This window comes from Acomys russatus, chromosome 4 (genome assembly GCF_903995435.1).
Source record: "Acomys russatus chromosome 4, mAcoRus1.1, whole genome shotgun sequence".
NCBI classification, from domain to species: Eukaryota; Metazoa; Chordata; class Mammalia; order Rodentia; family Muridae; genus Acomys; species Acomys russatus.
In genome coordinates, this window is record NC_067140.1 from 65864281 (window position 1) to 65936369 (window position 72089).

A 72089-nucleotide genomic window follows, 5' to 3' on the forward strand; every position below is an offset into this window, starting at 1 on the left:
ATGCAGCCAAACGAAATTCCCCAAGGACTCTGGGCATGGTGGCACACCTATACTCACTCTCAGGTCTTAGGACACAGAGGTAGGCTGATCAAAAGTCCCACTCCAGCATGGGCCACAAAGAGAAACTCTGCCTCAAGTAGCTGAGACTTAGCAAAGGTATCTCACTGGTAGAGTACTTGCCTAGCATGTGCAAAGTCCTGGGCTCAATCCTCAGTACCACAAAGAAAAACAGCAAAATCAGTGGCTATAGTTTTCCTCATCACCGAGTTCCTAGACTCTCTCCCGAGAGAACATGACAGTTAGCATCTTCTTTTAACTCTTCCCAGTTCCCAGGCATCATCACATTGCATACAAGGATAACTACCTCTATACCTTTCCTTTTTTTTTTTTTTTTTTTTTTTTTTTTTTTTTTTTTTTTGGTGAGGCTCTAATTTAAATGTAGAATCCTCAAACTTTGGAGTGGGCTGGGGATAGAAAATACACTATGATCACCTTGCTCATAGACTCACACAGAATCAGGAACAGTAGAGGTGGCCATGTTTGTTGGCAATCACCGTGCCTAAGGAGTGATGTTGCTGATGGGCTTGTGGGAGATGAGATAATGTAGTGGCTGAGGAAAAGGTTGGCACCTCCCGACTTAAACTGAACCCTGCATCTCCCAAGGTCTAGAGACAAGCCTTGACTAGACCCCAAGCCCCCAGAGAGCTAATGCAAGGCTTCTGTTTCACCCAAATGTTGAGGACACAGAATCGGAGTCAGAGAATGTGCTGGGAAAATCTAGAGAAGGGGGGTGCTGGGAGCTTGCTGGAAGGAGACGGGAGAGTGATGATTCTGTCTCCTCTCCTGATCCCTCAGCAAAGGCCCCACAGATATTGCCATATTGTGAGGGGCAAGCCTTGTTTGGTTTTTCTAGACATTTTTTATGTCAGAAAAGTGAACAAAGCTATTTCTCTCAGCATCTGCTGACTTCTGATACCTAGTCTGACTTACAGTAGACAAGGCTGCAGCCTCACTCTCACATCGCTTCTCTGGTTTACAGTTATTGGCATCATCCTGCTATGAGGAAACATGCCGTGCCAGAACAAACCTCAGCCCTTTAAATTTGATGAGTCTCTTATTGTATGGCTCTCTTTAACTGATGCACAGAGCTAAGATCTACACACAATGCCTGGGAACCCTCACTTTGCTCCTGAGCAGGAAGATTTAGCAGTGGATTAAGCTGATGAAGACCAGAGCTCCCACTTAAATGCAGCCAGCAGACAGTAGATCCCCAACCATGAATTAATGGAGTACCTGGGGAACCAGCTCCGTGGAGGAGAACTTGTCTAGCAAGGCAAATACAGTTCTTAGCACCAGAATCACTCGTGAAACTTCTTTAATCCTTTAAAGAAATCAATAGCAAGTCTTATTTAAAAAAATAATAATAATGGGTCCTGCCATGGCATTTGCATATGCACACAATGTGCTTTGATCATGTTCCTTTTCTGCTCTCACTGTTTCCCTTTCAGTTCTCTGTCCTTCCTCTAAAATAGGTCTCCTTCTACTTGCATGTCTCTTTTTCTTTTAATCTATATTCTGCACATGAGAAAAATATGCTGCATTAGTCTTGGACTCTGGCTTATTTCACGTAACATGTTTTTTTATCCGTTCTCTCGCAAATAACATGACCTCATTCTGAATTATAGCTAACTAAGGCGCATATATATGATATACCTCACCTCTGCTTTGCCCCTTCATCTAGAAATAGGCACCAAGGCTGCTTCTGAGACTTGGCTACTGTGAAGAGCACAGAGTGACCTGAACTTTGATTTCTGTAGGTGTGTATCCAAGAGAGGTACAGCCAAGGAACTGGCTCTGACTTAAGTCATCCAGTATGTGACAAGATCAAATGAGGACAGACATTGTGCCTTTTGCATTTGCTCATGGCACCTTATTTCAGAAGCTACCAAAATTTCAGTATTATGGCCAGTAGGTCTTGAAAGCGGCTGATAGAAGAGCTGGTCACGTGCTGTCAGGTGCCATCCAGATGCACTTAGACTTCTCCCTACCTTTGTGCTAATGAGAATGCCCTTTCTTCCAGTTTCTCTTATATCTTTTATGTCATGGTGACACTGATCCCTGTTGTATATTTGCATTCTGTGCATTCTGGTCTCCTCTAGTTTGTCACCATTTTAATAAAGGCAGGACTCTACTTCATTAATTCTTCCTCAGAAAAAGATACCTTTCTTATGTGTACATAATTTATGCATATTTATTATAGACACTGCTAAACAACAGAGAATATAAAATATTTGCATTTTGTTACCTAAATTTTAGACTTTAAAATTTTTTCTGTTTGCTGAAGATATACCAAAATTGTTTATTTGTTTGGCTGGTTGATTTTTCGAGACAAGGTTTCTCTCTGTGTCCTGGACTCGCTTTGTAGACCAGGCTGGCCTCGAACTCACAGAGATCTGCCTGCCTCTGCCTCCTGAGTGCTGGGATTAAAGGTGTGCACCACCACAACCAGAGATATATTAAAATTGGATCACTCCAAATTCATGGTCATCCAGACGGTGTTAGTTAAACTCAGTGGGTTACAGAACAAAACACAGAGACACAAATGTGGGGAATGAGTTGGAGGGAGGAGGGAGGGGATAGAGATGGGTGGAAATAACCAGATTGCTTTACATAAACCATGAAGTTATCAAAGAATAATTTCTAAAGAATGTGTCTTATATCTTACTCCGTGTAAAAAGGTGTGCAGGGAGTTTCTTGACTGAAAAGCAACAAGTGACCAAGATGGCATCACAGAAAGGCAGTTGGAAGTTCCAGGTGTGCTGGCCATCGTGTTGCCTGGCTGAGGTGAAAGGAGCTCGCCAAAGGAAATAGCTTTGGTTCTGCAATTTAGGTCGCTATTCTGTGATTGTAGGTAAATCATTCATTTATTTGTAGGTCTTGGTCCTTTATCAGAAAAGCTAAAAGCTGAGCTTGATGGCCTCCGGTCTGTTTTCTTCCTGATAATCTGCATGATCGAATGAGCTGTCTTTGCATTCTTTTTAGTGACAACATGGCCCTCCAGGTGTGACATCAGGAACCACGTGGTGAGTTGCATTTTTTTTCCCTGTGTTTGGTTTTCCTGTTCGTGCTCACAGATGGCCAGGACAGTTTGGCAAAGAAGCAGATATTTCCAACAGAGACTTGCAACAAGTCAAGATCCACACTGATTTCCTTCCTAGGTCTGAGAACTTAGGGCCACCATTGGGACTGAAAGTGGAGGCAAGCCCTTCTAGTCTTCCCTACTGACTCCAAGCATCGCACATTCCACATAAAGCCATGTGCAGCCAGTGGAGCGCAGACTTTCCCTTGCTCTTCTGGCATGGGTGCCTCTCCTTGATCATGATTTGTCTGAAATGCATCCTCTGTGATAAGCTGATCTCACTTATCTCCATAATCTCTTTCTGGAAGTTTCCTGTGAGTGATATGCATACCTTTTGGCTATTAGTTTGTCATCTTCAAAGTTTTCTGTTGCTTCTTGTCTGACTTCCTAAGTAAGGGCATCATTTAGAATTCACTGTGCCACCCGGAGCACACAAAGACATGCACATAGACCTGACTTAGAAAGTTGATCAGATATCTGCTCTTTCTAAAAAGTTTTGTTTAATTGTGTTTGGGCAGAAGTAGAAAACTGCGATACAAACAATCGAAGGTGATGTTTTTGACATCAGATTCCCAAGGATCCCCATCTTCCTGCTCAGCCCTGGATTGTTAACGTCATCACCAAGATCAGTAACATTGGGCTGTAAGGCTCAGGCAGGGGCCTTACTAAGGTTCAGGCTTTCCCAGGTCAGGCAGATCCTGGTGGGTCCACATTACCTTATCAAGAAGGTTAGCTTCTATAAGCTAAGTTTCTTAGATGCGAAATGGGTTATTGTTTCCCAGGAAACCTTGGAACTCTTAGGAATAGTGATATGTGTGTATACACGTGTGTGCATGTACATATGTGTGTATGCACATATGTATGCATGTATGTGCATGAATGTAAATATATATAAATGGGTGTATATATGTATGTATGTGCATTTGTATGCATGTGTGTATGTACATATGTATGTATGTATAATGTACATATGTATGTGTGTGTGTATATGTATAGCACTCCTCTCCTGAGGTATATTGTATACCAGACATTGTCCCATAAATGGCGCCAACAGACTTAAAGTATGACTTCTTGGGTACCTGACACAACACAGGTTATCTTCTAAAGGAGGAGCACAAGGCAGTGAACCTGGACACTTACAAGGGCTGCGGTATAAGCCACCGATTCCACACCACACTTTGAAGGTTGAGAAGAATAACAGAAAGTGATAGAATTAATACGAACATGTCCTGGAAGGCCTGGGTGCCAAACTACGGAATCGAGACGTTAGGCCACGGAGAGCCATGGAGGCCTCAGAAGGGTCGTTCCAGCATCTACGGGGATTACAAGGCAGTGGGAATGAGAGGCTTCCTGGTCACGATTCGTCAGGAATGTTTTCCCGATGTGGGAGAATGTGGTTATTGTTAGATAAAGGAAAAGCACCCTCACCTGAGGTCTTCATAAGCAGCCGAGGAGTGGAGGGACGCGTCTCAGCGTATCCGAGGATGAACTTCCTGTTCCTTTCAGTGCGTTTTGACTCCAATTTATCAGTGGCAGCAGCATATATCCTCCACACTGGGAAGGGTAAGTGCCAGTTGGACACCAGCACTCAGGGAGCTAGCTCCTGATGGACGTCTAGTCGGCACTGGAACCAGCCCGGGAACTGTCTACATAGACTGCTCCGAAAGATGTGAGACCCAGAACTAGAGTTGTCAGGGCAAGGCAGGGTGCTGGGGACCACCTGAGTGGGACAGCTTCATTGTTGTGACTGTTTGTCAATGGTTTACCTTAAGAGGAGGCAGTAGGAAAGCACATGCTTTATATTCTTAAAGAAAGAAGAATGTTTGTGCTGTGTGTGATGACCTGAGCTCATCAGCCCTTACATAACTCTCATCTCAGTTGAGCAGGCGAGGCAACTAAAATAAAAGCTAAATCCACTGGCTTCGTGTGATTGAAATCCGTTACCATGGCTCAGCTATGCACTATGTGACAACATAACTTTGACCATGTTCCAGCTGCTGATGTAGGCTTCCAATCAGTGAGCGGTGGGGGGGTGGTTGGGGAGGGTGAGGTGGGGGCAGGGCGGGGGGGGGCTACCGAGGCTTCTTCAGGAAAACCACTTTTAGTTGTGCTGGTAGATTCAGCCAAACTTCTGTTTGAAAGAACCAAGCCCCAAATACCACAAGACAGCCTTATAGACTTTCTGCTTCCTTCTCTGCTTCCCACACAATGTAGTTTATGATTTCACGGGCAATTTTAGACTGTAGGGTGAGATAATTGAGGGGCACAGGGAGGAAGGAGAGACATGGTGGGGCGCCACATTCACTCAAGATCACAAAAGTGTTTGTGCATCCTTCTTGCTGCTTTTCTCTTTTTCTTGGTTTTCAGGACCCCCACCATACTGACGTGGTGGCAGAACAGGTGTGGATCCTGGAGCAGCCACAGCAGCTGTTGGGGATTCGGTCTCCCAGTCATCCTCATTCTGTTCTCCCCCATCCCGGGGAGAGAAACAAGCCATCCCATAATATCCCCCAAGACTTGTAGATAACCACTCTTTGTGCACTATGCGTTGACATGTGTGTATCTGTGACCAGCACCCTGGACATGGAGAGAGGCTTACACAGAACTTCATAGGGCTACAGGCGACAGACTATCAATCCCAGTATCAGGTCCCAGCAAAGTAGCGGCCAGACTCTGTGTGAAAGGGTTTTGAAAGCATAGGTAATGCCTAATAATAATTTCTCTTTTAAATAAATTTTCATTTTCTTAATTTCTTTTTAAAATTTTTATAAATTTCATAAATGATGTTTATATCATTCAACCCTTCCCTCCACTCCCCTTCCTCTCCTCTCACATCCTCACCACATGCTTTCTCTTACATTCATGTATCGCACGCGTGCACACACACACACACACACACACACACACACACACACACACACACGAAAGAGAGAGAGAGAAAGAGAGAGAGAGAGAGAGAGAAGCAATAAATAAACTCAGCAAATTGAATTTATATGTTTATTCAGTGTGTGTGTGTGTGAGTGTGCGTGTGTGTGTGTGTGTGTGTGTGTGTGTGTGTGTGTGTGTGTGTGTGTGTGTATTTAGGTTTGACCACCTGGCATTAGGTAATAAATTAGGGGCCACATCCCTGGGGAAAATTAACCCTCCTTCCCATCAGTCAAAAACAGCGTATAGCTCTTCTTGCAGGGTTGAGGCCATCAAAGTTTCTCCATCCATGTCAGCATGCCAGCTGGTGTCTGTTGTTCAGGCTTTGTTTAGGCAGCCATACTACTGAGATTTTGTGGGTGCAGCCCCCTGTCGTATAGGAAGGGGCACAGCATATGCCTGGGTCTTCTGGCTGTTCAGGACTTTCTGTGCACCGTGATAGCCCCTGAGCCTTAGGTGTGGGATTTGTGTTGATGTATCTGGGCTGAACGACTTCTCGGAGCCTGTGCTTTTTGTGTTGTGAAACCTTGAGCACCCTAAATCCCTTAATTAGAGGGAGAAAAAAGGCAAATGATCAATGAGCCTCTCTCTTTAAAAGCCTCCATTTGCGTACTCCATCTTAGCTGGTGTCTGAGGCTGCAGAGTGTGGCCAAGCAGGAATTTCATCCTGTGCATAGCTGGCTGACTCAACTCTGAATTGAAAATCATTTAGCTGAAATTGTGACACAGCTAGCAATTATAGTTTGCCTGCAGGTTGGGGCTGTGGCACTGGCCATGATGCAATCCTCCGGCAGCTAGCACTGGGTTCAGGCGGACTCCCTGCTGCACCGGGCTGCAGGTGAGTTTACAGGCTGCTGGCCAGCCCTGGCTGGGCAGCAGTGAAGGGGGACAAGGGAAACTGGCCCAAACAATGTCTCAGGGAGTTTTCCTAGCAGTGACTAAGGAGTGGTTCTGGGTTTCCCTGCAGCTCAGCAGGATTTGTGGTCAGGCCACAGAGGTCAGTGTGAAAGTGTACAAGCCAAGGCCACACAACAGGCAAGCTTCTGGAGCTTGGATTTGCATCAGCATCTTCTGAATCCAGTGTCTGTATTTGCCTACCACGCTGGGGTAAAGGCTGGTCTGAGGGAAGAGCATGTGACCAGGCGTCAGCACAGACACTTGTGGGTCCCCTTGCAAAACCTGCGACACTCAGAACTGTGTAATTCTTTAAGGATAGTAATGATTCTAACCATCTCAGCACCGACTTCTTGCACTGGGCCATGCCAGAGGATGTGCTAATTAATCTCTTTATGACTCCTTTAATTCTCACAACAGTTCTGCCTTGGTTTTACAGACAAGGAAACAGAAGCTCTGAATGGCGAGGTGACTTAACGAAATCAGAATGTGGATCCAGATCTGCATGACCTCAGGTTCTTCCCCAAGGACAGTGCCACCTGCTTGTCATCTCTGTAGGTTGTTTTGTCATATCATTGGAAGGAATGCCCAGGGTCCAATTCCTCCTGGCTCTCAGGCCAACAAAAATACTAGTACTAATGAATGAGTTCTTCCTTCTCTTTGTACCACACTCAGGAGTACGTGAGGTGATTCCACACTCGTTCACCACACTGGGTCACACAGCAACGTTCAGGGCTCATGGTAAGATGCGTCCTGCATAGCTAAGGCCTTTCCCAGAGTCACAGCTGGTGGAACAGCAGAGGCTGCAACCACCCTCAAACCTCCACATGGGATTCGGGGCTCTCTGCCAGATACCTCTGGAGCCTCTGCTCTCTCCTTGGCCGTCTCCCAGAAGTAGGTGCCAAGCTACCTCTCCAAAAAACCATCAGAACCCGCAAAAGGCCAAGTTCTCTCTCATCCTGGCAGTGACCTCAGAGACTAAGCAAACAAGATCTAGAGTCACTTAGATGTGAGTCCCAGTCCTGCAGTTGCACAGTCTTGAGCTTATGTTTGTCCCCCCTTTACTATAGCAACGATATGTGAAGATGGAAAAGGGTAATACGTGTGAAGGCCAGTGCTTGTCACTTGTTGTCCTTTCTAGTAATTCATCCATCCATCCATCCATCCATCCATCCATCCATCCATCCATTCATCTATTCAAACAGGGGCCAGAGAGATTGCTTAGTAGGTAAGAGTGCTTGGCACACAAGCCTGGCAATCCAGGGCTGGATCCCTGAGACACACATAAAAGTCTGGGCATGGTGACATGTGTCATCAGTACTAGGGCAGTGGGAGGCAGAGACAGGAGAATTGCCCAGAACCTTAAGCACCAGCTAGCTTAGAGTAGCAGCATGGTAGAACCAAGAGAGACCCTTCCTCAACGAGGCAGAAGGAGAGAACAGAGTCCCAAAGTTGTCTTTTGATCTTCACATATGCACTGTAACATGCATGCATCCACACATATGCATGACACACACTTTTTTTTTTAAATTCAAACAGGTGTGTGGTTTCACCACGTGTCAAATATCCAACTAGGTTTTTGAGGTGCTCCTCCAAGGAGCCACAGTATAGGGGTAGAAACATTTTAAGCAGGTAGATAGTCACAGCACAGCGCAGTATATCTTAAACCCTCCATACTTACTTTTATTTATTTATTTTTCACATCGCTAGGAATTGAACCCAGGCCCTTTGTGCAGATGCCCTACCACTTGCTTTATCCCCACCCCCCTTTTCCCAGCTAGCCTATAACCTGTAATCCTCCTGCCCCAGCATCTCAAAAACTGTGATTATGGCTGTGCCCCCACACAGCCAGCTATAGCTGAAGGTGACTGTGGGCTACTTGGTGTGGATGATGAAAACAAGACTCTGGTCCTCGGGAACTGCAGCAAAGGCTCTTTAGCCATGGAGCCACCTCACCAGCACTTAATCTCCTCTTACAGACTGATATACAAACTGGGGCCAAGAAACAGGCCAATGACTCCTCCTACAGTCCTAGAGACAGAGTGTGTCAGAACTAGAAAGTCAGTGGCTATTTCTGGTGCTTTCGTGGAAAAAAAATCTGTGGCCCCTCAACTGCTGTCTGATATCAAGAGACCTTGGGTTTAGTCCACGTTGAGACCCATGTATTTGCTTTCCACTTGAAAACCATGGCATATTAATCCTCCGCTCTTGCGAGGTGAGAGTGTGGGTACGATTATGCTCAAATTTAAACAAAGCTTCCAAACCTCAAGTTTGAGGGATGGCCAATTTGAGGGTCCAGCCAGCACTGGAACTGAGGGCCTTCAGCCCCCAAAATAACTTTCTATTACAGTCATCCCTGAGCACATGAACTGTGACGTGTCGAGGACGTGGGCCCTAACACTACATGTGCACAGTGAGGAAGGACAGTGCTAAGTTCCAGACATTTTTGTATCCCAGAAGCCTCTCTGGCATCAGCTCGGACCAAGTGTCTTAAGCGCTGGGGTCCAGGAAGCCACTTACCTTCATAAGTAAAATAAGAAATCCTAAGAGCAAACCATTCAACTTTCATCTCCTTTCTTCTCTCCAAGGCAGTCTTGCATAAGCATGATGACCTTCCATTGGGTGACGGCTATGTTGTAAGTGAAACGTTTACAGGCACTACAGGAATGACCTGGTGCCTCGCCCACCTCATTAGAATTCTAATTGGGGTGTGTAGGAGAGGCTTCTATAAATGGTAGGGCAATCCTTGGCGCCTGTCTCCCCACACCATCTCTGACATTCCCAGAGGAGCCCCAGGAAAGGCAGAAGAAGCTGACCATGAGTGGTGAGTGTGGTGTCTCTCCAGTAGGTCCTTGTGGGAAACCCAGACTGTGCCCTCTGGGTCTAGCAGAGTAGCCATTTGGGAGAGCTGTCTGTCTCGGGGAGTCTGAAAGCTAGGCCTCAGTGTTTGAGAGTTATGTTCAGAGGTGACTTTACTCTAGAGTGCCTGCTGGCTTCTTCTAGCCTATTTCAGTGGTGGAACGTGGCCAGAGTGGATCGAGTGATGGACAGGATATTCCTCACGTTCCCTTCGAGGACAAGCTTTGTCTTAGTGGTACTGCTTTCACACATTTGTTGCTACCTTATGCAGCCAAGTGAGATAGCATTCTGCATTTCTCAGTGCACTTTTCCTGAACTGTCAGTAGCAGGGACAAAGAAAAGCAAATTTCCCAGTGATACAGGGGTGAGAGAGATACACGTGGAAGCTGAGTGTTGAGAAACCATCGTCAGCTGGGATGCTCCTGAGTAAACTACAGGTCCTGTAACCCTGGCGGGCTTCCTGACTTCACTCACTGTGCGGAAGCCCGGAAGCAGACACCACGAGGAGCTCCTGGCTGTCCCTGCGAGCAGCACCAGGGAAGGCAGGCGACTGAAAAGGAACAGGAAGTGCAGGTTTTTTGACTCTGTGGTTACTGTCGAGGATTTGGGCCCTGTTAATTACTGCCTGTCATGGTGATCGGCCTTGGACCTTGACGGCAGCAATGCCAAACCCAAACAAGGCATGAGTCAAACCTGTAAAAATCTGGTGAAGGATGGTTAGGAGCACAGAGTACCAACCCAGATGCGAAAGGTGGATGTGGCCGCTTGCAAAAATCTCTAGATGGAGAGCTGGACAGAGAATGCTCATTTCTTACTACCTGTTCCCTCTCATGAGTACAGGCATGGGTGAGGTGCTACTAAAAGGAGCTCTGGGGGACTTAAAACGTCACCAAAGGGGCACGATAATGTTATCTAGTACACTGATCTTCTGCTGGGAAGACACTGAGGCCTGGGAATGGGTAGAGCCTTATTAAGGTCAAACAGCAAGTTGGTAGGGGGAAAAAAAAAAAAAGGACCAAACCCCCCAGCACCTTGCTGTCTTTCCTCTATGCTCTGCGTCCAGATCTGAGCTCATACGTGGTCCCTGGCAGGTGAGCCACCAGACCTTTCTCTTGAACTAGGACTCCAGTCGCCTTCTTCTTGCAGGGAGCTGCCAGGAACTCCTCCTGAGTTCCCAGCTTCTCCATACACAGCTACAACCTCCCAAGGCTATTTCCACATCCTTATTTCAGTTGCTTGGACCGGAGAAATATATCCTATGCTCTTTAAAAAGCTGAGCATCTCTCTGGGCTTTGAGATGCTTATCTTGAGATGCCAGCCCCCGCCCCGCCCAAAATAGTGTTTGCAGTGAAGATGGGCTACCTTCCTCCTGCCCTGGCTCAGTGGCCTCTCTCGCCTCTCTCAGCATCTGCTACCCCACTCATCAGAGGCAGAGCCCCCTTGTCCTCTGGGCTGCTCTAACTGTAGGCGGGGCTGGTGAAGGGATTGGCTTTCAGTCATGTGCCTTCTAGTGGCCACAGACAGAGTCTTTACCCTCTGAGTCTGTGTCCTCACCTCTAACGTGAATGAGACTCACCTGGGGAGTGTTCGTTAGCACAACTTATTAGTACCCGGGACTTTCTTTGATGAGCCTGTTTCTTCCTTGCCTCGGGAATCTTAGGAAAACCTTATGAGAGAGAGAGCACCATGTTGGGGGTGCCAAGGGAGAGTGGGAGGAGCAAACTGGGTGTGCATATGGCCGAGACACATTGGGATTGTCAAAGAATAAAGAAAAGATAGTCTATGTTTTAAAAGGGACACAACCCCATGAGATGAAATCCGCTTTCTACTTCTTCCCAGTGGTTTCTGGAGGAGCTCCTCTCTTAGGTTCTCTCCCTGTCACTTCAGCCTCCTCCTCATCTCTCTTTCACACATTCCCAGGTATCCTTGGGTCCGTGCATTCTTGTTCACCTCCAATGGTTTCCCTGCGTTGCCTCTACCTCACAGGGCTGTGATGTACACATGGGGTACCCAGCCTCCTCCCTGGGGGACCAACATGCCAACCTGGGGTGTGTGCTGGAGGTTGGAAATCGTTTCTGGATCACTTGGAAGGCAAGGAAACAAAGCTGGGTCTCTCGGGCTGAGAGATGGCTTCCAAAGGAGCCGGGCATTCCCTTGGCTGAGCCTCCCTCCCTTGGGAGACCATGACAGTAGCTTCTCCTCTGCCTCCCCCGTGGAGCAGTGCACAACTCCTTAGTGTGAAGGAGCTTTGGCAGATAGGAAATGATGCATTGGCCTAAGGTAACTATCCTCAGCCCCAGCTATGCATTTAGAGCCAGCAAAGCTGCTTTTAAATGCCAGGGATGCTCCCAATCCAGAGATCCTGGTTTGATTGGTTTGGGAAACTCTTGGATCAAGACGTCACTCCCCCTAGTGACTCCTCTATGTGTGAAGGCTTGAAACCTCTGTCAGGAGAGATTACAAGCTCTCTCTTTAGAAAGGAGGCCTGAGGAGTCCGTCAGTCACCTTTTACCTGTCAGTGTGATGCCTGGGCATGGGGAGTTGGCAGCGGCTGGTGCTCTCTCTCTCCACCAGCTCCCACAGCACCGTGGTAGTTGGCTGCAGCTAGCAGCTTGGAGTCAGATTTTTGTCAAGTAAAACTGGATTCCAGTTAGGCTCGGGTTCTGTCTAAGCTTGTGTTGTTGGAGAAATGAGTTTGCCCCGCGGAACATACAAATCCCCTCATCTGTAAACTGGTATAACACCACAGGCTTTTGTGAGGGTTCAAACATGCAAGCATAATGCTCAGTGCCTGGCAGAGAGAAAGCTCTAGTCTTCCTGACCCTGGGTTGTTTCACTGTTACAGGTGAGGTACCCTGGCCTGTCCAGGGTTTATTACTTTTCACCCTAGGGAACTTTGCTAGATCCTTTTTCTGCCTACCAACAGATTCTACCCTTGAGTGCCAATGGATGTTGCCATGTCCGCTACCCTGGGCTTGGGGGTATCTGAACACAGGGAGAAACCAGAAGACATTGACACAGACTAGAAAGAGAGAAAGGAGGATGTTTCTGGCATGAGGTCCGGGAAGCCAAGGAGTGGCTGGTCAGGACCTGGAGCCTGAGGGAGTGGCACTGGGAATGACTCAGTGACTGGGATCTGAGACCTGGCTTCTAGGCCTAGCCCTGCTTCTAAACTACCCTGTGATTTCAGCTGGTCACTTCTGCTCTTTTGGGGTATGGGGGCAGAGGAACTGGGTTTTCTGAAGTATAATATGGGAATTATACCACTATTTTCCAAGACGTCCACTGCAATCCATTTCAGATTGAGACATCAGTTTAGTGGACTGTGATCAGCATATTTTGCAAGGTGATGTAATCGAGAAAACATCAGAGTACATTGTGGTATATTCAGTTACAGATGGACGTAAGAGAACACTAAAATATATTTTTTGGTGCAGTCTCTGTCCTGAAATCCAGTCAGCTAAGCAACGTTTAGAATACCCATTAGTTGGGACCACAGAGCTGGCTTGTTCTTGCAGAGAACCCAGGGTTAGTTCCCAACACTCAGGTGGTGTCTCAATCATGCATAACTCCAGTTCCAGAGAATCCAATGCCCTCTTCTGGCCTCTGAGGGCACCAGGCATGCATGTGGTACACTGACATACATGTAAGCAAATCACTCATACATGTAAAAGCTAAGTAAAATATAATTTTATTAGCATTAATTCACTTTACAAATCTATAGTATAAGAATGCATCTTTGTCTAAAGAAGATGTTTTAGGAATCAGAGTCCAGACAAGTGGGGGTGGGGGGGAAGCCCAGCTCCCTAAGTGTCAGTTGGCACCCTGCCAGCTCCTTTCTCAGCCCAACGTTTAGCAACTGGGGCATCCTCGCCTGTCTGCTGCCAGCAATTCCTTTATAGAGCGGGGCTGATAAGGGTCTGCTTAGCTGATAGTAATCTCGTTTTACAGTCTGGCATCTTCACATGCTGCCCTGCCAAATGTGAGCCACAGGAGAGATGGGCAAGGGATGCAATCATAGGGTCATAAGATTAGGCTTAATTGTAAATGATAGGGAGCCCCCAAAAGCAGCGATTTAAAAAATAAGCAACACAGAAGTCCGTTTCCTCTTTACATGAGAGATCTGAATGTAAGTTGATCCAGGAAGGGAAGGGAAGGGACAGGAAGGCGTAGTTCTCAGAGCACAGGCTCTGTCCAGCCTCACACCTTTGTACCTCTCACCTATGGCCCTGCGTTATCTTGAGATGGCCATTGCAAGCCCCATAACATCACTCTACACCCCAGACAGCAGGATAGAAGAAAGGGGATGAAAATAGGCCAAGCACATTTGCCAACGGCTGTTAAAGAGGTTTCCTGTCTGGGTATGAAGGTAACGATGATGTGATGTCACCTCAGCACTGGGAGGCTGAGGCAGGAGGATCAAAGTTCAGGCGAGCTTGGGCATGTTTAAAGAGGTACAAACAAAGAATGAGGCCATACATTCAAGGCCCTCCTGGGCTATCTACTGAGACTAGCTCAGAACCACAAATCCTCTTTAAAAGAACTGAAGACAGAACTTAAAAAAAAATGCTCGCTTCATAAAAGCATTTTTCACAACAGCCAAAAAAGTAGAAACAATCTGCGCCCATCAGCCGAGTAAAAAGATAAACAAAATGTGGCTTATTCATGTCATGGAGTCTGACTTGGCCATAAGAGAAGGAGCCGTCGACACGTCCTACAGCCTGAGTGTGCCTAGTGACAGAAGAAGGCAGAGTTAAGGACTGCCACATACTGTGTGATTCCATTTGTGTCATATGCCCAGAGCAGACAAAATCCTAGAGGTGGGAAAGACAAGCAAAAACACAGGAGGGACCAGAGAGAGTTCATGCAACATACAAATACAATGAAAGCCACTGAAATGTACCTTAAAGTGCTTAAGACGTCAGTTTGTTTCTTATATTTATGCGACTTATAAAAGACTCATTGGAACTTCCAGCCTACAAGTCACTGGCCAGGTGAGACTCATATGCTGACAGGAGCCTGTGAAGTGCACAGCCTATTAAAATAGGGGGTTTGTTAGGAAATGGGGCGGGGGAACAAGTGAACACTAGGGTACAATTTAGCATTCTCCCCATTAGGAATGCTGATGACACTGATATTTCACAGGGCAGGGCTGGTGGCAAGAAATGAATTCATCCTGACACTGGCACAAAGCAGTAAACTCAGCCTAGTGTGGAACTGTGAGGTGGCCTGGAGCGAGACACCAGGGGCATTTGCTTGAAGGCAGTTGCTTTCTCCAGAACACCGCCCCCGCCTCTTCCCGCCCCTCCCCCAATCTTCATGCAGGAAGCAGCTTTGAAAGCTTGTGAGTTATGAAAGAGTTTTTTCCCTCTATTTCCACAGTGGTGGGACTCAAACCCAGAGCATTCTATCTAATCTAGTGCCCTGAACCAGGATATACCGAGCCCGCGCCAGGCCTTTGTTTCTCCTGCTGCTGATTTTTAAGTGTGTGACTTGATGGATCAGTTGCAGGCCAGTGAGACCCTTTCTCCATCTCGTCCTTTCACCCAGAGTGATATAGAAAACAGCTCTGAGGCTAAAACATACTCATGAGCTCTCAACTTGAGGTGACCTTGAGATGGATGACCCCCGTCTCCCCTTCCCCTTCCTTACTCTTCTGGCATATCGGACGGGTGCTCTCTCTAGAACAATGAGATTGGCATAGCCAAGGGTCCCTGGTACCCTGCAAACATGAGTGATGTTTGGGGGTGGGACAAGGTCTGAGACAGGCAGCCAATGGGAGGAGGCTTTCTGACACATAGCCTTCCTGTGCCGCTCTCTCGGGGACAGCAAGGCAGACCACTCCTGCTCATTCCCTGTCCCTGAGGATTGTCCTTTGAGAGCATTTCTTCCCCTGTAAGTAATCTCTGTCCCTGTTTGTTAGCATAGAGTGTCAGGGTAGACGGTGCATCCTGAGGATCTTTGAGCACCCACTTACAGCAGCTTCTGGATTATGAGTCTTACCTGAGACCAAGAGAAGAACTAGGGGTCAGTAAGATCTGGTGAAAGGAAAGCACTGCTCCCTTCTAGTCAGCTTCTAGTCACCAAATGGGTGACGTTTCCAAACCAGCCAATTCTCTCACAGCGCTAACTAGGTGCTCTATGGCTGAACTCAGTCCTGGTACTATTTGGAGTTAGACAGACTCTATGAGACAAGGGCCCAGTTTCACAGGGTTGGGCTAATCCCACAGATGCGAGGAGAAAGACCACAGACTCAAATTATGGCCAAATTAAAGCAAGCTTTATTTGTGTGTGCATCAGAGCCGAACTGGCGGCTGCCTCCCCCTAAGATGGGTTCACGAGACCAGACAAGCCAATTTCTCAAGCCCTTTTTATAGGGCAAACCCAAAAGGTGGGGCGTTTTTGCATGTAAGTGTGGTAACAGAAACGAGACTAGGCAACTAGGATTTTACAAAGTGGTTAAGGAGATCTTGCTGGAGTGTTTGTTACAGAGCATTTCATGGTTACAGGGTGTGGCGCAGCCCAGCTCTGAGGGACAGAGACTTCAGTTTTACAGCAAACAAAACCGTAACCTGGCTACAGACTCAAAATGGGAACAAAATAAAAGCCCAGCTGGCTTCTCAGCTGCTCCTGGAACCTTGCTACAAAATTGGGAGAGGGGTGGGGTTGTCCACTCATGATCAAAGATATGCTAGAATAGCTCATAGAATTCCAGAAAATAAAATATTTACTAGATTATAGGTTTATTATCAAAGGACACAGCTCATGCCAGGCAGATGGAGAGATGTGGGGGACAAGGTATGTCCTCACCACCCCGCAGCTCTGATATTCTCCAGTAGAAGCTCTCCATGCTCTCTTTTCGGGTTTTATGACGGCTCCATTACATAGACATTCTTGACTTATTACAAAGCTAATTAAGTATTAATGGTGACCGTAGTCATTGATGATCAAATCAGTTTTTCTTCCCTGAAGAACAGGGTCATGGTACTGAACTCCTTAGCCCTCTGACCAGATGGTTGGTTTCCCAGGCAACTAGGCTTTATCCTGAGGCTGTCGAAAGCTCCCAATCACCAGTTATTGGTTTAAAAAGACACTCACCCTTTCCAAGATTCCAAGGGTTTTAGAAGATGTGTGCCTGGGAAAGGCAGAGGGACCAAAGATACATTTCTGATTGTGTCACACAGTGTAGTCCGTGTTCTGCTGATTTCTGGGTACAGGGTAGGATGCCTTGTCTCCCCAGCTTGATTTCAGTGGTCAGATTTCATCGATGGTATGTATAACGGGTTCTCTGTGCAGTCAACTGTCGACACACTGCATGCTGATAACAAATGTGAGTCCACCTTTCCTTCTTCCTTCAACTCAAGGAAGCCTTGCGTACCTCACAACACCACTCAAGATTCTTGTGACTATGTACTTCACCGTACCCCACTCAGGAATGGAGTAACTATGACCAAGGCTACCCACATCTTGCCTCTTTCATCTGTAAAGCAGGTGACTCCAGATGCAGCTCACAGCATTAATGAGCTAAGGCATGTAAAGACTTGGGATGGTGGTAAGCACATCAAAGGCCAGGAAACTTCAGCTAACACTCTGCTCATCGTCACCGCCACCACACTGCATCTGACCTGTCTGCGGCATCCCTGGTGGGAAGGACCATGGGTCCTTACAGCCCAGGCACCCTGAAGTTCAGTCTCATCTTGGTCATTCCTTCCAAGCACAGCCACTGGCCTCTAGCATGATTGAGAAAGACAAAGCTGCAGCAGAGAGCATAAATGTCAGTAGAACAAAGAAGAGGGTAGACCTCTTGGAGAGGGAACAGGTGCCAGTCATAAATGTGGATTTCCCTTCCCTTCTAGCCTCCCCCTTTCCTCAGCAGAGGAACATCTGGGACACACTTTCTGCTCCCACACAGCTGATGGTCTAACAGAGAGTTTTACCTTCTGGTCACGCATCATTTGGGGGCATAAAGAAACCCAGGGAAGCTCAGGGCTTCTGAAATCACCTGTCCCATAAAGGTCTCTTCTTTTCCTTCCTTCCTTTCTTCTTTCTTTCCTTATGTATTTCATTTTGTTTTGTTTTTTGAGACAGGGTTTCTCTGTGTATCTGCTGGCTGTCCTGGAACTCACTTTGTAAACCAGGCTGCCCTTGAACTCAGAGATCCACCTTCCTTGGTTTCTTGAGTGCTAGGATCAAAGGAGTGTTGCCACCACCCAGAAAAGCCCTTCTTTTCTTTGAAACAAGACAAAAAGCAAAGCTCTACCACTCGTCAGCATCTGGGATGCTCAGAAGGTAGTGAGCAAAGTTGTAGAAGACAGGGTTTTTAAAAGTTGGTGACCATCCTAGTTCCTAGCCATATAAAGCTCTGTCCATCTCAGCGTCTGCCACACAGTGTCCTAGGTCTGAGCTGTCTCCATCTGGCACTGTGTACAGGAATGTCCCTTAATTTGTGTAAAATGCTCTAACTTATTCTTTTAATGAATATTTATTGGATAAATGAATGAACAGACAAATGAACGAATGGGAGAATTTATGAATGGAAGAATATTTATTACCTTGATCCAGTGGCAAGATCACATTGTAAAACTCCTTTCTCCAAAAGTACTGTTTGTCTCAACCATCCCAGAGAAAAAGAGCATCTGTCTGAAGTTGCTCTGGTAGAAGCCCCTATCCCTGAACACCTTCAGGACAGGACCTCTGCTCTAGACACACAACATGCCGCACTTTCCAGAGCCTTTGGAGCCTTTTTGTCTGGAATGGAGCAGGTCCTTTGGTTTCCAACAAAACTCTCCCCTTTCAAGGTCTACGTAAATTGCATACTTAGGAAGCATGGTAAGATGATTTGCATGAGCACATGTGATGCTACATTCATGTTAGACAGTTCCATCTCTAACAATCCAGAACTCCTTACTCCTATCTAACTGTGACTTAGCATGCATTGGTCAGCATTTCCCCAGCTCTCTGCCCCTTCATAGTCTCCAGACTCTGGTTAGCACCATTCTACCACCAGTCTCTATGAAAACAACTTTTCCACGTTCCACAAATGAATTAATCTGCATTGTACTCTGTGCCTTGCTTATGGTGTTAACATAATGTCCTCTAGTTCTATCCACAGTTGTACCAGAAAATGAGATCTCTCTCTCTCTCTCTCTTTTTTTTTTTTTTTTTTTTTGGTTTGAATAACATTTCATTGTGCCACATTTTCTTTATCCATTCATGAACTAATTTGCGTTTAGGTTGTTTTTATTTCTTAGCTTTTGTGAATAACTCTAAAAATAAGCTGTATGTGGCTGTGCATGCCTGTAACCTCAGCACCCAGAAAGATGAGATAGGAAGGTCGTGTGTTTAAGGTTAGCCTGGATATATAGCAAGATCCAACCCAGTCTGGACTACACAGAAAGATCCTCACACCTCCCTGCCAAAAGCTAAAATAAACATGGAAGTAATGATCTCTTTTTACTTATTTCATTTCCTTTGTTACATACCCATGGTGAGATTGCTCACTCATAGTGCAGTTCAATTTTTAATTTGTCTTGAAGGACCTCCATACTGGTACTGTAATAATTTCCATTTTTATGAGCAGTGTACAAGAGTTTCTCTTCTATTATCTCATATCACATCTTATCTTTTGTCACTTTGGCAGTAGTGATTGCTACTGGGGTGCGATAACAAATACCTCACTGTGGGTTTGATTGCATTTCCTGGTGGTTAGATATGCTGAGTACTATATACCAACATATACTGTTCTGCTATTTTTATGTTTCCTTTTCAGGTCAAGTATTTTCAGCGAAGCCTTTTCTGACTCTACAGACCAAAACAAACAAGCAAACAAACCTCTCTTGTTTACATTTCCCACGCACCTTTAGTTGAAAGAAAATGGGTTCGTCCCATATCATCTTTCACCATGGCTTTTTCTTGTCTTATCTACTGAAAAAGACCTTTGAAAGATCAAACTATGCTTCACATGTTTCTACTCCCAACATGTCTAACAGTGGCTTAGAAATAATAGGTCTCCTCCCCCTCACACACATACAGACACACACACAGATACACACACACCACACACACACACTTTGAATACCCTATATTTACCTTGTTGAATAGATTACATTTTGAGTTGTGTTCAAAACAAGTTTGCGTTGTTTGTTTTCACTTTATGTGTGTAGATGTTTTGTCTTCATGCATGTGTGTGCATCACCTGTGTTCTAAGTGCCTGCAGAAACCAGAGAAGGGTATAAGATATGCCAAAACTGGACTTACAGGCAGTTCTTAGCCTCCATGTTGATTCCGGGACTCTAACCTGGGTCCTCTGAAAGAACAGCCAATGCTCTTAACCATTGAGCCATCTCTCCAGGGCCCAAGACAATTCTTTCTTTCTTTTTAATTTATTTTATTTTATTTTTCAAGATAGGGTTTCTCTGTGTAGACTTAGCTGTCCTCAACTCACTCTGTAGACCAGGCTGTCCTTGAACTCAGAGATCTGCCTGCCTCTGCCTTCTGAGTGTCCCGCGCCTGGCTGACAGTTGTTTCTTTGTTTTTTTTTTTAATTTATTTATTACATATACATGTATGCCTGCACACCAGAAGAGGGCCCCAGATCTCATTATAGATGGCTATAAGCCACCATGTGGTTGCTAGGAATTGAACTCAGGACCTTTGGAAGAGCAGACAGTGCTCTTAACCACTGAGCCATCTCTCCAGCCCCGACAGTTGTTTCTTGATGTTAGTTTTTCTTTGTTCATTTACATATCATCGCATTCCCTTGTCTGTCTAATCAGTCAAGTGGTATGCTAGGCATCAAAATATAAAGATCAAGAAGATGTACCCTCATGTGCAGTCAGTCTATCAACACATATAAATTACAATGGTTTCTGACACTGGGATGTGTCTTTATATACTCATCAAAATTGTAATTCATCATGAAAACAAAGACCAGTTTGGTGTGCATAGCCATAAGTCAAAACAGTAAGATTTTTCAGCAGGCTTTCTTGAGCTACATATATATCATGTTATCTCTCAGAAGCCTACTGTAGTTTCACTCCAATGTCTACACAGTCATCTGAGAAGGAGTGAAGGAGAGTGGCTTCTGAATCATTTGTCCTTGGGAACACTTTTTCCAGGGAGCACTTGCAAGCCACTTCTGCAAATATTCCCCAATCTCCAGGCCTGTCAATGCTCCTTAGAGTCGGGGCTGGTCTCTCCAGTGTCCAAGGCTAACACCAAGAATTTAGCAATATAGGGGTAAAGCAAATAGAAGTCAGCGCTGGTTGGTTTGAGACTGGTAAATGCGTCTGGGTGTTGGAGAAACTGTCTCCTCTCAGATCTGTTGGAGCTCTGAAGAGACACCTCTCTTTCCTTTTTTCTCTCTCTGTGTGTGTGTGTGTGTGTGTGTGTGTGTGTGTGTGTGTGTGTGTTCCCTGGGTGTGTGTCCAGGAGTGTACTATTTGTGATTATGCTCAGGAACGTGTTGTCTGTTGATATTGGGAAGCCTTCCTCGATGCTCCCCACCACATTCCCTAATCAAAGACTTTCCCTGGACCTGGAGCTTGCTGTTTTTCATCTCGATTGCCTCATGAGCAAGCCCGGGAGCCCTGCCTGTTTCCATCCCTAGTTCTGGAGTACAGGTGTGCACTGACACACCCAACTATTTATGCAGGTACTTAGGATCCGAACCTAGACCCTCACACTTTCACAGCAAGTGCTTTACCCACCAAACTGTCTGCCTGGTCCCTCTTTACACTGTTCTTCTAGCTGGTTGAGTGATGATTCCCTGAGTGTTCAGCCTACTCCTCAAGGTCTAATGGCAAATTACGAGGTGGCTGGAGAGATTCTGAGCAGAGGGGATAGTGTAGGAGTGGCTTAGCTGTCTGGAAGGTGGGGCATTGATGTGATCTTGGGTCATGCGAACTGGCGTATTTGAGTACAGAAAGGCTGAGTGGGAGCCAGTGGTGAGTGCTCTGCTATGCAGAATCGAAGCTTGTGTGTCTTAATGTGATGTTTCTGGACGTTCAGCTCTGCATTGCCTCCTTGCCCTTGGATGCCTTTCGGGCATGCTGCACACTTGTCCCCTCCCCCTCAAGTGTCTACTTTCTGTCTCACAGCTTTAGAGATCCAAAATGTCAACTGGCAGATGTCTGCGAATCGGAGAGCCCATCACACCGAGAAGTTCTCCAGCCAGGACCTCATTGTGCGGAGAGGATTCCCCTGGGAGATGGTATTGTTTGGCAACCGAAGCCTTGGGTCTGGAGACGATCTGAACTTCATCGTTTCCACAGGTACCTACTCTGTCCCCTCCACACATGTGTGCTGAGTTGCCTGTTGGGCCTTTGGGCTATGTTGTTGATTCAGGGTGACTTTGGGAACATAAGACTTGTGCTCTTCGAACCAGGAAGGATGTGGTCTGCATGTTCCCTAAGTTTCTTCAAACACTATGATGAAGAGCTGTTCTGGAGGAAGACACAGAGCAGTGGTTCTCAACTGTCCTAATGCTTCTTCAACTCCTTGATACAGTTCCTCATGTCATGGTGACCCGCTCCCCTCCCTGCCCCCTAGCCATAAAAATCATATCATTGCTACTTCATAACTGTTAATTTTGCTACTGTTAGGAATCATAGTGTAAATCTCTGTGTTTTCTTTGTTGACCTGTGACCCACAGATTGAGAACCACTGACCTAGAGAAACTGGCAGTAGCATCAAGGCCTGGTTTCTCCTAAGCCCTACTGGCACCCTTTTGGGTCCTTCACTTTCTATTTCTTTGACAGGTCCCCAACCCTCAGAGTCAGCCAGGACAAAGGCTGTTTTTTCAGTCTCTGGGAGAAACGCAAGTGGCTGGAGTGCAGAGCTCAAAGCCAACAATGAGAATAGTCTGAACATTGCTATTGCCAGTCCTGCCAATGCCCCAATCGGATGGTACACCCTACACCTTGAGATCTCCTCCAACGGCAGGGTCTCCTCTCTGAGACTCGGCACCTTCATACTGCTGTTCAACCCATGGCTGCAAGGTAGGTCTCTAACCACCACACTCCCACGGGGGCCCTGACAGAAGCCATGGGCATGGAAAAGAGAGATGGTTAAGTGCACTCTTCGTGGCCTTAGAGCTGATTGGAGAAAGTTTGTGGGCTGTTAAGGGAGCAGAAATGCTACTAGTTAGAAGGTCTGCACTTACCCAGCTGTGTGGTTCTAAGCAGTCACACTATCTCTTCTCCTCTTCCTCAAATGCTCCCAGCTAAGTGTACATCATGTTGTTATTTTTCTGGGGCTCCCACAGGGATTGTGTGAGCTTTTATGTACGCATAGCACGATGGATTCTAAGAAGCCATGACTACAGTAAAATTCTACAGTGTGGCAGTATCCTTCTGTCTGAAGGAGCAAATAGCTCACCCTTGGGTCCCCTTTTGAGAGTTGTAGGCTAGCTTAGCTTCTCTTTCTACCTGAGTTCCCACAGTGCGAGCTGGAAGTGTCATATTCCAAGACTTCATTCTTCAGTAGAGATTGGGGGATGGGCCCAAAGTGACTCTTGTTTTAACCCCTATACCAGTCCTCAGAAGCGGAAGGAGAAGTGATTTCATTGGTTCACTAAGATATCTGGTTTTTTTGTGTTCTCTCCCCCCACCTCTCCCTCTCCCTCTCCCTCTCTCTCTCCCTCCCTCTCTCTCTCTCTCTCTCTCTCTCTCTCTCTCTCTCTCTCTCTCTCTCTCTCTCTCTCTCTCTCTTTCTCTGTGTGTGTGTGTGTGTGTGTGTAACAGCGGATGATGTCTTTATGAGTAACCACGCTGAAAGACGAGAGTATGTTGAGGAAGATTCTGGCATCATCTACGTGGGCAGCACAAATCGAATTGGCATGGTTGGCTGGAATTTTGGACAGGTAAAAGGACCATAAGAAAATATACAAGGTGCTCAGGGCTTACAGCAGACCCGCCTGTTTTTCCTGCCCTTCTATCTAGTCACTCATTCGGAACACGTGTCTAGTCTGTCCCAGGCGCTAAGCTGAGCACTAGTGATTCAGACACATATTCCCTGCTTCAAAGGAGTCGCAAGCTAGTAGGCAAGATGGACTCATTGATGAACTGATGGAGTGAAATATTTCTGATGCCATGACACACAAATAATAAAAAGGCCTAGCCAAAAAAAAAAAAAAAAAAATAGGAACAATCTTCAGGACAATAGTGTAGCTTCTGCCATCCATCTCACACAAAAAGCTCCATTGGTATGTGACAAAGCTCTACCATGGTATATAGTTGGCCTTTCAAAGCAATAGCCTTTATTTTGTATTACCATCTGAATCCAGAGAGTTCTCAGGTTTTCTGAGCTTAGAGAATGCTTAGGAATGCCTTTTTTACTTTCCATTTTCCAGGTGATAAGTAAAGGTATTAGAATGAAGTACCCTGGGTAGCCGGGGCACCTACACACCCAGAAGTGTGTGGGCAGAGGCATGCTTGCCCATTCCAGGGTCCACTACGTAGCTAGCCACAGCAAGTTTCTAAGCTGAGTCTATGTGTTGACTTCATTAAAAGGAAGAAAACGGTGAGCATATAACACACCCAAGGGTGGGAGCGGGGCTATTTTTGGTGGGGTGGTTTGTGAAGGAGCTTTTGAGCCTGAGGAGGAGAGGGAAGGAAGGCTGGAAGAACATTCCAGGAAGAAAGAGAAAGAAACACAAAGACGTATGGCAAGAAGAGCTAGCATGTGGGACCACTCTTGTGTGTCTTATTTTGTAAAAAAAAAAAAAAAAAAAAAAAGCTTTAGATGTGTGTTCAGCCACACTGTTTTATTTTTACACCTAGTTCTCCAGGGATCCAAATGACATATTCAGGATGAAGTCAGAGGCACAAAGGAACTTCGAGATGAGTTTGGCTTGATCAGTCGTTAAGCAGGTTGAGAAACCAAGGCCAGAAAGGCCGACTTGTTCCACAGCAAGCTGGGAGTGGGCCGCACTGACTTTCCTGTTCACATTAGCGGCATGGGTGGATAAAGGCCTGTCGCAGTGGTTGCCCCTCAATGGCCCTTAGCTCTGAAGGCCACAGAGTGAAAGGCCTTGGGCAGGTCCTGAGGTCCTTGCCTTTGTGCTTTCTTTAATTAACCAACAAAATGCCTCATGTCTTTCCTCTTAACACGTGGTCCCACTATTAACAGTTTGAAGACGACATCCTGAACATCTGCCTCTCCATTTTGGATAGGAGTCTGAATTTCCGTCGAGACCCTGTTACTGACGTGGCCCGCAGAAATGACCCCAAATACGTTTGCCGGGTGCTCAGTGCCATGGTAAGTAATGGAGCGCGATGGCAAGCACCACTTACTGGTAAAGGAACTTTAAGGAAGCACTTCATTCTCTGAAGAAAGTGTCATCTCCAAGGCTTACTGCCTCCGTCTGCTAATCTAGGCCTCGGCTTGGAAACTGCTAGTCTCCGCACAATCTAATCTAGGCCTAGAATGTTTTCAGCCTCTGAGACAGCTGATTAAGCTCACCCTTTCTAGTTCTTTCTGAACTCTGGCTGGCTGGTTAAACTCAGCTGTTCTGGCTCAAACTCCTCTCCAAGCTGACTGACTCTATCTGGGTTCTGACTGAAATGCTCTGCTTGGTCTCAAACTAGTTCTAGTAATCAGTTCTAATCTTCTGGCTACTTCTCCTTCTCTGGCTTCTTCTGTCTTCACCTGTGTCCAGCTGGTTCTCTCTTCAACCTCTGTAAAACTCTCCTGGTAAAAACTGCCTCTGAATTCCACGAACTGAACTGTCACAAACTCAGCTCCACTGACTCAACCCAGCTGCTTCTCAAACAGAACTGACTAGAACTCAGATACCTGCATGCCTCTATCTCCTTAGTGCTGGGATTAAAGGCGTGTGCCACTACACCTGGACCTAAGCTTTTCTTTACCTGAAACTTGTTCTACCTTGGCTGGCCTTGAACTCAGAGATCTGTTTGCCCTGTCTCCTGGGATTAAAGGTGTGTCTGTATTCCAGTTAGATCACACAGACCGAGAAGGTATTTGGATGTGATCTCTTGCCAGAGCAGCCATGTTATGAATTAAAATTCCTCTACAAATTACCATGTGCCGTGTGACTGCTTCTCGGGCCCACGCATGCACTCCGAGTCTCATGTGAGCCTTGTCAAATGTGTCTGGTAGCCATGGCCTTGCCATCTTGTCAGTAGAGGACATGGAACTCCTGTAAATGAAAGGGCTTGCCTAACATGCACAGCGACTGAGCAGCGAAAGCACAAGCAGACTCAGGCATGGCTGGTTTCAAAGCTTGTTTGAAGCTCATGGCAAGGCCTGTCTTAGATGACACGAGAACATATTAGGTGTTCACCGGGGATGTGATGGGAGGATGGATGAAAAATTAGGCCTCTGCTACATCATGAGGCCTTCTAGGAACTGTGGGCCTCCTTGGCAGCATGGAATGCTCAAGTGTCATGACAGGAGGAGAGAAGATTGCCTCATTCATTTTCTAGACAGAGAGAGAGGCTCAAGGAGGTAATGTGACTGGTTCACAGTGACACAGTGAGTCAAACAAAGCCTTGAGCTTTCTGTCAGGGCCTCTTTTCAGTTCCATGGACCTATACATGTGAAACCTATCCTATCACAGCACACACACACATGCACACACAACACACACATACATAAAAATACACACATACATATATATACACACACACACACACAAACACACAAATAATACACACATACATACATACACACAGACACACACACAGACACACACCAATCCTGGAGGAATCCATGGCTCTGCACTCAATATGTATAGAATATCTCCATCAGAAAGGCTTTACCTGCTTAAAAATTTAAAGGCCACTTGATGTGGTGGCACTTGAGAACCTGAGGAGACCAGAGGTTCATGAGCTCCTAGTCACTCTAGGCTTCACAGGGGGACCCTGTCTCCAAAACAAACAAACAAACAAAGGCTAAAAGTCAAAGTGAGTTCTTTCACTATAGCCCTCCTGAACTAAATAATCATCCAGAAATATCTCAGCGTCTTTTTATGTTGGGCCATGGCTTATTATCTTGGACTATTCCCAGGCTGCCCAGTTTCCTCGTTAGAAATCTGAACAAGCTTTGGGCGGCATGCTGATGCTTTGCCTTAATTAGGGAGGGCTTCGCTCAAGAACAGGATCTGGAACGGGGCCTCACGGGAAAGAAGTGAGGTGGACCCAGAGACACTCAGGACCTTCAGACCCACCAGGCCTAGCGTAGCCAGGACAGAGACCTGAGCAAAGGGGGACTGGGCTGAACCTTGGAGAAGCAAGTCACTTGGAGAAGGGGTAGCCATTGGAGGCAGGGGCTCAAGTAAAACTAGAGTTCAGGGCCACTTAAGAAGCCAAGCTTCCTGCCAGCAAATGGAGTAGGTGAGTCCAGCCTTGAAGCCAGCTGGCTCTGGCAGCTGCTGACTCACTCTCAGCCTGGGGCCAACCCACTCTCTATCTCAGAGCTGACTTCCTCAGACCTGCCTCCCTGAGGCTTTCTCCAGACCCTCCTGTTGGGCTGGGCCAGGCCAGGAGCTAATTATGGCTTATGCAGAGCTTTGAAGTACTCGGCTTGCAGCCAACAGTGACCTTACCCCGAGCACCCCTGACCCCAGAGCTTGCTAGCAAGCTGCCCATCTTCCACATCCAAGGACACCCTAGCTTGCATGGTACCACTAGAAGTGATAGAGAGCTCACCTCTGGGCTGGGATCGTCTGCTGTCCACTTTCATAAGCCATGGCACAATTACATGTGCTCCAAAGAGAAGGAGCAGATCTGAGCAGCCGAGGAGTCTGTGAGGGCCCAGTCTAGCCTCCCACTGTACAGCGGGGATACAGAGCAGGGCTTAACAGGCTGTGGGAGCTGGACAAACGGAGGCATCCCTTTGATGGATCTACTTTTCACTGCCCCTGTATTGAAAGGTGAAGGTGTAAGGGTCAGTGGGACAAACTGACTCCCCCAAATCACCAAGGAGACAGGTGACAGGAAGGGCTTATGAGCTCCTCTCTCACCTGGGGGTGTATCAAGGCAAATGTGAGTCTTCCCGGTGCTGGGGATAGAGCCCAGCTGCCCACATGCCAGGTGAGTCCCCTACTATTGAGCTAAATCCCCAGGTCTCCTTCTATAACTTTTATTATGGGGGGAATCTTGGCCTCTACAAAAGTAGAGAGAAATTTCCAAGTCCTCAGGGATCTGCCGTCAGCTCCAATAACGCTTTACTGAAGGCTGGTCACACTTCATCTCTGACCCCTTCTCCACAGACGACTTGATAAACTCCAGCACTGCCACCTTTGATATCATTTCATCAATAGGCACTTCATGTTTGTCTCAGAAGGAAACGGAAAAGTAGAACTCAGGTCTCGTGAGTTCTCACCCAGTATTCTGCCAATGCTGTATCGCATTTGTGTTCCTTGTACTAGAGCTGTACTTAAGGGGAATGAATGAATGAATGAATGAATGAATGAATGAATGAATGAACGAACACATGGATAAATGGATGAAGGAGGAAGAAATGGCAATATTCCATTTTTATTTTTTCTGAGATATTATATGTTAAAGTTTTAATTTTTGGAGGACAGGTACACACACAGACACACACACACACACACACAGAGACAACATAGTTTCAAACCACAGACACCACCACCCACCCACCCGACCATTGTCTTCTGCAAGCAGGACTTCTGGGCCCTGTCTTGCTACTGACGAACGGTGGTGTCTCCTACTCGGGTGTCATCCTGCAGTACAGAATTGATGTCATTCAAGAGCAATCAGACATAGGCCCATGAAACAAAGTCCCTCGAACCTCATAAACCGCCCCCCCCCATTTCCTCCAAAGTGACTTGTTATAGTTTTCATTATAGAAAAGTGCACTCGAGGCTCCATGGCTTCCTCATGTCCCATACCGTGCTCTGAATTCTATGTCACTGCTGTAAGCGGGCCATGGTATTGATTCACTTGACGTGGGGGGGGGGTGGGGTTGTCTCTGCACAGATCAACGCCAATGACGACAGCGGTGTCATTTCTGGGAACTGGAGCGGCAATTATTCAGGTGGCGTGGACCCAAGGACGTGGAATGGCAGCGTGGAGATCCTCAAGAACTGGAAAAAATCTGGCTTCAGGCCAGTCCAATATGGCCAGTGCTGGGTCTTTGCTGGTACCCTCAACACAGGTAACTTGGGTGCGGTGTGCCTTGTACGGGCCAGTGGGCAGTGACGGGGCACGCCAACGTCTACCACATCCCGCATCCTCATACTCGCTTTGGTTCGTAGCGCTGCGTTGCCTTGGGGTTCCCTCTCGGGTGATCACCAACTTCAACTCAGCTCACGACACAGACCGAAACCTCAGCGTAGATGTGTACTATGACGCCATGGGAAATCCCCTGGAGAAAGGCAGCGACAGTGTGTGGTAAGCAAGGGACCATTTCCCTGGGTGCGGAGCACCAAACTCGAGGCGCTCTCCACCTTCCCCTGGAACTCGGCTTCACACTGGAGTTAGAAGGAACGTGACATGGGCATAGTTCACAGTAGCAGTGCTGGTGCTAAGTCATAGACCTCGCAGTGCAGCCCTTGGAAGGGTCTGATGCTGGTGGGAAATGGGGTCAGAAAGGCCAGGAGACCACTCTAGCGTCTACTAGGCCTGGCCCCAGTTGAGAAGTTAAAAATTGAAGCTACTGATTTCCCAACCAAAAATACAAATTTATCTTAGTTCAAGCAACCCATATGACTTAAGGTTTTTCTCTCTCTCTCTCTCCCTCCCCCCCACCTTTCTCAGGAGGGGTTACTTTGTCTTCTTAGTGCTATTTTGCTATTTTTTGCTGTATTTCCTTTTTTTTTTTTTCCCAACAGAGAATCACTCTCTGGCCCAGGATAATCTCAATCTCAAGATCTTGCCACTTCAGCTGGCGAGTGCTGGGGTTACAGGTGTCCACCACCAGGCCCAGCTTATTTTCTTAAGCAAGGCAGACTGTTCCTGTGGGGCCTGTCACCCTCACTCTGCTAACTCCTTTGATGGATCCCTTCTCAGACAGCAATGAGAGTGATAACCACCCCGAAGCGTACTCCCTGGCAGCTGTGTGTGGAGAACCAGGCCCAGATGGTGGCAGGCCAGAAGTCCCGAGCCTTGTTTCCCACCTGCTGTGGACCTGTGCAAGCCGCCATGTCCTTCTGCTCCCAATTTTCTCTACCACTGAGGCATAAAAGTTGGTCTAGGACTCGATAACCATTCAAGCCTCTCTCCGGCTCTTATGAGCCTCAAGCGCATTCTTCTCCTCAGACCCTCAGACCCTAGCTGCACCCTCCAGAGACCACACGTTATGTATACCCAAGGAGAGCAGAGCTACTAACATTTTATAGTAAGCACGGCTTGATTTTAGGCAGAAAAGTCTTGGGTCTAAATCTTTGTGTCATAAATATTGGGAACTTTGCATGTAAGCTGCTGTCTACACGAGCCTGCCTTTGCAGAAGGCGAGGATGGATTTGCGTTAGGCACTGGGACATCCTTAGCGACGGTTCAAGCAGCTGACCCATGTCTGCATGTCACCTACTGTTCTCCATGCTGACAGTCACATTTCACAAGTCAGGACATAGGTATTGTTACTCTATTATTCTCAGGCCCAATGTACAGGTGAGGGACTGAGGTTGAAGCACAGAGAGATTGAATAATCCCCCCCACCCCCCCGGCCAAAGGTCTAACTAAAAGGCAGAGATGCGGTTTAGCAGTAGATTGAACTACAGAGCGCCAGAGAACGCTGTCGCTATCATGTCTGGTGAAGGCCCGAGAAATCCGACAGCTCCTATCTGTATTTTCCAAAAGAGGTTGGCAGGACAGTGTGGTGTAGAAGATGGGGTCTGGGCAGGGTGGGTGCTGTCTAGCTCACTCGGATGGAGAAGCTGAGTTCCTCGGCTCACTTAAAGCAGTAAATGCCACTGCTTGATAAAACCAAACATGGCTCAGGGGTGCCACAAAGAAAAAAAAAATAAGACTTGCCCAGAGTCACACTGTGAATTTGTAACTAAGCTACAGTTGGAATATACTAGGTCTCTATTAACACAAAGAACATTAGGACTAGAAGCAGTCTGAGGGAGGGTCCTGGTCATCTTACAGAAGAGAGGGGAATTACAGCCAAGCCCTCTGGATGGGTTCCACATTCATAGACTCAACCGACTATGACCCGGAAACGTAGTTACGCCTACTATGATTTTTGTCTGTCTGAACGTGACAGACCTTTGCTTTTCATTATGCATTCATATATGACAAATGATACCATGCAACCATAGTCGCATTTACATTGCACTAGGCATTCTAAGCCACCTAGAGATGATGTAAAGAATATGACAATATATGGAGATTATGCCAAACATTATGTCTCTTTATGTACCCTTACGTATAGTACTCAAATCCTTTTGAACACTGCAGTTTGGTTTCCTGAGGGGGATCCTGGAACCAGCCCCTTGTGACCTGTAGCTTGTCTGAAGATGAACTGCTAGGGACAGACACTCTCACTGACTGCAAGTTGCTTAAATTACTTTTTTGTTGTTGTTGTTTTTATTGTCTGGGGTTTTTTTTTTTTTTTTTTTTTCTCTCTTAATTTCCCACCTTATAATTGAAGGGCCGGGTTAGGAAACGGCTGCAATTTCTTCCAGGGCTTGCTTTTAATCATACTCATAGCCCCTAATGGAGCACACCTTTTCCTCAGGCCGCTTCACTGAGGCTGGGTTTGGCCTCGGAGAGAGAAGCTTTCTTGGCTATCCAGAGCCTTTGCTTTCTTCAGGAGCAGGGTACTTTGTGGGAACTTAGTGGTTTTTGAGTGCATACAAAGATCAGTGGCTGGGGAGTGAAAATGGAACCACTGGGTGAGGTACAAGGCTCAGGGGTAGCGGAGAGATCTCCTCAGCACACTCCCCAGATGTGGAAAGCTGTCCTGGTCAGATAGTGCGTGAGGCTGTGTTTGGAGTTTACCCGCAGAAGGAACAGGGCTTTGAGACCACCTTCTAGGCTCGGTCTTCTCACCCTAAGAACTCAAAAGTGACAGAGCTCCAGAAAACCTCTAGAGTAGTGGCTGGTAAACATCCAGGTTTGCGTTACAGCTAGCGTAGGTGGGGAGCTGGGAGGAGCAGGCCTCTGTGGCTATTAATAAACACTGAAGTCATTCTGAGGTGGGAAGTCTGTCTTTTCCAGAGCCTTTTTTTCTCCCCCTAGTTACAGGAGTTTTCAATACATAAGAGAAGTGAAACTCAATTATGACCATATTGTTCACACGCTTTAGTGTTTGACAGTTTCCTACGCATTCTTTGGAGTGTTCTTATTGATTACAGAATTAATACATTTTGCAAAGCTCGAGAACTAGCTGGAACATGTAATAGACAGGTGCACCCTATTACTTCTCATATTTGGAAGCCAGCCCCTTCGTGCTTTCAGCCATAGGATTGGTCTGTTTGTTTTTTGTATGGGGACTGAGACTAGAATCTTTAATTTTTTTTATATTTATTATTTGCTTAAACTGTGATGTGTGCATGTGTGTGTGATGTGTGTGTGTGTGAGATGTACGTGTGTGTGTGTTTAATTGGGGGGGGGGACCATATGTGTGCCACAATGAACACTTAGAAGCTGAAGAACAACCTGTGGAAGTCGGATCTCTCTTTTAGTGGTGCGGCTTCCAGGGATATAACCTAGCAAGCACCCTTTATCCACCGAGCCATCCCACCAGCCCAGAGCCCAGGATCCTGCCCACGGCAGGAAAACACTCTACTGTTGAGTCACATCCCCATGGCAGGAAAACACTCTACCGCCGAGTGACATCCCCAGTCAATCATATGTTTTTGAGTAAATAGTATATTATAAACACACTCTCCTTGTCATTAGACATCCTTCCAAAGTGAAATTATTTAAGTGTAATGTGATCAATCTTATCTTTACACTGCTATCACATTCCCTGCTAATACTATATTTATTTCCTCTTTCTCTCTCTCTGTCACACACTTGAATTCAAATTTGCTCAGTGTAAGACGGCACCACAGTTAATGAATCATAAGAAGGATGACTAATCATTTCCATTCTAGAGAGTCAAGGATTAAAGGCTATATATCAACGGTAGAGTGCTTGCCGAACATACAGATGGTCCTGGGTTCGATCCCTACCACCACACAGAAAAAGAGAAAATATACTGACAGCAGTTAGAATACTTAACTTTCTATGTTCACACTGTTTTGGCTATTGCCATTTTTACAGTACACACAATCTTCAAAATATCCATTTCTTTCCCTTAACTCCTCTACAATTTCTGTAATTTTATTATTGCTCTGTGTATGTTTTGGGAGGGCTGAGAGGCGGTGAGCACGGGTGTAGGTCAATGGAATACTTTGTGGCTCTGACTCTGACTCTGCCCTTCTACCTTTACCCTACTCCAGAGATCTGACTCTGGGGTCTACAGGGTTGTGTGGCAAATACCTTCACCTACTGAGGCATCAAGCAGTTTTCTAGCTTGATCTTGTTATTAATTTTCTGTTTTCATTTTATTTTAGAAAACCAGTTGATTTGGTTTGTTTGTTTGTTTGCTTGTATATTTTGTGGGGTTTGTTTTGTTTTTTGAGCTTGTGTGTCACTATGTAACCAACCCAGTCTGGCCTGGAGTTCACAGTCTCCTGTTTTGGCATCCAGGATGTTAGCTGTGCAGCGCACACATGGCATTCGTTTGATGCTCCTACTTTGTACTTTGCTCATTATTTATTTTACAGCTGTGTGATATTTCATTTCTGGCTGTGTAACAATTTATCTGGTTATTCCTTTACTGGCGACTTTTTCTTCCAACATTCTTGCTCTCACGAGCCATGCTGGGGTGAGCACCTCAGCCTGAACAACTGTGCGTGTTCACGAGGTTTTTTTTTTACACTGGAGAACTCCCTCATGGTGGAAATACTGGCTTAGTGAGTATGCACATTGTTAGAGATTTTTATACTCATTGCCAAATTGCCCTTTGCAAAGGCCATACTAATTTAAATCCTTACCTGAAGTGTGCGGTAACACTTGCTTTCTTGCCTGAAAGCGAACAAGGCCCCAGCTAGAGTTTAATCTCTGCTGGTCCAGGAGGCAGAATCTGCATAGCTGCCATGGTTACTCTTTGCCATTGTAATCTTCTTTTAATAGCATCAAGGCTAAAACTAGTGTCATACGTTCAGTCATCCTTTATCCTGCTTATGAAGGCTGCTCATCGCTCTTCATTGGCATGTTTTTTTTTCTTTTATTTTGCTTTTATTAATTTGCAAGTCTTTTATAGCCATAATGTGGTATATGACTCTGTCTGGCATATCTGTTGTGTCTGGTTTTCTGCTCTATTGCTTTTTCCTCATCTCCAGACCAGATAATTCAAGTGACCTGCAGATCTCTCCCCATGCTCATCCTCCCTCTCCTGTAGCTATTCTCCTAATAAGCTCATCAATTATATTATTCAATTTCAGATATCAGGGAGGTTGAAGGTAAAATGTTCCACTCGATCCTTCTGGAATATCTCTATTTATCTGCCAGAAGTTCCTTTCTTTTTGGTCTCTGTGGATATATTTTCCTTTACATCATTGATTCTGGTTAGAGGAACTGCTTTCAAGTCCTTGTCTGAGAGCTCCAGTGTCTTTTCTCTTGAGGCTAAATTCATGTAATTGGTCCTGTGTGTGTTGAATTACTTTGGCTTATACCCCAGGTATGCTAAGTGGCTGTGTTCTCTTACTCTGCACTAGCAAACCCACAGGGGACCCTGATTGCAAATTGCTTCAGCACGGTGGGAGCAGCTTGGTTCCATCATTTTTCTGGGCTACTTGATATGTCTCAGGGTTCATAGTTCAAGGGCACTCAGACATGTGAGTAGTTTATACATGAATTTGGGTTCCTTTCTCTTGATTCTTACTTTTCAGAGCAGCGCCCCCACTCTCCTTGGTCGTCCCAAGCTCTGTTTCCTGTGTCTCTGAGCCTCAGGTTACCACCCTAGGAAGATTTTAGGGAAATGATGGCCTCTAGTACTAACAGAGTCTCTTGCTCAGGGAGCACCTTCGGGGAGAATCAGGGAGCACCTTCCGGGAGGATCAGGGAGGATCAGGGAGCTGTGTTGTTTGGCCGGAGGTGTGGTATTGCCGCTCACTTGTTATGTGGCCTTCTCTCTGCAGGAATTTCCATGTCTGGAATGAAGGCTGGTTCGTGCGGCCTGACCTAGGCTCCCAATATGATGGATGGCAGGTGCTAGATGCCACCCCCCAAGAGAGAAGCCAAGGTAGGAGCTGCTCTGAGCTCTGCTCTGTCGTTTACGGGTGAAAGTACCCCCAAAGCCTTCCCTAGCACAGGGCACAGTGGAATGAAGAGTGTTTTTCACAGGGTTCTCCTTATTTCACGTTGTTCACGCGGCTGTTTACACGCTGGCTTCTTCTGAAGCCCCTCCAGCTGTTGTCACTGCTGAGAAGCCCTGGTATATGTCAAGTGATGGGGCGGGAGGGGGATGGGGGAGCAGGGGAGGTTAGGGGAGGAAGATAGCCTCCCCTGTCAACAGCTGCTTCCTACCACTGCCACCAGCAGCATGGCCCTCCCAGGACAGAAGCCCTGTGGATTCAGTCCCATTTTTCCTATCGGTGGCAGGCCCAAGGCAACAGGTGCTGCTGCTACTGCTCCTTTCTGTCGCCTTCGGAGAGGATAGGCTCCCTTTAAATGGCTGCCTTGACCCTCTCCAGAGCCTGTGAGCTTGCTTTTGTCTTTTACCTCCTACTCTCCCATCAAAGGATCCCATGCTCTCCGGGGGGGGTCTTTCTTCTTCTGGCTCTAATAGCTAAAGAAGCCTGTCTTGTCTCTTACCTTCCTTTTGATGTGTTTCTTTCAAACAGTAGTAGTAGTAGTAATGGTAATAATAATAATAATAATAATAATAATAATAATAATAATAGTATATAATTGAAACTATCGAAGTAACTCAGATAATTATAAGACATATGTAGAATAAAAATCCACTCATTGTCACCCTGATGTCCTTATCCTACCTGGTAACACCTGACCTTTCTAACAAAAACAAGGTGTATTGCAAATTTGGGCCTGGAGGGGAACCTTTGGCCACTGTTTAAACTTTTCGGTGCAACTCAGAAGTGCTTATAAAATCAAGTGAATGAACCGTGACCATGTCAAGAAGTAAAACCAAAGCAGAATAGAAAGGAGAATAAAATAAAATATCAGAATTAATAACACTATTGATTTGTTAAATGTCTCATATTTGCAAGATGTCAAATTTACTGTCCACGATTTATGATTTTTAAAAAAAATCTAGGTCACTCTCCCCCATGTATAAAATGTTGTGTGTGCATCTTTTTGTTTTGTAAACAATGTGGACTAACACACATACATATATGTATATAACATATAATGTGTTTGTATGTATATACATATAAATTGTGTGTATATATTTCTATATGTGTCCATCTTTGTCTAGCCACATAAACTATTTGTGTTGACTACTGGAGAGGAAAAGTGAAGGTTGGGGTTAGGAACTCAGAGGAGCAAGCGGTTCCATACACTCAATGTTCAGGAAAGACTTCTAGAAATAGGAAGTCGATACACCTCTGGGCTAGAGTGAGTTCAGGAGTAGAGAGGCAGCACTTCAGGGCAAGACCAGGATGACATCAATGGACCAGCACAGGTGAGACTCATACAGGATATACAACTGAGCCAGTCTTAGGTGGAGCTGGACCAGGGACTTGTTACAAAGTGATGGTGATGGGTAGCTTCTGTATGCCAGACTGATGGGTCAGGGCTGAAGTTTGCCCACAGTAAAAGTAGAGAACTCAGAGAGTCAGATCCTAGGCAGGCTAGAGTGGATGGGCTTAGCTGTGGTTTGTATACATCCAGACTCTGCATCTTGGCCATCAGGTGTGTTCCAGTGTGGTCCTGCTTCAGTCATTGCAATCCGAGAGGGTGACGTGGACCGGAATTTTGACATGGTCTTCATCTTCGCTGAGGTTAGTGCTGATCGCATCACTTGGATCCATGATACTAGGACTGGCAGCCAGAAGCAGAATTCTTTGGACACTCACTCCATCGGCAAATACATCAGCACCAAGGCAGTGGGCAGCTACTCTCGCATGGATGTCACAGACAAGTACAAGTACCCTGAAGGTAGGACTGGTGCTGAGAGAGTGACGTCACATGGTGTCGCTTGGTGATGGGAGGACAGCTTCGAGAGTACACGAAAAAAAATAAAAAGCCCTAACCTGGCAACCCTACATCTCAGATAGTTCTGTACAAATGGCAGGATGTCTCTCTACCATCAAAGGCTCAACTGTTGTTTTCAGTGGGGACAGAAGCATCAAGGACAGCTATAGTACCTGGGGGAATTAGCTTAAGAGCACAGACAATTGTACAACTTCACTGATGTCACTATGATTGTAAATCAGAGGGAGAGGCATAGTCCTCCAGGGCTTTGGGACACATTTCTCTATCAGTCTATCCCGCTGTTCTCCAAGATCATAGACAGAATATGCCATCTCAACAAAGAAATAGACAAAGAAACTCAGGGATGTGGACTTGTGCCATCTACAGTCGTAGCTCCCATGCCCTAAGAAGTCCAGAGGTCTGACTACATGAGGAGGCTAATGCCATGGTCCCTGAAGTCCCCATCATCTGTGTCACTGCTGTCCTTCTACAGTCATCTCAGAGGCCACATGCTATGAAGCCGCCTTCTCCTTATTAGATTTGTCACTCAGAAGTTGCTTTGAGAACCCACAGCACAGCAGTTCTCGATGACCACAGCTCTCCATCTGAAGGTGTAGTTAAACTTTAGAAATAGCCCAGAGTGGTTAAGCAGTTGCTCTGGCAGGCCATGGGCGCTCTCTGATACTTCACTCTTTCTAAAATACTTGGAAATAGTTGGGTCGGTGCTCAAGTGATTCTCACAGTCAATTTCTGGGAGATGGGGAGCAAGAAAAGAGCCCTTCAAATGTGCCCATAGTGCTCCTAAAATCAGACCAAATATCTAACAACTGTTGGCTGTTGGTGTTACCGAGTGTTCACAGGAGAAAACTGACTCCAGGAGGCGGAGTCTGACTCCAAGGCCAGGGGCATCCACTCTAGGTACCAATGGGTGCGGGTTACCCTCAGTCAACAAACACTGTTGAGATTCTCTAAAACAGAAACACACTTGTTGGAGGATGGGAGAGCATTGGAAGGAGAACACACATTCCATAGTAAACTATCACTGTACTCAAAGGGAAAGAGAATGTTTTAGCTGCAGAAATGAGGAATGCTACATCAAACGTTTTGAGACAGCACTTTTTTTTGGCCACAGTGGTTAATGACTGAGGTGGTGTTGGTGCAGGCTTGAGTGGACAGCTACCTGGCAGATGACCTTGAGGTTCTTCTGTCCTGGCTTGCATTTGTGACCTCTGTAGAGGCTCACGTTTCTGGCAGGCTTTTTGCCAAAGCTACCATCAGGCATCTATGCAGAAAAACTCTTCGCTTGTAACTCAGCTTCGGTTATCTATCTCTTTACTTATTTTTTTTTTATGATGGACACAAGTGACTGTATTTTATTCTGACAGCTTTCACGGGCTTTCCCCAAATGTCTACCCCAGGTGCCCTATAGATAAAACAGCAAAGAATGTCACTGGAGAGGCAGGTGCCAAACTGGTATTTTCAACACCGTGGTGTAAGACAAGTCTAGGGAACAGGAAACAAATAAGCCAGGACAGAAGGCGACTGGCTCTCCTTCCTGCCTACCACACTTATAACAGCCTTCATAGGATGTCTGATTTTCTTTTTCCCTTGCCTATAAAACAAGAATAGCAGTATCTCTCTTGGCTTGGATTTTAATACAAAAATGCACACCAAGTGCTAAGTACAGTGCTTGGCACACAGTAAGGACTAGGGTGGTGATCTTTGGCCATTTGGATGGCTGCACCCTCCCTGGAATAATGCCTTCCCACAGACTATTTAGTGAGGTACTGTTTACTTGGCTGTAGGAGCCTGCGGCTTTCCTTATTACTCTCATACTTTGGTCCGGCTTCTGTGGAATCCAAGCAGCCTGCTAAGCAATGGAGAGAGGGACCTGGTAGGAAGCTCCCTACAGAACTCCTTGCCAGTAGCTCAGCTCATACATGACAGCAAGAAGGAGCAGCTGTGTGATGTTACCCAGAACTTCTTGCCTGATGATTCCACTTGGTCTCAGAGGGCCCCAGGCAGGAAAAGCTCATAAAATGGGTTGCTAAGCATTTACACAATAGCAGTACTGTGGTGAGAAAAACAGCAGCAGGAAGCATAGTCTTGAGTAAGCTCGGCAGGTGACCTATATAGGCTCTGGAACCTCCTTGTGCAAATGCCTGCTTCAAGGACTCAGGCACAGGGGCTCAGTCTCAGCACAGCCTTCAGCCGTGGGTGTGGAGTGGCAGCTCAGCCCGAGAATGGAAGGGCATCCAGTGGAACCTGGCCCTCCAGGAGCTCTCAAGCCGGGTAATCTGGCCACCTTCTTGCAGCAGGGTGGGTACAGGAGAGGGCCCTTAGCCCAGGCTCCATCTGGATCCCTGGAGACGGGTCCCTCCCTTTCTTCATCCAAATCCCAGAGTCATCCAAACCAGTAGTTTCTCTTAGATGGGCGAGCCTCTGAAGTCCTTGCCAGGAAATTTACATAATTCATGGAAAGGACTCACTAACTTGTAGAGTACTTATCTTAAGTCTTCTGGTTTACCTTGAGGTTGTCACCAGTTGGTTGGGGAACGCCTAGGGGCCACAAGTGCCAACATGGTCACTCTTCTATGTTCTTGAGAGTCCAGGATCTTCTGCTGTATGGTACCTGTGTCTTCAGGTCAGGGCAGGGAGCAAGAGGTGAACTGCTTAGTCAGCCTGGGCTTGGAGCTGTTTGCTGTGTTCTTAATGTGCCACAGCCTTTCGGGTGTCACCAAATGCAGCCTCTTATATTATTAGCCTTTGCTGTTTTGAGACTCCAAATTTCTCAGCAATTCAAACCAGTTTTATCAGCCATGGGAAGTTCTTGTTGACTTGCACAGACAAATTCTGTGTCACTTTCTGACTCTTGAAGTACCTTTAGACACATGAGAAGGGGTTGGAGGGTCTTTCTCCTAACTTTGGTTTCACTTAAGGATTTACTCTAACTCCTCTCGGTTTAGTTTTGCCATTTGTTTCTCAACGATCAGCCTGTTCTTCAAGTCTCACAAAAGACCTCTCATCCAAAGAAGGAGAAAAGAAGTTAGAAAGAGATGAAAGAAGTGAGGGAGGGAGAGAGGATGAGAGGAAGGAAGGAAAAGAGGAAAGGAAGGAGAGTTAGAAAATGAAAGAAATCTAATTGAAACCAAGGAAATGATGAAGCCCCATAATAATGTTTGCAGAAACTGAGACAGCTTTCCCTGTAGCTTCCTGACAGTGTTCTCTTGCTTGGGAAAGGACCAGACACCAGCTGGTCTGGAAGCCTTATTCTAAGAAGGGTTAATGGGGACCTGACAAGATCAGACACTTGCTGGGAGCAACTTGAGCACATAGAAGTGGTGTCAATGTTAGTTCTAGATCATTCAGGCAGCTCATACTGTCCATCGTCTGAGTCACAACCACATCCCTGAGGAACCCTTGTTTTCTTTTTGTTTCTCTCGCCGACACACAGGTTCCAGTGAGGAAAGGCGGGTGCATGCAAAGGCTTTGAGCAAACTCAAGCCTACTGCATCTTTCAGCCCAACGTCCACAAGGAATTTGGCAGGGGAAGAAGGGGCACCCAGCATTTCTGGGAGGTTCAAGGTCACTGGTGTACTGGCAGTCGGCAAAGAAGTCAGTCTGGCCCTGATCCTTAAAAACCTGACTAATGATAGGAAGACAGTGACAGCGAACATGACAGCCTGGACCATCGTCTACAATGGCACCCTCGTCCATGAAGTATGGAAGGACTCCGTCACAATATCCTTGGATCCTGAAGAAGGTAACTTCTCCTCTGGTTGGTGAGACTCAGTACGTTTAAGGAGATGACCACCGAAGGCCTCCTGCTGGGCCTTCGCTGAGTCAGCTGACTATGGGACTATGGCTATGAATGGCCTCCATCGGGAAGCCTTAGTTCTGACTCTTTAGAAGCTGCTGTCCTATGAGCAAAGCCAGTCACTGTGATGCCAACTACATATTTATTACACCCTAGCAAAAGGGAGAAGGGAGGGTTTGGCAGTTCATAGCCACAGCCTTAGGTCCTATATGAGTTTGTGCTACCCTGAAAGACTTTCAGAGTGAATGTAACCTCACCTGACCTAAAAGGGGTGGATTTCAAAGCTCATGTTACAGGGGCAGACACAAGGCTTGCTTGTGGCATAGTGATTAAGAGCCGGTGATGAGGTGTTGGTCCTTGGTTTCCTGTTGTTAAACCCAATGTCATCTCCTGTTTGCTAGGTTTTGTTGCTACTACCCTGCTCTCATCCCCCCAAGTCCTGTTGTAGGTTTGGCCTTGGATAGTCTGCGATAGATGGGGGGGGACTTAAATCCTTGCCCCGTGTCACCCATCGTTTCCATGACTCTTGATGACAGTGACAGGTTTTCTTGGAGATCTAAGCACTTGGGAGGTTTGGTGACTTGTTGCTCCAGGGCAGGCCAGATGGGGAGGGAACAGGGTGGAGCAGAGGAGGTTGGTTTTGCGGGATTAGAATATAGGTGTGCCCACATTGGCAAAATCCTTGAGCTGTTATGAAAAGTTTAGGCTGACAAAGCAGATTAACAAGGGTGGGGTGGCCATTTGCCTCACATCAAGAATTAATAGAAACTGATTAATTATACGGCCTGTCCTGAAAGAATTCCAAGAGAAATTGATCTGCGTTACCTCTCCTGAAAGGCAGCATCCCTTCACAGCTTGTCTTCCATCAGAAATTTCAGGATCAGGAGCAACGGTCACTACTATTTACCTCTGACACTTAGAGAGAGAGAGAGAGAGAGAGAGACTTTTTTAATGGGAGGAGACTTGGGGATAGAACTCAATGTCTCCTGAATGCTAGGCAAGAACTCTACCAAAGGCGCATCTCTAGCCCAGGACAACCTATTTCTGCAGGCCAAAAATATTCCACACGAAGAGGAAACAAACAACTTAATCCTCTGTAATAAACAGCAGGGTGGATGGAAAGCAGAGAGGAGGTGGATGAAGGGGTCCTGGAACCCTGATGCTCAGGGACTTCTGGATGAGCTTGGGTGGGTTTCCTTCCCTCTCTGAGCCTCAGAGTCAAACCACTGAGAAGGTTGGATCAACTATTTCAAGGATGCCTTCCCTTCTCCTTGCTAGGGACAGCTCCAGCCCATCCTCTCAGTAGCAAAAGCAGGAGGAACTTCCTCCTAGTTCTCTTACCCCTGAGGCTACTCAGCACAACTGTAGGAAGGAGAGCAGTGCCCAAGACCAGCTGGAGAGGGAGGAATCACATCAGTCCACAGTGTTGGGAGGCTTTTGTGGAGTCAACATGTATCTCAGTGATAGAACGTGTGCTTAGCATGCACGAAGTCCTGGATCCTGTCCCCAGCACCGCAGAGAGAGAGTCTTTGAAGCCCAGAGAGAAGTCAGAGGAGGAAGTTCCACTGAAGAAAAATCCACAAGTCGAAGTGTGGTGGAAATGTGCCTGGTTTATATATAGAATGACAAGAAAGTGTAGCTTTTTTTTTTTTTTAAAGAAGAGGTGGCTTTTATACAGTGGGGCTGGGTAGACTCCAAGTCGAGATCTGAACTTGACCCCTAAAACAGCAAAACGAGACCATGGGAGGCTTTTGTTGTAGAGCACAAGAGGAGTGTCATGTTTTTTGTTTTTTGTTTGTTTGTTTGTTTGTCTGTTTTGGTTTTTCAAGACAGGGTTTCTCTGTGTAGCCTTGGCCATCCTAGACTCACTTTGTAGATCAGGCTGGCCTCGAACTCACAGCGATCCACCTGCCTCTGCCTCCCGAGTGCTGGGATGAAAGGCGTGCGCCACCACGCCCAGCTAAGTGCCATGGTTTAGAGAACATGTGCTCTTTAAAGCTTTGCCTTCCTAGCGTGTGGACAGCTTTGAAGCAGGAGAGTGCAGAGGGAGGAAGCAAGGTGAGGACACTGTCACACTAGAATCACAGCTTATTAGATGACTGGGAGAATTGAAGCATCGATTTGGCCAATGCTTCTGCCTCCCTTCCTAGTCATTACTGTGTTGTCAGTCTTATTGTTGCTGCCATTAGGCAATAGCTTAGCATCCTTCTTCCCCTGTCCCTTAGAAGGACATTCATTCTCTGACATTTCCCAGGCTTGGGAGGGGCAGCTGCGCCTCAGACCATCAGGTCCTTATTTTTGGAGTCCTCTTGCTGGCTTGCATCCTGGCACCTCCTCGGTCCCTATTCTGCACCCTCCTGGCACTTCCTCCATCCCTGTTCTGCACACACACCCCAAACACACACACACACACACACACACACACACACACACACACACACACACACACCCCTGCTAAAATTCCAAACCAAAAACCACACATACACATATACACACACCCTTGCTAAAAAACCACACACACAAACACACCTGCTAAAAATCCAAACCAAAAACCACACACACACATACACACACACACCTGCTAAAAAACCACACACACACAAACACACCTGCTAAAAATCCAAACCAAAAACCACACAAACATATACACACACACCCCTGCTAAAAAACTACACACACACACACACACACACACACACCTGCTAAAAATCCAAACCAAAACTCACATACACACATACACACACCCTTGCTAAAAAACCACACACACACCCCTGCTAAAAATCAAAACAAAAAACCACACATACACACACACACACCTGCTAAAAAATCCAAACCAAAAACCACACATACGCATGCATACACACACACACACACACACACACACACACACACACACACACACACACACACGAGCTGACTACTGAAGGCTTTGAAAGCCATAGGCTACCGACAGAGCTCATCTTTACACCCGTCCACCCACTCCCTGCTTCTCCTTTCAGAAATACAGCATCCTGTGAAGATTCCATACTCTATGTACGATAGATACCTGAAGGCAGACAACATGATCCGCACCACAGCCATATGCAAAGTGACCGATGAGGCTGAGGGTGCTGGTGGAGCGCGATGTCATCCTGGACAACCCTACTCTGACCCTGGAGGTAAGAAGATGGGACAGGGTGCCTCCCAGAAACAGCCTTGTCCTAGGAAGCCCACTAGTGACCAGGAAGTGAACAGAAAAGTCAGGGTTTCCCCTAGGGATGTACACAGAGCCTTGTGGATCTGGCCGCCCTTCGTCTGATACACCTGTAGTGCTTGCCTCCTGCTGTACAATCCCACCGCTGGTTTCCCAGGTCTTCGTGGTATATGGTCCAAGTAATTTGTGTCAGCACTGGTTCCACCTCTCCTAGCTCCTAGGATTCCTAGCTCTGTAGCTCCTAGGGTTCCTAGCGTCAGGACAGGGGACCCACGGTGTCACTTCTGATGCAGGGCCCCATTTCCCCATGTAGCTAAGGTCCAGCTGTGCTTCAGGATAGGAGTGGTCTGACCTCAGGAGCTAGACAGTCATGGTGGGACAGTAGTTCCGACCTTGGGCCTTGAACCTGAGGAGACTTGGCCTTGTGTCTGGCCTCCAGTGTTTATCAGCATGGAAAGTGAGCAAGCCCTTTAGCTAAATCTGTTGTTCCAGCTGTCAGGAGGAGGAGAAGATGCTTGCCTCTCAGAGTGTCACTTCCTTAGAGTAGCCTCTCTCAATAGATCTCCACAGATCAGGCCTGGTCATCAGTTATGCACCCTCAGACCATTCTAAACATTTGTCCCAGCTGAAGGCATACCTTTGTATAACAATTTGTTCCCCTGTCTGATAGTCAATGCCAGTATAGCAGATGTTAATGCTGTCCTGGGGTCATCTTACTACATAAACCTCAGAAATCAGAACCAGCACCCTCCCTGGGTCGTGACCATAGCATATATAGTGGCTCTGGGCTGCCATGCCTCCCTTCCCAGAGGGAAGGTGCTGCCAGCCCCTGCGTGGCTCCTGCATGGTGCATCTCTCTTGCTTCTCAAGGCATCTCCAGGAAGTTCTCCCTGTCCTCCCTGTCCACTGATATGATGGACAGCTGAGTGTTTTCTCCAGCTCCCAAAGCTGGGGAAACAATACTGGGCGGTGACCAGCTCAGCTATAAGAGCACTGCGCCCTAAAAGGCTGAGCATGTCAATGAAGCGAATTTTCTCCCTGTTTTATTCCCTAATCCTCAAACATCCTTACATAGTCATCTTTTATTCATGTATTCATATTCAACTTTGCTCGACAGTTTTTGGATTTCTGTATGATGTCTAATTTATCTTTAAAGACGCTGTAATATTTTTATCACTGATGCAGTCAAGAAGTAGGGCCTTACTGAACTTCCTTGAGTATAAGACACACCCAAGTCTCCTTCTCTCAAACTCGCTCTCCCCTCATTTGAGCTTCTAGACAGCAGAGATGCTTTACTCCACTAAATATGTCAGTGTGAGGTTCACTCAGCACAGCGTCAGATTTTAAACTTATGATGAGAGGATCTATAAAAAAAATAATACTCTGGGTAAAATTCTGTTGTCTTATCTAACACTGATTGGTAGTTAATATGGATTAACATGGGGCCTTAGACCATGGGATCAAAAATAAAATCTGAATATTTTCTTCTCTCTCTCTCTCTTTTTTTTTTTTTTTTTTTTTTTTTGGCTTTTTGTTTTGTTTTGTTTTGTTTTCAAGACAGGGCTTCTCTGTGTAGCCTTGGTTGTCCTGGACTTGCATTGTAGACCAGGCTGGCCTCGAACTCACAGGGATTCACCTGCCTCTGCCTCCCAAGTGCTGGGATTAAAGGCATGCGCTGTCACCACCACCCAGCAAAATCTGAATATTTTCTAAAGGGGTGAGACCCTTCAAGTTCATGACTAGTGTTTCTCGTCCAGTCTTCTGCATGCATTTATAGACCTGAGTTAATACATGACCATAAAAAACCAACTACTTGAAAATATAAATGAGTGTGTTTATAGACTTGGTCAATAAGCAACAATAAGGATAAATACACAGATGTATAAATTTAATGTCTACAGTAACATTATGGCACTCTTCCTATAGCACTGTCATATACTGATAGCACAAAACTATGCTTTTCTCTTCAAATAATTTCATATACTTTGAGTTACAAGGGAGAGATGACAGTATTCATGATGATTAATGTGTTTCACTTATTCAGTCTATTGTTACATATTACAGTGTCGGTCAAACACTAGCCTAGGCTTTGGGGTCAGTAGGCCCTTCTGTTTCCCAGTGTGTGAGTTTCCCAAGCTGTCAAATCAATCTGAAATTGGCTTTTGACCCTATGCAATGATAGCTATGAGCATTAACAAGAAAAACAAAAGCCAAACGAACAAACTCAGCAACCCTCAGTGGCTCGCAAAGGAAGACAAGGAAATCTGCCAGTCACGCAATTTCAACATCTGTTTCCAAAACACTCTCTTCCTTTTTCATAACGTCATTTGTTCCTTGCTAGATGGGAAGAGATAATTAATTATCTCTCCTTACCGCCTATGTCTGCCCAGATCATAGCTGATGCTTAGCAGACAAACAACAGCTTTACCCTTTAGGGATGAGTAGTTTGTGCTGATTATATGTCCCCAAATCCTGCCATCCATTGTCTTCTGTGACTCCAGCCTGGTTAGTGTTGGAGTCCTGCTGAGACCTCAGAGTGGCACATGGGAATTCTCTGGGCTTTCAAGGCTGAGAAGGAAATCGGTAGGCTGGGTGTCACCATCGGGAAGCAGCCTGTTTGGCCCAGTGCTTGTGACCGAGCTCAGAAGGGACCATGGCTGTGAGTCAGTATGTGAGCAACCTCAGAAGTCTTTGGTCCATCCTCAGCACCTGGGGAAGCTCCCAGGAATGGCTTTAAAGGGGGAAAAAGAAAAGAAACAACTAATAAAGGGGCTGGGGTGACAGCAGTTAAAAGTATATACTACTTGGCCGGGCGTGGCGGCGCACGCCTTTAATCCCAGCACTCGGGAGGCAGATGCAGACGGATCTCTGTGAGTTCGAGGCCAGCCTGGTCTACAAAGTGAGTCCAGGATAGCCAAGGCTACACAAAGAAACCCTGTCTCGAAAAAAAAAAAAGTAAATACTACTCTTAGGGAGAACCCATGTTTGGTTCCCACCACCGTGTCAGATGCCTCACAATGACCTGTAACTCCAGCTGCAGGGATCGGAGGTCCTTTTCTAGTCTCCTGAGTGTGTTCACCAACACACACACACACACACACACACACACACACACACACACTGGTTGTTGGTTTTTCTTTTTTAAAGGAAAAAAGAAAAGACCCAACCATTAAGCAAGAGGTTCATGAAAACTAACTGACAGTGGGCTCTCCTCAAAAGCAGGAGTGGTCCATTCTGGATGAGCTGAGCACGATGCTTCAGTCACAGAGAACAGCACGGGTCTCTTTCTGAGCCTATGTTTCCCATATAGTGTGGAGATGATGGTGACGCCTTGGTAGCTCACACGAGAGTGAGAAGACCATCTGGCCCTTAGGACTAAATGAAATGGCCCTCCCTCCTACAGCCGAGGCAGTCTTTTTTCTCTCACTCCATCATCACGCTCAGCATTCACAGGCAGGGGCCGCGCAGCTAGCATCTTGACTCATGAACCCTCCCTACAGGTGCTGGACCAGGCTCAGGTACGGAAGCCTGTGAACGTGCAGATGCTCTTCTCCAACCCCCTGGACGAGCCAGTGAAGAACTGTGTGCTGATGGTGGAGGGCAGTGGCCTGCTGCGTGGCAACCTCAAGATCGAGTGAGTCCCGGGCCTGAGCAGCTTTATGGGGATGACCAAGAGTGGGACAGGAGCCTTTAGGTGGGGCAGGCAGAGCACCCTCTCTGGCCTCAAATAGTCATTCTTTGTGGGGCTTGGTACTCAAGACTCCGCATTTGCATTTGGTTTAAAGTTCATCAGACTTGAAGCCCCAACTGTCAGTGCTAAAATCTGATGTGTAGGGCTTAGCATATTTGGGAGACGGGAAGATTACCTGTCCCCTCCCCCAGCTAGATGTGACAGAGCTGAAGGGAACCAGCTCGCCCTCAGAGGCAGCTAGAGAGATCTGAACTAGTGGCAGCATCCTCTGATAGCACCAGAGCAGAACTTAGGGCCCTCGATGGCCTGAGCCCTCTGGATCGCACAACACCAATCCGTGTCCTTTCCCATCAGTGTGCCAGCCCTGCGGCCCAAGGAGAAGTCCCGGATCCGATTTGAGATTCTTCCCACCCGGAGTGGCACCAAGCAACTGGTCGCTGACTTTTCCTGCAATAAGTTCCCGGCCATTAAGGCTATGCTGTCCATTGATGTGGCTGAGTGAAGGGCCCAGAGGCACTCCCACAAACTCGAGTGACGCGGGCCAGACAGCGCTCTCCTGTGGAGTGAAAAGCTGCTGCCCATTCTGTCCAGCCTCAGAAGGCCTCCGTGTCCCCAAGGCTGCCAGACATGGACTTCTAGCAAGCCCCTCACCCAACCCCCTTCACCTCAAGCTAGGCCAGGTCCGCCCTGGTCTAGGACTTGATCATTTTTTGCACATTTTCCTCATTGCTTCCCTTGGAGATGCCTGTTCTGTGAGCCCTTGCCTCCCCCCCCCCCCCCCCCACCGCCGCCAACCTCTTACACCCATCAGTGCTGCGGGTGGAGCAGTACCTACCCTAGAAACTCAACTCACAGTGGGAAGAAGCCAGCCTGGACCATTTGCTCTTTCCCCAGACGGCAGTTGGGACACACTGTTCCTCCCTCAGCCTCAGAGGAAGGCAGGCAGTACTTAGTCACATACTCACATCCTTACAGTCAAAATAAAGGTTAAACAAGTGCCAATTCCATCAGACTGCGTTGCCTCGGGTTGTGAAGGGGGGGGAGGGAGAGGGACTGGGTCACCCTCTCTGGAGAAGGGCTGGACTCGGGAGGTCTTAGTCCACAGTGTACCAATGTTCATGGGCAACATGTTTGTTTCTTTGTGGCTGTAAGGGCAAAAGCAAGGAAGCACTACAAGGCAGTTCAGGAAAACTTCCTAAAGTAATGCCTCACACAAAAAACGAGGCTGCTTTGAAAAGGAACTCTTCGTCAAGGCAGGCTCTGACCCAGTGGTTCTCAACCTGTGGGTCCCGACCCCTTGGGGAGTTGAACGACCCTTTCACAGGGGTCACCAAAGACCATCAGAAAACACAGATATTTACACTATTATTCACAACAATAGAAAAAGTACAGTTATGAAGTAGCAACAAAAATCATTTTATGGTTGGGGGCGGCGAGCGCCACCACAACCTGAGAGGCTGTATTAAAAAGTCACAGAGTTACGAAGGTTGACAACCACTGGTTTGACCACCGTGTGTGCTTAGAGAACTCTTTTGGGACCTTTGTACACGTGTCAGGGAGAGAGAAAAAAAAAAAAACTTCAGAGTATGCTTTTTCAGAAAACTTAAGGCAAAACAGGCTCTTCTCACACTGGGCTCTTCCCTGCTCTGTTAGTCTATTTTCTGTTGCTCTAACGAACTACCTGAGGCTGGACCATATCCAAAGAAGGGAGTTACTCTGCTCACAGTTTGGAGGGTTGAAAGTCCAAACAGCTCTAATGTGGACTTCCTGGCAGGTGGTAGCCGCATAGACGAGAAGAAAAAGTCACATTAGGAAGATGGGAAGTCGGAGAGCATGGCAGGGCCAGTCCCTCTGTGTCACAACAATTCACTTTCGTAACTTGGTGTCTCATAAGAACTGTTTATCCCTCCTGGAGGCAGCACTTCTAATGGCTGCCCAGTAGCCCTCTCCCAAAGTTCTTCAATACTTCTTAGCATAGCCACACTGAGGACCCAGCGTCGGCTTCACGTGCCTCCAGTAAAAGCTCAAGCCGCTTCAGAGCTGTAGCGCTCCCATGGTCCAGCGCTCCCGTGGTCCAGCGCTCCCGTGGTCCAGCGCTCCCGTGGTCCAGCCTCTTCTCCCTACAGCCAGGAGAGTCTGTGCTTAATCAGCCAGCCACAGCACTATCACCCTTACACAAACTTAGCCGATCCCGCAGCATTTGCCCACTGAAATAACCCCCAGCAGTCACGCCCCTGCCTGCATTCCCAGCCCTTGGGAATTTATGACAGGAGGGTCAGACTCTGAAAGCATACGGTTCAGAGCTATCGAAACCAACACCGACATGATGCCTGCCTTTGGCTTCATACTCTCAAGGAGATTCTTAAGATGGAGCATTAAAAAGTCTATGCCAAGTGTCTCTCCAAGCCAAGTGCAGGTGTCTTGATAAATAAATCTAATAAACTTTTCGCCTTACTTGGTTCTGAACAATTTTAGGAACAAAATGGGCTGGAGAGATGGATCAGCAGCCAAGAGTACATGATGCTCTCCTGCCTGTATTTGATTTCCAGCCACCATATGGTAGCTCACAACCATCTGTAATTCCAGTTCCAGGGGACTGGATGGCCTCTTCTGACCTCCACAAGCACCAGGCACAGACAGACAGACAGACAGACAGACAGACAGGCAAAACATCCATATACAGTTAAAAAAAATTAAGAAAACAGTATGACAGTTGACATTTAAAATTATGCCTTTTATGTCTGCTCATGTCCCACTGACTAGAACTTAGTTCTGTTCCAGAAACAGCTGTTGCTGCTATTTTGTCCACCTGGACAAAACTGGGCTCCTCTGCCTCCTTTGGCTCGGTTCTCCCAGCCAGCCTCTGTTACCAGCTGCCCAAGTCAGTCTGGGCCCTCGTTGCAACCTGGCTTGGAGCCCTGAGCTCCTTTGATTCTGTGCTTCACCTTTTTTTTTTTTTTTGCCCCCATTGTGCACTTCCAGTTTCATGCTCCGCCCACTGGCCAAGCTTCCCCAGAGAGTACCTTGCAAAGCTCAGACTCCCAAGCTCAGGCTTCCAACAGGACGACGGACGATGGCCCTGAAGACTTGATGCGGGCCTGATACGTGTGAAAGGAGAAGCAGAAGGAAGGAACACTAATGACGATACTGTGTAGCTCTAGGAAAACTGCAGCCAGCCCTGTGTGAAGCTACGTGCAGCAAGTCCCCGTGGAAACCTTTCCACGGGACAAACTAGCTATTCTTGGTCATGGTTAGGGCTGTCCTGGAAGACCGGAGCCTCAGCTCAAATGTTGAGTCACGTCCCAGAGCCGTGGGCCCTGCATTCTTGGGTCAGCAAGATTCTAGTAGGAAATCTATGAGGCAGCCCACTTCCATGTGGAACCTGAAGGTACTTCTGACCCTTTTATGATCTCTTCTAGAGCAGGCTGGGGCTGCTTTAGCTCCGCCTGTTTGAGTATGCTCTCCAGGGCACATTGTGTCCCTAACACCGCTGAGAAGAACAGTGTGCCTCATGAGAAGTCTTTGGATTACTTAAGTTGTCAGTCTGATCACACCTCACCCTTAACATTCATACGGTAACTCAGCATCCAATTAAGCGCCATCTTAAAAAAAAAAAAAAAAAAAAGACTCAGATCATTGGCGTTGACTTTGCTGTTCAACCTCCAGAGCTAGGTGTAAGTGAGATAACACACATTCTTATTGGGTAAGGCACTTTCGGCTGAACATGTTCTAATTACAGTTCCTAACCAATTTCCTTTTACTGTTATTTTTGAGCTGCTCCCACGTCCCAGACATTGCTCTAGGAGTCAGGCGTACAAAGATGAGGGATTCCAGTTCCTGACACCAGTGAGGACATCCAGACAACCGGTACAGAACCAAACCACTGTGGCCATGAAGATACTTAATTAATAGGAAAATAAAGCAGAAAAGGGAACTAGGTAAGACAAAACAATAGTACCCATACAAGCTTTGAGTAGTACTATGACAGATTTCGACCCAAAATATTAGTAACCACATTAAATGTGAAAGGCATAAATACCTGAACTAAAAGATAACCACTGTCTGGATCTAGAGAGATGTTTCAGCTCTTCTAGAGGACCCAGGTTCAATTCCCAACTTCCACATGGTGGCTCACAACCACCCAGTTCCAGAGGATCTGATGCCCTTTCACTGTAGAACATGGGACCTCTACGTGTTGTTTAGACATACATGAAGGCAAAATATTCACACATAAAATTTAAAATGAATATAATTTAAATGTTTTTTTGAAGATAAATACTGCCAAGTTGAATTTTAAAAGAAAAATTCAACTACATGCTACTACAAAAAGTGAATCTGGACTATAAAGTTGATATGAATTAAATGCAAAAGGGTACCAAATTATGTGTTATGAAAGTAGTAACTGAAAGGAATCCAGAATGCAAATACAAATATGCAAAATAGATGAAAATATTACCAGAGACAAAAAATTATATTTTCTAATGGTAAAATATAAATGCTTCAAGAGAACTCTAAATTATAAATAACTTCAGTTTTCTTTGACCATGAGGACATTAGAATCAATACCAAATATGCCTGTCAAGCCCCTAGATGTATTAAAACTAAATAAAAACCTTCAGAATAGCTAATGGATGAAGGGGAGATATAAAAGAGAACGGCTTTGCAGAATTTTAACAGCTCATCAGCATGTGTAGGGTGCAGTAAAAGCACAGCCAGGAGGAAATTTGTAGCACTATGTTCCTACATAGATAGTCCCCAACTCCTATTTTTTATACTTTATCATGCTGCAAAATTAATACACAAAAAATTTTTCAAATTTTGAATTTTGATCTGTTCCTAGAGTTGTGGTATATGGTACCATGTCTCAGAGTGCTAGGTAGCATTGTGTGATTGGACTATGACACTTGGTGGATTAGGCATGCTACACACACTTAGCTGATGACATTTTTGTTGGTCGAACTATTTAATGTTTTATTACATGTATGTTAACACATATCCCTCCATAATAAGGTTGCATTGCACATTGGTTATTTTTCTGATTTTTGTGTCAAAATATCTGACAGAGGCACTTAAGGAAAGATGTTTATTTTGTCTCACAGTTCGAGGGTACACAGTCCCCCATGGTGGAAAGCTCATGGCGTCAGGAGCATGGAGGCTGGTCACATGACATCATCCATAATCAGAAAACAGAAAGTGTGAGTGCTAGTGTTCAGTTCACTTTCTCCTTCTGATTCTGTCTGAGGCCCTCAGCCATGGACCCCCATTTAGAACAGGTCTTCCCACCCCAAGCCCTTACAGGTGTGCTTCCGCAGTGGTTCTATGTTTGGAGCCAGACCAATCCAAGCTTTCTTGGAGGTTCTGATGAATGGACAAAGGGAACATGAGTTCTGGATCCTTGCCGGGAGCAATTCAGGCTAAGGTCAGGGCCAGGCCTTCAAAGAAGTTAGGGTTCCCAAGAATCCAGCTTTCCCCTCTGAAGAACTATGGTGATCAGTCCTAAGGCAGCTTCATCTGAGGTACCCTGTGTTCTCTTTGTTAATATTGTGTGATTTAGTTTCTTTTTGGCATATTTCCCCATGAAAACAGGCTATAAGGTGATGTGCTTCCGAATGATCTTTTTTGGCACAGCCCATCAGCATATGCCCTCCCACTTAGGCCCAGGTCGGCTCCAGATCCTGTCAAGTTGACGGTTAGTATCAACAGTTGAACATTGCGTGTTCCATGCATGGGTGTGATGTCTTGTGATCACACTCACCCCCACCCCCTCCCATCACTTGTGCCCTTCCTTTTCCCCACTTAGTTCCCTTCTCCTTTCATGTATTTTTTCTGCTGTTGATGATGAGCAAATGAGTCCCTTTGGAGCTATTTATCGGGGGATGAGTACCTCACCGGGTTTTACACTACAGACAGAAATGAACCCATGAAATATGTTCTTCAGCTCCAGTGTCTCCTCTTCTGATAAGCTATGTAGCTGTTCGCCCCCAAGCACATGCACACTCACATGTGCGCACGAACATACACACGAAAGGGCCAAACAGGTACATGAAATTGTGAATAGATGAATGTGATGAAATCACTACTTGACAAAGCTGAAAACAATGTCATGTCTAACTCTGTGCTAATCTCTGCTCCAAGTATTTTACAGATGTTTATTTAACCCTTGGAGCAACCCTTAAGGAAAGTGTTGCCATTATTTCAATTATACAAATGAAGAGGCTGACAAGAGTTTCTAAGTCAGAGGTTTCCCAGGTTAGAGGAGGGCAGAGCTAGGGTGCATCTCCAGGTGGACTGCCTCAAGGGTCTAATCTGTGCATTATGCCTAACTACCTACACAGAGTCTACTATGGGAGCCAAAGAGCCTCGGTGTCACTGTAAACATTTTTTTAATTTAATTAATTTATTCAGATAACATCTCAATTGTTCTCCCATCCCTTGGATCCTCCCGTTCCTCCCTCCCTCCCTTCCTCCCGCTTTTACCCTATTCCCCTCCCCTAGGTCTATGACTGAGGGGGACCTCCTCCCCCACTATATGGTGATAGGCTATCAAGTCTCATCTTGGTAGCCTGCTTATTTTTTCTCTGAGTGCCACCAGGCCTCCCCACTAAGGGGAGGTGGTCAAATATGGGACACCAGAGTTCACGACCGAGTCAGTCCCCGCTCGCCACTCAACTGTGGAGAATGTCCTGTCCATTGGCTAGATCTGAGAAGGGGTTCGATGTTTACTAATCATTTTTTAATGCCTCCTTTCAGCAAGGTCCAGCAGCTGCCATACCACTGCTTTTTTTTTTCTTTCTTTCTTCCTTCCTTCCTTCCTTTCTTTCTTGTTTATGTGGAGGAAGTGTTAACATAGCAGAGGATGCAAGAGCCCCTTTCCCCCTGAAATCAGCCTCTTCATCACCACCCTCTGCTTTAGCTCTAGGTCAAATTTTCTATTAGTCCAGGTCAATTCCTCTATAAACTGAAGCCGGAGTTTTTGGCTATTTATTGGGTTGTTTTATCTAACACCCTTATTCCACCCAACACTAGGTAGGTGAGAAAGAAGGACAGAGAGCAAAGTGGATGCCATTATACTGTCTGCTGATTAGGGGCATTGAGTTCCTTGAGGCAGGGTTAATCTTTGCCAATAGGATATCCATTTTCTTCTCGTCTCTTTATGTATGACCACTTGACAAACTGCAACCAACAGCAACAGCAGCAGCAGGACGAGGAGCAGGAGGTGAGGAGGAGGAGGAAGAAGAGGAGGAGGCCCTCTCAGGGCTCTTGCATTTATTAAATCCTCTCAAGAATTCTCAGAAATACAAATGTCCCCAGAATTCCAAATGTCATACAACTTGCAGAAACTATCTGCAGCTGGACAAATCATGCCCCCCTGCTAAAGCACCAGGCAAATCATAGTCAGCTGCTGTGGACAGTCTGAAGCAGCCCCGTATCTCACACCTGAGATTAAAACAAAAACATATTCCCATAACGTTTCTGTGTTTTGAAAGGAACCAAAATTCTCACTACAATGGACCTTGACTTCAGTTGCTTTGTGACACTAGTCTCAGACAGTCAGACTCAACCTAGAACCTATGGGGCGCGCACTTGCTCGCTCTCTCTCTCTCTCTCTCCCACACACACACACACACACTAAGAAGGATGGGGGTTTAGAGAAGTCCCATTTTCTTGCACTCACACCAACCTTCCAGTACCTTTATGTATCACTGCACTTTATTACATCTCTGTCGATGGGTTCATGAGTGGAAACATAATCAAAGCTGCTTTAAAAAATGATTGAGTGGTATCACGTTGCAATATATGTACAAGTCAACTTCCAGTTGCTACAACAAATTAACCTAAGATGGAGGCAAACCACCTACCTCATGGCCAAGATGCAAAGAGAATGAGAAGCTGGTACCCCATTACCCCTTAAGGCTGTGCCCCCACTAACTTTAAGATGCCCCCACTAGGTCTCACCTCATATAGCCACCACCACCTAATAATTAATGTCATTGGCTGGGGACTAAGGTTTCAGTATATGGATGCTCAGGAGACAGTTGAGACCCAAACTATAGCAACATGATAAGTTCGGTGTCGTTGCTTGGTAACTTGTGCCAAGCTGTGATGCAAATGGAGAGTTAGTACAACAATCCTATCAGACCCCTCCTCAGATGATCATCTTTCTTATTTGTGCTGAATAAGCCTGCACCTTCAGCTGGCCTCAGAAGACGTAAACAAGAGGGATCAGTATGCAACAAAACCTTACTTGTTTCTTATCACTTCTAGTGTGAATAATCAGGCTTTATATGTTGAGGGCTGGACTGATGAGCCGAGGCGTTCCCTGAGGCCCTGACGGATGGAGAAGAAAAGCAACTCCCTCTCTAAACCCAGGAAAAGGCTTAGCAGAGCTGGCAAAGGCCTGGGGCCAGGCCTTGGGGGGCTGTAGCTCCAGATCCTGAAAACCCAACTCTTCCCAGCTTTAGGGCTGTGGCCATCAGTCTCAGGCCTTTGTGTGTAGTCTGTAATGTTCTTGAGATGCCCTGTGTTCCCATTGTACAACATTGTTTGATTAGCTTCCTGCTGGCTTTGCCCCATTGTATGATAGTTTCTGCTGACTCTCTTCCATTTCTTCCCTGAAATTAATAAATAAGATGCTGAACTTCTTTATGAACTTGCTTGATATAAGATATAGCTTATGCAAGACCTCCTGGTCCCAAACTTCCTTCTCTATCTTTTATCTCCTTATTTTCTGATCCCCCAGTGGTCCTCTCAGGATCCTGTCACTGAAGAACAACCTTCTGGTCCAGGTCATTTATAGCCAATCTATAACAGATTATTCTTGTTTCTAATGAAATTTCAATATTTGAACACGTGCAGCCACATTAAAGTATTTTATGCAAGCACGTTAAAAACATTAAAGCATCTTAAACGTGTAAAAATAAAAGAGGGTTTGTTGTTTTAGAATAGACAGTTACACTCCCCTACTTCTCCCAGAGGATGTGTTGAAGTGTATTCTTCCCAGTGTTTTATAGTCCTTAGAAATAGGAGAGAGACGCCCCCTAGTGGTCTATTGGAGAATTACATGCATCTGTAAATAAATCTGATTCTGTGAGGTTGAGGGTTTAACTCTACAGAACGATTGATCGTGGTGCACACTTCATCCTGCATGCTGTACTGTGACCTTCTGGTATCACCAGGCTATAAAACTACCATGACAAGGTTTCAGTGAGTGGTAAATGATTGATGATTCCCTACTTCTAGTCAAATTGTAAGGATTCGGCGACAATGCTTCATGCTTTCCACAGGCTCACAGACTGGGAAGCTGCCTGGGATGGGGGAGCCGGCAGGGGAAGCAGGAGGTAGGAGATAGATGACTCTGAGTTCTCAAATATACACAAACCACAATCCAAATAGTGATTAGTGCTGGGGTATGGAGAAGTGGGGGGGGGGTGACTCTTATGTGTCACTGTTACTTGACAGGGTTTAGAGTCACCTGGGAGACACACCATACCTCTGAGCATGTTTGTGTGTGTGGGGGGGGTATTTCCAGAGAGTTTTAACTGCAGCACCAAGACTTACCCTGAATGTGGAGAGCACTGTGGGGAGCATTGTGCCAAGGGCTGGGATTCCAGACCAACGAGAAGAAGACCACGCACAGAGCACAGCACACAGCACACAGCTCTCTCTACTTCCTGATCATGGATGCACAGGCTCTGCTGCCCCGCATCCCTGCCAAGCCCAGCCAGAGCTGCTCTTGTTGGGTCTCCTTCTCTGCCCTCTCGCGATAGACTGTACCCTCAGACTCTGAGATAAAATAAACTTTTCTTTTTCTTTCTTTCTTTCTTTCTTTCTTTCTTTCTTTCTTTCTTTCTTTTTTAACTAAGCTGTTTTTGTACAGCGACAAGAGAAGTGCCTCGTATTTAGTGGACGTTTAGCAAGCCAGAATACATGAGAACTGTGGACAGGAAAGGCCTGGCTTATGATGCTTCAGAGAAGAGCCAAGAGGCTGGCTATGTTCCCCTCGGGTCCTGAAAACCTGAGTGAGGATGAATTCAAAAGCAATAAGCCAAGTTGCTTGGTGGAGAAAATTGCACGATGGAACAGTGTGTGGTCTGTGATACGGTTGGCGCTTACTGCATTTAGATCTGTGCTGAGAGGGTATAAATACGTGAAAATTATGCATCTCGATGAAGGAAAAGAAGGAGTCTAAGGCCTGCAGCCATGTAGGGCATAGAAAGCAACTGTACTTGTCAAGGAGATTAATACCATTAAAGAGAAACTTTGATTCATTCAAGACTCCTGCCCCTGACCACCCCATATACACACCTGCTGCAGACGTTAGAAAACTTGGCACTCTCTGGCCCAGGACACACTCCTGTCACCCTGTGTGAAGTCCAGTTGGTGTCACCAGAGGACGCAGCTTAGTCACCATGTCTAGTGTACCACTCTGCCCCACTGTTCATTCCAGATGATGAATCAGAGGACTCAGAACCCACTCTCTCCACAGTATGCTTCTATACACCCCACATCCACTCTCCCTGCAGTATGCTTCTGCACCCCACATACTCCAGTTGATGTGAGAAGAGGGGCACCCCTTTACCCTGGTGCACCAAGTACAGCACCAAGTGAATGTAGACTGGTGAACTCTGGTGCTGTGACATTCCCTCTGCCACCAGCACATCCCAGTGTGGGAAGCCAGGGCAACTTACCTGTCCCCAGCGTACATCCCCTGTGCTCCATGTACCTCAGGCTCATGAAGTCAGAGGGCCCAAGACATCATCCCACCACTCACACACTCCCACACTGACCTGTGAGGTCAGAAACTGTATGGATTGGCCTCCTTCCAACACACAGGAAGAGGTCAGTGGTGGTTCTCCCATGCTTGCCCAGGTTGCATGGTCACCTCAGCTAACCCTTTTGACCTTCAAGCAACACTGAACTGAACCAAGACCCATCAAGCCAAGGAAATAATGAAGTACTGAAGGAGAGAAACCTGTTCTTTAGGATCCGAAGTGTGGGATCAGAACGGTCTCGTGAGAGAACAGGTGATGTTAATTCACTAGAAGAGCAACCACCTCGTGCAGGAGCTTAATTGTTACCAGATGAAAAAGATCCTGTGAACAGACTCTGGGAGGAGATATATAAATGAGCCCAGAACTGGCAGCTGGGCGGATTGAAGACTTGGGATAGATTTGGCTGTTCATCACTGCCCTTCAAGACGCTCCTAGAGAAATCCACTTGAGGGAAGGCTTCAGAGCTCCGGCTCCTGCTGAGGCTCTGGGGTCTGGTTACCCCTGGTTCCAGTGGAAGAAATCCAGCAGCTCCTGACCGAAGAATTGTTCCTCAGGACTGATATCCTTAAGGTTTTGTTTTTGTGTCAATTAATCCTCATTTCCTACTGTTTTGGTTAATCTGGTTATACTTGACGTAGGCTCGGTCAATAAGTTGTTAACAAAATATTTTGGTTAAGAAAATTGAGTCTACAAAGTACCAAACCAAATGCTCGTTAAACATAATTGTGCCAGAAAGACTTGATCAACAAACTAATGCATCAGGGCAGGCACATCTCAATGCAAAACACAAGTAACAAGAGAAGCCAACACAAAATGTCCTCGTCCCCTCCCAAAAAAACTTTTACCAACCCCATAGTAATGCATCCATAGTAATGCACCCCAATAGAATGATTTAGATGAAGTTCCAGACAAAGAATTAAAAAGTAATACCAACATGTTCAAATAGTTCAAAAAGAACACAATAAACTTGTGTGTGATTTTAAAATGATATGAATAATCTCCCGAAGGGAATCCTGGGAACACAAACAGCTGAATTAAATAAGGAAATCAATTCGGTATGTGAAAATAGAACTCAACAGAGACAGAAATACTGAAACCAAGTTAAAATGAAACTGAAAAGGAGATTCTATAAGTCAAATAAACAACTCAGTGGAAAGCCTCAGGGCGGAAGAATATCAAGACCTGGAGACAGCATAGAGGATTAGATCATACAGCCAAAATCAACGGCAGATATTTTAAAGTATGGATGGGGTATACAAGATCTCTGCAACACCATGAAAAGGCCATATCTGCCAATTATAAGCAAAAGAGAAACATTCTAAGGCAAAATCAATAAAATATTTTCAATAAACTCATAGAAGAAAATTCCCCAAGTATCTTGGAAGAAATGCCATCCAGGTACAGGAAAACCAAATAAACAGAGCTATAAAAAGAATTTCCCCACATACTGTTATAGTGTAAAAAAAAAAAAAAAAAAGGATAGAAACCCAAATATTCAGAACAAGGAAAATACATTAAAGTGTCAAGAAAAGGGCTGAGGCACATACATAGGCAGGCCCGTGAAAATAAAAGCAAATTCGGTGGAAATTCTAAAACCCAGTAGGGCTTTAAAAGATGGACGTTCTGAAAGACCACAGCTGCAAACTCAGGTTACCGTGTTCAGCAAAGCTGTCCTGATTTAAGGGAAAGAAAAACTTAACATGACAAAAGCAAGCTAAACCAACTTGCGACCACTAAGCCAGCACTCCAAAGGATATTGGAATAAAATCTATGCATGGAAGAGAATAATAAACTTGTTGAAGAGGCTGCAGGAAAAGAAAGAAAGATGCCTGGACAGTTACTAAACAAATAGGACTAAGAAAACACTTAACACTATATAATAAAAACTGAGAAGAGTTAATATATCTTTCTGTAATAGCCCTGACTATTGGATGGATTTGGTTCTTCATTCAAATGACACAAACTAGAAGATTGGATTAGGAAACAGAACCCCTAAGATGGCTCAGTGGGTAAAGGCATCTGCTGCCAAGCCTGGTGACATGAGTTCAATCCCCAAGACTCTCATTATGAAGGAATTGACTCCCACAAATTTTCCTCTGACCTCCATGCATGCACCATGGTGTGTGTACACATGTACGCACACACATACACACTCTCTCTCCAAATAAGTACATACATTTATTTATTTTAATTTAAAAAAAACAGGATTCTTATGACTACTGCTTTAAAGAAACACACTTTACCATCAAAGATAGATACAACCTTGCCCACAAGACTGGCTGGCATACGTAGTACTGATTGGATTTGAAGTCCACTCCATAGGCAGAAAACCATGCCTGATTAGTTGAACCAATTCAAAACTCTATGCTGAATTGCCCTTGATTACCTCCAAGAGCCTGGAGTTAAGACCCTGTTGCTGGAAACACCATGCACTTTGGACACAGGACTCCGAGGAGTAAAGCTGGACCTGACCCAGAATTCTCCTCCTCCTCCCTGAGGACTGGCTGTCACAGCATTAGAACATGTTATACATGATACCAAAGGGGGAAGCAATCAATAGCCCTGCCCAGCTTCAACGACTATGAACCACAACAGGGACAAGCCAGGAAGAATCCCCAGTACTGCGACAGTAGCGCTTTTATCTCTGGCGGGGCACGCGGGAGGCGGGGGTAACCAACAGATGTTCACTCGCACTGGATGCCCACCCAACAGGAGGGAATTCATGCCTGGCACTATAATCCTAGTCAATTAGCCATGGCTGGAAAAGTCCCACGCCCTAAAGGAGAACCTACTGCCGGGTGATTTCTAACCATAGTCTAAATACACCCAGGTATAAATAAATGTAGCTGTCTCCTCTGATCAAAGATGCCTATTATTATTATTATTATTATTATTATTATTATTATTATTATTATTATTATTCTTTTTCTTCTTATTCTTCTTCTTCTTTGTGCTTGGAGACATTTCTTATTATAATTTAAATGATAAAAACAAACAAGGGCGGGAAAGGAAAAAAAAAAAAAAACAAGACAAGCAAGCCACCTGTCTCAGCAGCTACCGAAGTGGACGTGGGTAGAGAAAGAAAAAGGCCACGCCATTTGAGGCAGCATGGAAGTCAGAAACATGGCAGACCAACAGTCACACGGTGGAGGAGTGGGGCCTTAGAAAAGAGTAAGGATGTCTAAAATGGTGGGAAGGCCAAAGGTTAGGGAAGGCAGAAGTCACGTGAAAACAGAGAAGGAAAGGTTACGCTTCTCTGAGTAATTCAGGCAAGTGAGCAGACTTACAAATTAGCGTGGCTGAGCTCTTTAAGGATCTGCGATATTTATGTACCCAATGGGAAGCTTGTGGGTCCCCTAGGAAGAAGAGCGGGGCTGTCTCTAACAGGGACTTTCCTGCATGCTTTTTGGTCACTTCCTTCTGGCAGGGCTCCCTTGCCAGGCCACCGTGGTAGAGGATGCACTCAGTCCTGATGCAGCTTGACGATGAGATGGGATGGGTAGGTAGGGGGCTCCCCTTTTCTGAGGGGTAGGGGTGTGGGGGGCATACAGGGAGGAGGGAGGAAGGGTAGGACCAGGAGGAGAGAAAGGAGGGGCTACGATTGGGATGTAAAGTTAGTTAGTTAATTAATTAATTAATTAAAAACAAACCTGTGTTAGAGAATGAGAGTTTACGGAGGAAAAGGCACGTTCTCTCATTAAAGGAAAAGTATTCTGCCTATCTCTTTGGGCTTAAGGTAAACCCACTTTTCTAGGAGTGGTCCCTTGGCCAGGCGACTGACCTGGCCCAAGTGGAGTGTTAGGTTTCCACCCGGGGCCAAAGAGTTCTTGACCAGAGTTTTCCTTCCTGGGCCTTTATTGCTTCTCTAACGTTGCCCCCTCTGAAGAAATAACCCTAAAATCAGGAGCTATATCAGGCATCAGAAACACCAAACACCAAAGAAATGTCTCTTTGTAGAAAACAGAGACCATTGCAGAGATACGCAACTGGTCAAAATGCAGAGAACAAGTGATTTGGGGGTGTCCAGTGCTAGCTGGTACAACTACAATACAACCTTTACACCTAAGGTTCAGGGAACATTGCATAAGATGGGACAGAAGGAGTCTGAGAAGCAGAGTGCATGGTGCTAAATACTGTTTTCTAGACAGGATAATAGTGTTGCATTCATGAAATCGCAATGATATCATCACCTAAAAAAGACATGCATAATGACATCGGTTGACCTGTCAAAATGGATAGGGAAATTTCACAAAGCCCTATCTCTAGATGAGGAGCTATAGGCAATTACTAACTGCTGACAGGAGTAGTCAGTTTTCTTCAGGTTACCCAATAGCAAGTGGTCAGCTCTAAGCACATGTACATATGAACAATACTGAAAGGATCAATAGATTGTGTGTGTGTGTGTGTGTGTGTGTGTGTGTGTGTGTGTGTGTGTGTGTGTAAAAAATAATTACAAAAGAAGTCATGAATTTGAGAGTTGGGGCATGGAAGGAGTTGGAAGGTATCTTGTTACTTTTCTATTGCTGTGACAAAACACCATTACTAAGGCAATTCATAAAAGAAAACATTTAATTGGGCTTATCCTTTCAGAGAGTTAGAGTCCATGATGATAGAGCAGGATGGCAGGAACAGCTGAGAGCTCACATCTTGATCCTCACGCAGGAGACAGAGAGGCACAGTGGGAATGAGACAGTCTTTTAAAACCTCAAATACCACCCCCAGTGACACACCTCCTCCAACAAGACCACACCTACTAACCCTTCCCTAACAGTTCCACCAACTGAGAACCAAATATTCAAACATATGAGCCCATGGATGCATACAAATCATCACATTTCTCCTCCTTGGCCCCATAGGCTTGTGGTAACGTCATAATGCAAAATGCATTCAGTTCAACTTCAAAAGTCCCTATAGGCTCTTAGTCTCAACACTGTTTAAAAGCCTAAAGTTCAAAATCTCTTCCAAAACTGAAGGCAGACTTTTAACTGTAACACCCTGCAAATGGCATACTTCTGACACATGATGGTGCAGAATACACGTTACTATTCTGAACCGAAGCAATAAGAGCACAGTGAGGAAACACTGAACCAAAGCAAGACTAAAACCCTGGAGGGGAACTCCAAGTCGTGTAGGCCTCACGTCTGAAGTCCGAAGGCTTAGATGGCACCACCCTTCCAGCTTTGCTACCTGCGCGCGCGCGCGCGCGCGCGCACACACACACACACACACATAAATAAAGTAGATGTAAAAACAGAAAAAAAAGAAAAATGCGATATAGTTACAGAAATTAGGCAATCTCTTTCGATAATATTCTTATATGTAAATGGCTCAACTCATTAATAAAGAGACACAGACTTCCTGAACAGATTGAAAGGAAAACTGGATCCAACTTTCTGTTTTCATCAAGAAACACACTTTAGGGGCTGGAGAGATGGCTCAGAGGTTAAGGGCACTGACTGCTGCTCCAGAGGTCCTGAGTTCAATTCCCAGCAACTACATGGTAGCTCACAACCATCTATAATGAGATCTGATTCCCTCTTCTGGCCTGCAGGTGTACATGCAGATAGAGCACTGTATACATAATAAAGAAGTAAGTAAGCAAATCTTTAAAAAAAAAAAAAAAAAAAAAAAGGAAAGAAAGAAAGAAAGAAACACACTTTACTGGTATAGACACCCAAGGACTAAGAGTCACAGCATGTAAAACAATCTATCAAGCAACAAAAAGTTGGTGGAGCTATTCTGATATCTAAAGTAGATTTCAAGTCAACAAGCAGTCGAAAGATGAATAAGGTCACTACGTTATCAATAAAGGAAACAATTCATCAAGAATTGGGCTTCTTGTGAAGTTCCTGCCACCTCCAAATTCTTTTCTCCTTCTCCCCATTTTTCCACAAGACTCCATATGTATTGCCCAATGTTTGGCTGTGAGTCTCAGCATCTGTTTTGATGTGCTCCTGGGTGGAACCCCTCAGAGGACAACTCTGCTAGCCTCCTGTCTATAGGCATATCAGAGAGAGTATCATTGGTAGTGTCAGGAGGTGGTTCTCTCCCATAGGGTAGGTCTTGGGTAGGGCCAGGCATTGGTTGGACATTCCCTCAATTTCTGCTCTGTCTGGTCTATCTTTATCCCTGCATATCTTATAGGCAGGGTGAATTTTGGGTTGAAGTTTTCATGGGTAGGTTAGTGTTCTCCTCCCTCTACTAGAAGACTTGTCTAGTTAGAGTGTGTCCTCTTCAGTTTCTATGGCCCCTGCTACTAGGAGACTCAGCTAGAGTCCCTCTCATATCCATCCTCCCAGGATCCTACCCTGACTTAGATCTCTAGCTTATCACAGAGATGCCTCTCCCCACAGCTTCTCTTTTCTCTATAGGTCCTCTGTCCTCCCGCCTCTGCTCTCCTCAGGTCTGATCTCCACCCTCATATCTCCCTGTGTTCCCTCTCCTACCTTGTTCTCACTCTTCAACCACTACCTCTGGGTGAGATTTAAGCATCCTCCCTTGAATCCTCCTTGCTGTTTACTTTCTTTGGGTCTGTGCATTGTAGTATGTTTACCCTGTACTATACGGCCAAATCCAAATAACCAGGGCCCAGAGAGACCTGATGAGACTGAAGCACCAACCAAGGGCTCTGCATAGACTGGACCTAGGCCCCCTACAAAGATGAAGGCGATGGGCAGCTCAGGCTTCATGTGAGTTCTTTCGTAAGGGGAGCAGGAGCGGTCTCTGACATGGACTCTGTTGCCGGCGTTTGGATCAGTTCTTCCCTGGTGGGACAGACTTCCCAGGCTACAGAGGAAGAGGACAAGCTCAGTCCTGACACAACTTGATGAGCCGAGGTGGATGGGAAAGGGAACTTCCCTTTTTTTGAGGAGTAATGGACGGAGGAAGGGGGAGAAGGATGGAAGGTGGGACTGAGAGGTGAGGAGGGATGGCGCTACAACCAGGATATAAAATAAATAAAAATAATCAGTTAAAAGAAAATGGAGCATTTGTAAATAAATATGTAGCCAGGCACAAGGACAAGGAGGAGCAGGGACCCCCCCCTGTAATATTAATAATAGCCAGCAGAGGGCGAGCTAGAACAGAATTACCCTGAAGAATTTGGCAAGTGCCAATGCTAAACTCAAAACCAGTGACTTTAATGGGCAGCAAAGAGTGAGAACCAAGGCCCCCAAAGAATGTTATTAAAAAGCATATTGGAAACTTGTTTTAAAAATACACACTCTCTTCTGACATGGAAAGGCAGGGTGTTGATGTAGAAGTGTAGATGTGTGCCAAGCTCTCCAGTTCTCCTGGTGTCCATCTGTCGCTAGCCCTAGTCACCGCTACAGGAGCAGGTGTTTGTACCCAACAGTCTGTGCCCATGCTGCGGACTCTTATTCTCTGTCTGTGACTTTAGTTAGAATGCCAAGGACCCAACCCAGCACCCATATGTATGCAACTGGAAGCACAACCTTGTCATACCCAGTGCCTCAGTGTCACAGCTACCTCAGTGACAGCTACCTCAGTGTCACATTCTGGTTATCGCTGCTCTGGAAATGCATCCTTAGTGACGCTCCCATACACCTTTGCCCCAGGCCCCACATTCACAGGATAAGGCAAAACAAACACAATCAGCCATGGTCAATACATTTCGACCCAAGTTTGATGCTGTGGTGGTGCTCGCTGACAACTTGACAGCATCTAGAATCACGTGGGAGATGGGCCTCTTAGCACATGGGGGGACGGTGCCTTGTGTTAATTGGTGGTGGCCATTCCCTGACTGAGTTCTAGACAACGTAAGTGGAGAAAGGGAGATGAGCAACAGCGTGGGTTCATCTGGTGCTTTCTGCTTCTGGACTATAAATGCTATGTGACCAGTTATCTTAATGTCCCTGTCACTGTGACTTTCTGGCAACAGAGATGGGACTGTAACATATAAGCAACTGTGAGCCAAGGCTCAGGGAACATAAAGGAAGAGGAGGCAGAAAGACTGTAAGAGCTACAAGAGGGGGGATGGCTGAATCTCACTAAGAAGGGAAGATAGAATAGACATTTTGGGTGGTCCAGGGGAGGACACTGGACAGGGGAGGGAACTAGGAACAGGAGGGATCAGGGTGGGGAGGGCATCTCTGGGATGCGCTAGAAACCTAAGGCAATGAAACTTCCCAGGAATCTGTTAAGGGTGACCCTAGCTAACCCTGGCTAAGACTCCTAGAAATGAGGGAAATGGAGACTGTACCAGCCATCTCTTGTAACCAAGGAAGACTTCCAGTGGAGGCATCAGGACACCAACCCAGCCACAAAACCTTTGGCCTACAATTTGTCCTCCCTACAGCATGTGCAGGGACAGGAACCTAGCATAGCCATCATCACAGAAGCTTCACTCAGCAACTGTAGGAACAAAAGGGTCAAAGACACTACAAGAAAGCCCACAGGATCAACTAACCTGGGCCCATAGGGGACTCACAGAGAAAGAACCACCAACCAGGGGCGTGCACGGGACTGACCTAGGTCCTCTGCACATATGTAGTGGTGTGTAGCTTGGTCTTCATATGGTTTCCCTAACAAGTGGAGCAGAGGCTGTCTCTGACTCTGTTGCCTGCCTTTCGATCACTTTGTCCTAACTGGGCTGTCTGGTCTAGCCTCAATAGAAGATGTGTCCAGTCTTATGCCAAGGGTGGATGATATCTTTTCTGAAGAGAAAGGGAGGAGGAGTGGAGATGCGGAGGGGAGGAGGAAGGATTGGGAAGAGAGGGGAAACTGCAGTCAACATATAAAGTTAATTAAGTAATTAAAAACACAAGTAGCCGGCTAGAGAGATGGCTCAGAGGTTAAGAGCACTGTCTGTTCTTCCAGAGGTCCTGAGTTCAATTCCCAGCAACCACATGGTGGCTCACAGCCATCTAGACTATGATCTCGTGCCCTCTTTTGGCCTGCAGGTGTTCATGCAAGCAGAACACTGTATACATACATAACAATAAATAAATCTTTTTTAAAAACACACGCACAAGTAGCAATAAAATGAGTACCAAAGGAGGGAGTGAGAGCTAGAAGACCAGAAAGTCTGCTCTGAGTTGTGTCTCCAAGAGATGGCAAAGAAACTACACCCATATGATTGCCTAACCAGACCTGAACAAGTACAACACCAATAAACATGCTGGCATAGAAGGAGTAAATATCATGGAGCTCCACCCCAGACAAAGAGCCACTGCCAACTAATAACTATTGAAAAAAGAAGAGTTAGTCTTTTAATTTGGCTTCACACTTATAAAATTCCTGATTGTATCATGGTTCTTCTTGCTATGGGCAGTCTATTGTATATACATATATTAACATAAATGTATATGTAAAAAATAAAAAAATGCTTAATTAATAAAAAAGAAAGAAAAAAAGAAAGAAACTGTTGCATCAAAAAAAAAAAAAAAGAAGAGTCAATCTTATCCAGTATGAGCTTCCTAATTTGTTATCCAATCCCAAGTGGTAAGCCCTGATCATTCATATATATGATATATATATACATATATGTATCACTAAATACATTTATCAGATTATATGTATATCTTTGTGAGTATAACAATAATAATTAAAGAAAAAGATGCCATGGATTTGAGAAAGAACATGGTGTCAGGGACGCAGGAGAAGTTGCAAGAAGAAGATAGAGATAAATAATGTAATTATATTTTAATTTTTAAAATAAAAATTGACTACAGGTACTTGACTTTGGATTTCAGAAGACTAAAGGAAGAAAGAAGTGGTTTTGGAGTGAGTCAGTTGAGATTATTCAATCATGTAATTGTGTGACACTATTGAGTGTACAAATATTCACTTAATAGGAGATGATGAATAAGATGAGAGAAAGAAATAGATAGAAAGATATTTGATGAATATGCATCAAAATTATCAAAATCTTATAAAATACATTAGTATATAAGTCCAAGAGACTCAATGAATTCCAGCTAACATAAGCTAAAGGAGATGCACACCTGACACATTAGTAATCAAACAGTTTGCAGATGATAAAATAGGGAATTAAGAGTAAAATGAATTGTTAAATACTAGAAATTTTCAACTAGACTAAGATATAACTTCTTGTCATGTTAGTAGGATGACACATGCAAAAAAAAATTTTTTGAGACAGGCTCTTACTATATAGCCCTGACTGGCCTGAAACTCAGCTATGTAGACCAAGCTGCCCTCAAACTCATAAAGACCTGCCAACCTCTGTCTCCTGAATGTTGGGGTTAAAGATGTGTGTCACCATGCCCAGCTGAGCTATTTATTAAACAGCACAGAAAACATGGCATGGGAAAAAGACGAAGGACTCTTTACCAGAAATCTCTAACCGAGTCTCCCAATGTAGGAAATAACTTTACTGACTCCAACTAGTAAACATCATTTCAAACAGATATTATAAAACCATATCAATTATCAAGCAATATTCACGTGTTGCTTGCAGCATTTATGATGACTAGTTGTCATATAAGCTTGCTCTCATAACACTCTCTTTCTCTCTAGACCAGGGGAATGGAAAGTGCATAACTTAAGATTAGAGCTGTGCATCCATTAGCTTAGGTTGTAAAAGCTTATTGCGTGGGAAATCCAGGGCACATAAGGGCATTTCTATTGTCCTCTTATAGGCAGTTTAAAGTATACAGCAGGACAGCAGGTTAATTGCATGGTCCTAAGTGCTCTCGAGGGGTATTAATAACTTCTCTGGGAGGTCTGGGAAAGGTCCAGCCTTTCTAAATGCAAGAAATGTTTCTATGAAGTTGTATTACTACACAACAGTGCCCACCTGTAAGTTCAACTTTGGGAATGAGACAGGTAAACCTTGTCTGGAGGCTTGCTGGCCGGCCAGCCTAGGCACAGTGTTGAGTTCCAAGTTCTGTGAGAAACACTGTCTCAAAAAATAAAGTGGAGAGCAACAGAGGAAGATGCCTAATGTCAGCACTGGGCTTCTTTCTCCTAGTGTATATGAATGCACATGCACAATGCATGCACACACGTGCATGTGCGCGCACACACACACACACACACACACACACACCTTACAGAACTAGAATCAGTGTGAGTTTTTCCAAAAAGAATAGGTGCTACCCAGAAAAAGATTTTCTGAGCAGAACAACAATTAATAAATAGGATCTCATGAAACTGAAAAGCTTCTATATGACAAAAACCACCATCATTTGAACAAAGCAGCGGGATACAGAATGGGAAGATATTTTTACCAACTACACATCCAAGAGGGGGTTAATATAAAAAATACATTAAGAACTAAAAAAAAAAACTTGGACATCAATAAAAAAGCAACTCAATTTAAAAACGGGGCACAAATCTAAACAGAATTCTTGACAGAGGAAATTCAGATGGCTGAGAAGCACGTAAAGGTTCAACATCCTTAATCATCAGATAACTGAAAATCAAAACTACATTCAGAATGGCCAAGATCAATAAGACAGTTGACATCTCATGGTGGCAAGGATGTGGAGTGAGGAGAACACTAATCCACTCCTGCTGGGAGTGCAAACTTGTACAGCTGCTATGGAAATCAGTGTGGTGGTTCTTCAGAAAGATGGGAATTGATTTACCTCAAGATTTGGCTATACCACACTTGGGCATATATACCCAAAGGATACTTTATTCTACCACAGAGACACTTGCTGGACCATGTTCATTGCTACCCAATTCATGACAGCCAGAAACTGAAAACAACTTAGGTGTCTGTCAATGTATGAATGGCTAAAGAAAATGTGGTCTATTTACACAGTGGAGTATTACTCAGCTGTTAAAAAGTGAAATCATGAAAGTTGTAGGCAAATGGATGGAACTAGAAAAGGAAATTATCCTGAGCGAGGTATCTCAGCACTAGAAAGACAAATATGATATGTCTCCAGTCACATGGGAATGTTAGCTGTTAGGTCATTGATAAGCAAGCTACAATCCATATAACCACAGAGGTTAGGTACAGAGGAGCAGACCAGGTGAGAAGGATGGGTCTCCCTAGGAAGGAAAACTAGAATAGAAAGTTATGAATGGACAAGCAGGTACTGGAAAAAGAGCATGAAGCAGGGAGGAGGGAAGAAGGGAAAGAGTGAGGGAATATGAGGCTATTCGAGGAGTTTATAGAAACCTAATATGATAGAAACTTCCTAAAATATATACACATAGGAAGGTGATCTAAATGAAATCACCAAGTAACAGGGAGACAGACTTCCAACTGGACATTTCTCACCACCATCTCTGGAGTCCCAAAGACACTTCAATACGACTGAAATTTTTAGCATTTCTCCATAGGAGGGGAATGGGGGAACTAGGCAGGATCAGGAAGGGGTGAGTGAAATTTATTATGCAGGTTAAAGAGAATATAAACCAAGCTGATTAGGATTTACCATCAACACCAGTCAAGAAGATTGGGGGCCCAGAAGGTTGAGCCAGAGAAGGTGGTCAGGGTTTAAACCTTAATGCCAGCATCTAAAGAGAATGTAGTTTTGTTTTCTGCCGCATCCAGCGTTTCCTGAGGTTCACCATACAGATGGAGAACGTGGAAGTGAGGATGGCCTCGGGGCTTCCTGTGTCTCAAGAAGGAGGGGAACCTTATTCCTCATTAGTTCCCCACAGCCCGGAAAAATAATCAGGGGTATAATAATTAATAGTGACTGTCAATTTGATAGGATCCAAAATCACCTAGGAAACAAACCTCTGGGCACATCTTCAGGGAAATTTCTAGGTTGGGTTGGGGAGGGAAGATCCACCCTAAATGGCTGGGAGCCCAGCACAATAAAGGGGTAGAGTGAGCTGACCACCAGCATTTATCTCTTTGTGACTGTAGATGCCCTACGACCAGCTGCCTCATGCTCCCACCGCCATGTCTTGTCACTGGGATGATGCACCCTCAAACTGTGAGCCAAAATCCACTCTTCCGCCATGAATTGCTTTCATTGGGTATTTTGTCATGACAATGAGAGAAAAACCTAACGTGAGGCATTTGTCCTTTTTCAGGTTTGACCTGAGCTTTTGGGTCCTTAGAGGATGCTCAGTCCTCCCTCGTGAGGGAGAGCGGGACATTCCCGCTTTGTTTTGCAGGTCACACGTGGTTGTAGAGAGGCCTGTAACTTAGGGGCCTTGAGTAGTTCCAGCTGAAACGGCTTAGCTGATGCCTTAGCAGAAAACAGTCCTTTTACCCAGGACTCAGTCAGTCCCTGTGGCTAAACTGGACAGCTCTTGGGGAGAGCTCTGGGTTTCCTAAGGTGGGCAAGGAGAGGCTGTTGTTGCTGGTCTCTTACTTGGCATTCTGTCTATTAACGGCTGTGAAGGCCATGTCTAACAAAGTAGGTATAGAATCCCTAATCTAGTTTTTGACTGTTTCGGTTAATATCCAGATAGGCTTGGCTTATGAAGTATGGTCTTCTCTCCTCTGGACTTACAAGGATCAAATCTGTGGACTGCATACACTTTTCAACTAGCCCAGATGGAAAGGGATTTTCAGAAATTACATTGCTTCCTGTAACTTAATATGGTTAATTGCTTTACTACCTAGAAAGTCCCTCTGATAGATAAGCAATCACATAGTCTCTGTGAGTGTTCCTACTCCGTTCCCTACATCGGCGACCTGAAATGACCAGCAGTGTTCCATGTCAGGACAGGCAATGGAGGCTTACCAGGTTGTAGTTGAGC

At 45.7% G+C, this 72089-nt stretch overlaps 1 protein-coding gene across 1 annotated transcript; it reads left to right on the forward strand.

Annotated features, from left to right (window-relative positions):
• The first annotated feature begins 9681 nt into the window (after nt 1-9681).
• Nucleotides 9682-48429, forward strand: Tgm3 (transglutaminase 3). Its single transcript, XM_051144611.1, is given in 14 exon segments — nt 9682-9782; nt 21916-22089; nt 22576-22815; nt 23560-23678; nt 24947-25075; nt 28783-28960; nt 29061-29196; nt 34941-35044; nt 36679-36924; nt 40415-40723; nt 43777-43883; nt 43885-43935; nt 47471-47604; nt 48016-48429. Coding segments are annotated over 14 exon segments (2082 nt in total). The 5' UTR covers nt 9682-9775; the 3' UTR covers nt 48164-48429.
• Nucleotides 48430-72089: the final 23660 nt, after the last annotated feature.